The 72,089-nt window shown below is 30.0% G+C and overlaps 4 protein-coding genes and 1 pseudogene across 7 annotated transcripts; 3 read left to right on the forward strand and 2 right to left on the reverse strand.

The window, feature by feature from the left end:
* Positions 1 to 11,411: 11,411 nt before the first annotated feature.
* Positions 11,412 to 12,086, forward strand: BDCG_07132 (uncharacterized protein; the record flags this gene model as incomplete). Its single annotated transcript, XM_045422901.1, has 2 exons — positions 11,412 to 11,417; positions 11,709 to 12,086. 2 exons carry the CDS (start codon positions 11,412 to 11,414, stop codon positions 11,985 to 11,987), a joined length of 285 nt encoding a protein of 94 aa, XP_045278431.1. The 3' UTR covers positions 11,988 to 12,086.
* A 17,080-nt stretch (positions 12,087 to 29,166) lies between these two features.
* On the reverse strand, positions 29,167 to 29,255 carry BDCG_17471 (annotated as a pseudogene). Its single transcript has one exon. The product of its transcript is annotated as a tRNA-OTHER (tRNA).
* A 2,945-nt stretch (positions 29,256 to 32,200) lies between these two features.
* On the forward strand, positions 32,201 to 35,410 carry BDCG_07133. 3 transcript variants are annotated; one of them, XM_045422904.1, is made up of 3 exons: positions 32,204 to 32,524; positions 32,664 to 32,704; positions 32,764 to 35,410. In XM_045422904.1, exon 3 carries the CDS (start codon positions 32,792 to 32,794, stop codon positions 35,144 to 35,146), a length of 2,355 nt encoding a protein of 784 aa, XP_045281997.1. In that variant the 5' UTR covers positions 32,204 to 32,524; positions 32,664 to 32,704; positions 32,764 to 32,791; the 3' UTR covers positions 35,147 to 35,410. The 3 variants fall into 3 exon arrangements, with proteins under 3 accessions (XP_045278432.1, XP_045281997.1, XP_045281996.1); XM_045422902.1 differs by having other exon boundaries at positions 32,201 to 32,704; XM_045422903.1 differs by having other exon boundaries at positions 32,664 to 35,410.
* Positions 35,411 to 54,316: 18,906 nt separating this feature from the next.
* BDCG_17472 (uncharacterized protein) lies at positions 54,317 to 54,568 on the reverse strand (the record flags this gene model as incomplete). Its single annotated transcript, XM_045426591.1, has 1 exon — positions 54,317 to 54,568. One exon carries the CDS (start codon positions 54,566 to 54,568, stop codon positions 54,317 to 54,319), a length of 252 nt encoding a protein of 83 aa, XP_045281998.1.
* A 371-nt stretch (positions 54,569 to 54,939) lies between these two features.
* On the forward strand, positions 54,940 to 55,400 carry BDCG_17473 (uncharacterized protein; the record flags this gene model as incomplete). Its single annotated transcript, XM_045426592.1, has 3 exons — positions 54,940 to 54,956; positions 55,026 to 55,112; positions 55,304 to 55,400. The coding sequence occupies 3 exons, from the start codon at positions 54,940 to 54,942 to the stop codon at positions 55,398 to 55,400; spliced, it is 201 nt and encodes a 66-aa protein (XP_045281999.1).
* Positions 55,401 to 72,089: the final 16,689 nt, after the last annotated feature.

Below are 72,089 nucleotides of genomic sequence, written 5' to 3' on the forward strand. Positions count from 1 at the left end.
ATTCTTCAATTATTCATTGATATATTAATCTTGATTAATTAGTGAACTGATGACATCTTCATCTACACTCAGGTTCATGAGCATTTTCAACCTTTATAATGAGTAGAGAGTGAGATCAGAAGTATTAAAATATATAAGAACATCTAAGTATTCTTTCAGCACTTTTGTATTCAATTCTGTAGATGTTGAAATTGTATGAGTTTCTTGTTAAGTTAATTGTTAAATTTCCTCATATTGAAGTTATTGAGTTACATGCATGTCAGCTATCTGTTGTTATTGTAATTTCAACATTGCTCAGAGTTACTGTGATATCACATCTATACTCACATTTAAAGATTCTCTCATATTATTGTCAGACATGTTATTTATTGAATATATGATAACTGTGAAATCTGAAGAAGTGTAATTATATGAATATTTTATATGTCTAGAGTGTCAGAACTCTCAGATCTTTCACTGATATTCTCTTTGTAAGATCTTATTACAGAGTCAGAGTGACTGATAAGTAAGCTTCTATCTGAGAACTCAGTATTCACTTAACTGATTATTTCTCTATTTCTTACACATTGTTATATGTTCAGATATCTTCTTAATGAATAATCATGTCTAATGAGAAGATAATGAATGTTTTTCAAGTGTAAGAGATCTACACTGAATAGATCAGTATAATATATAGATCTTATAATTAGACTGGCCGCTGAAATCATGAATTTCACATATGATTTCATTTGATCTGATCTCATACATTTCTTGGCGTGAATTCTGCTGAGACTAGCTATCAAAAAAACATGTAAAGTGACTATATATCAGATCTTAAAATAAAACCATGACTTGAAAAAAATGAGAAAGTGATTCCATTTGATCTCATTTAGTCTCATTCTTGGTATAAAGTTACTATTTTTAGACATTTTAAGGTTTTTTTTAGACTATTTTTAATTTTTTAAAAAGTAACACTTTTTGGTAACACTCAAATGAGATTTAAAGTCATTTAAAGCAATAAAAATAATTTAAATTGAGAAGTGGAAATCATGATCTTATTTGAAAAATGTGATAAGAGTAGACAGTAAGTCTCACTGAGACAGTATGAGACTACTATCTAATGTTAAAACTGTGTAATGAGATCAGTCGAATTGGTAATGAAACTATCAAAAAATCTGGTCCTGGTCTCAGACACGGTCACACGGTCAGTCTACTTATAATACAAAGTGAAAAATGTTAAAGAAGGAAAGGAAAGAGAAAGTGCAGAAATCAGTGATTGAAGTGAATATTTATACATGTACACGGCGGAGCTACGGGGCGGAAGAATAGGAATTCTGTAGGTTTTCGGCCGAGGATCGGGGCGGTAGAAATCTGTGAAGTGTAACGGAATAGTCTATATAATTGATCAGGCGCAGCCCGTCACAGTTCTGAATTATAGAGTGTATTCAAGATCTGAATAAGATCTTAATCTTCTTCTTCTCTGTCAGCTTCTGCTAATTAATTAGAGAATAGAAGTATTATTAAAAATTATTATCTCTTAATAAATAAAAAACTTATCAGTTTTAACTTCTTTATCTCTCACTTTAACACTCTCTTAGACTGACCGTGTGACCGTGTCTGAGACTAGAATCAGAATTTTTGATAGTCTTATTATCAATTCAACTGATTCTATTACACAGTTTTAACATTAAATAGTAGTCTTATACTGTCTTAGTAAGACTTACTATCTACTCTTATTACATTTTTCAAATGAGATCATGATTTTCACTTCTTAATTTAAATTATTTTTATTACTTTAAATGACTTTAAAACTCATTTAAGTATTATCAAAAAGTATAACTTTTTAAAAAATTAAAAATAGTTTCAAAAAAACCTTAAAATGTCTAAAAATAGTAACTTTATGTCAAGAATGAGACTAAATGAAACTAAATAAGATCACTTTCTCATTTTTTTCAAGTTATGATTTCATTTTGAGATTTGATATATAGTCACTTTACATGTTATTTTAATAACTAGTCTCAGCGGGATTCATACTAAGAAATGTATGAGATCAGATCAAATGAAATTAAATGTGAAATTCATAGTCTCAGCAGTCAGTCTACACTCTCTTAAGCTCTTTCTGCTGTTACTTATTTACAGTAATACTCTTCTTCTCTCTCTCTCTCTTTATCTTTATTTTAAATCATTCTCAGAACTTCTTCTGATCTTACTACTACTGTATATCACTCTTTACTATCTTCTTTTTCATTCTCTTATATGCAGTATTATCTGTATTATTTCTATACTTAGTTCAGTCTAAATTTATCAGAAGTATTACTTAAAATTATTCTCATTCTACTTTCTTACAGAGCCTCTTCAAGGTATTATAACATGTCTTATAATTTATCTTCTCTCACTTGAATATTATTTTCTTCTTACTCTTCAATCTGTGACAGTGCTCACACATCTTGATGAGTCACAGAATCACAGAATATTTAAAGAAGAATGACATGATTAATTTTAATAAGTATTAAAAGAGAGTGAAGATAGAAAAGACAGTCAGCAATGATATAATAATAATAATGATAGTAATGATAATAATGATAATAGTAATAGTAATAGTGATAATAATGATGATAATAGTGATAATGATAATAATAATACAAGAAAGAGTGCATTGAAATATATTATTAACTTATCAAATATAAAGAGACTCAAAGAAAATATTGACAGCTTTAAGAGATGTACAGAAACAGTTACAGTATTGTATAGTAATATTATCTTCATTCAATATATATACTATTGATATTCTTTATATACAGTTATTATATAATCTATATCAGAGATACATGCAGAAAACAGATCTTTATTACTAGAAAGAATAATTATAGTAATTCTTTGTTTTCATATTATAAAGATAAGTTGTTTTTATTTCTTTCTTCTCTCTTTTCTCTTCTTTAATCAATCACTAATTTCAAGCTGATATGAAAACTATTATAACACTCTCAGAAATTCTCAAATTAAAGAGTATAGATTAATTAAATTTTAAATATAGAAGAAATCAAATTATCTTCTACAGATTCAATTACTCATCTCTTCTCTTAATGAAACAGCAGTTGTGATCTTTCTCCTCTCTTAATCAAATGAAACATGACCTGTGAAAAGTGAGTATCACATCAGATTATAATAATCAACACAGTCTCAGTACACAGAGCTGTATATATACAGTGTAGTATGTACTGAACTAAGAGACTATGTGAATTACAAATCAGTGACAGTATCTTCAGAAGAGTCATGCAGTGTGAGAAAGCTATAACTCTCAGTTATATATACAGAAAGTGAATTACTGCAGTAAGTATATATATATTGTATAAAAGTAACACTTTTTAACAACACTCAGTCTCTGATATTATGAAATAGTCTCTTCATAAGATCTGTTTTTATCGGAAGTTGAAGAATTTTATATTTCTTAAGATTATCTTCACACATCTTGTCTATGAAATTAATGAGAGAAATCATTAATTTCAGTATTCTATTCTTAATATTATTCAAGTAGCAGCAGAGTTCACTCTGATTATACTTTTTAAGTGTATATTTTCTAATTATTCACATTTATAGAGATATATACTGATTATTATTATTATTATTATTCTTCAATTATAGATGTATGCAGTCGGAGACTATGACATCTACCTGAGAACTTTTAGTTCTCAGGGTTTTTCCTCTATCTATAAAGTTAACTATTATATATTCATCAATTTCAGATATGTAAAATCAGAAAATTCCAGCTCAGAATACAAAAACTGTTTACAAAGTGCAGTATTTTAACATCTTCTGATACTTTGAAATCATTTGACATGACAAAAGAAAAGAGAACACAGTCTTAAAGATAGACACATTAAATAGATAGGTAGAAAATTATTATTATTATTATTATTCTTCAATTATAGATGTATGCAGTCAGAGACTATGACATCTACCTGAGAACTTTTAGTTCTCAGGGTTTTTCCTATATCTGTAAAGTTAACTATTAAACATTCATCAATTTCAGATATGTAAAATCAGAAAATTTCAGCTCAGAATACAAAAACTGTTTACAAATTGCAGTGTTTTAACATCTTCTGATACTTTGAAATCATTTGACAATATCATGACAAAGGAAAAGAGAACACAGTCTTAAAGATAGACACATTAAATAGATAGATAGAAAGAAATTGAAAGAAAAAGATAAAATAAAGAGAGACTGTAACAAAACAAATTATTAAAAGAAAGTATATAGCTGTTTTAACAGACTATATCTGATCAATTTCCTTCTCTTCATATTCAGATATTTCTGAATTCAGTCATTTTCTTGTAGCTGCTTGAGTTTCTGATAGAAAGTCTATTAAGTATTTAATTTCTATCTCAGTTAGGAATAAGAATCTCATATTTAATTGATTTAAATTATACTTCTCTTTCAATCTGACTCTGAGACTATTGTATAATGCACAGTGTATCACAATACTCTCAGAATTCTCATTTACATTGCAGAATGAGCATTCTATTAAGTCAAATCTATCATCAAATCTTTGTATATAAGATTTGAAATAGTCATATTCTAGTTTCAGCTGTATTATAGATGAGAATATTTTCTTTTTACATTTAATTAAACAAGATTTTCACTTGAGTTTTGTTTTAAGTCTTGAATAATGTATACTCTTCTTTTGTTTCTGCCAGTTTTCATTTCACTTATCTAAACAAGATTCTTTTATTTTTCTCTTTATAAAAGATCAGGACATAATTTTTTTAATAGATCTACTTAATTCTGCACTTCTTTTTGCAGCTGAATCAGTCAATTCATTGTTATGAATATGCATATGAGCAGGAACTCAGTGCAGATAAATTATCAGCTTTGATATTCTTCTCTTTTAAATTTTTAAAACAGAGTTTAATATCAGTTCAAGATTCATTTGATTATTATAAATCTGACTATTTCTAAGTCTTTTTAAAGTAGCTTGACTATCAGAGAATATTTATATCTCTTTCAAACTATTTTCTCTTTTATAAGATTTTATTTCAATGAGTTTGAAAGCTTTCACTATTACAAATAGTTCAGCATCAAAGACTTCAGATTCACAGTCTAGATTTCAGAAATCTGACATAAAATTGATATTATCTTCAGTATAAGCAATACCTGCATCTAATCTATTCAAATTCTCATTTTTTGAGTCATCTGAATAAATCAGAATAGAGTCTTTTATATTGATTATAGAAATTCTCTTCAAATGCTGTTTATATTCTTTCTCTTTTGATACTTCACTTATTTATCAGTTTATAAGAGATTCAAGCTTTTCTCTTCAGAGAGATAACTTCTCATTATCAACTTTTTCAATATTTAAAGAAGAAAATTGATTTTTAATCAGAGAGTATAGTTTATACAGTTGAGAAGATATTTTCTTTAAAGAATTAGTTTCATTTCAATCAAGAAATCTATTTCAATTCAGTTCATTTTCAGAGTTAATTGATGAAAATGAAGAAGAGACTCTTTCTCTGATTATATGATTTAAGCTTATCTTTATAACTCTCAGAGTATAGTTCATACAGTTCTTTTCAAATCTAATAGCAGAAGAAGAAATTGAAGCTTCAATTTTCATTACTTTAATAGAAGATGATTTGAATACTCTCAGAATTCTTCTCAAGACTCTGTTTTACAGATGTTGAAAGAGTTCAGTGAAATTCTCTTGATTATTTCATCAAACTTGAACTTCATAATCAGCTACTGATGTAATACAGGCTATATATAACTATCTCATAGCCTGGAAGAATAGATCTCTCTCTGTATTTGATAGTCTGCTTATGTTATTTAATAGTCTTTCTGTCTTGACAGTTCTTTGTTGAATGTGATATTTAAAATTCAACTTGAAGTTTAACTATACTTCTAATCATTTGACATTTACACTGAGTTTAATCTCTCTATTTAAAAGAGTTACAGATAGTTCTTTCTCATTGAATTTAGAAAAGAAATGAATTAACTCAGTTTTATTCATATTAAATTGAATTTGATTGATATCTACTTTAACAAAGATTTTCTTTACAGCTTCTTCAATCACTTTTAAATTCTCTTTGATAGTTTTTAAGCTGTAGACTAGATCAATATCATTCATATAACTTGAAGATCACACTATTCTCATATTTCTATTTTTGAATAGATATGCAGTGTATATTACAAATACAATGAGTGATATTGAAGATTCTTATAATACTTCTATTTTTATCTCAGTCTTGTCTTATTTCATTTAATCAAAGAAAAGTTGTATAATTCTTTTAGATATAAAACAGTTAACTCATTTTATTAGAGAAAGTGACAGTTTTAGCATCTTCAATATCTGAATTAACTTTAACTTTAAAACATGATCAAATGCTTCTTTTATATCAATAAAAACTGCAGTTGAGATCAGATCTTCATGCTTTGCTATTTAAATATTATAAATAACTGAGAGATCAGTATTAATTGCAGAACACTGTTTTCTATCTCTCATTTATTCACTGAATAAAAGAGAATTACTGATAGAGTTTATAAAAGATAGTTGAGTAGCTATTATCTTTTCTAAAACCTTTTCTAGACATTTCAATAGAGATATTACTCTATATAACTTAGAAATTGAAGTTTTTCTATTAGATTTTATAAGAATCACTTCAGTAGCTTCTCTCCAGCATTCAGAATGATATTCATTTTTAAAGAGATTGAAAAAGAGCTCAAAATATTCATTCTTTAAGTAGAAGTATGTATTTTGAATAATTAAGTAATTAATTGAATCAGGCCCTGCAGCAGTCTTAACTGAACTTGAGAAGATAGCTGACTCTAATTCATCTTGAGTAAGATCAGGCCATTCTCAGTCATTTTCATTAATATAGTTGAGAAGTAATATATTCTCTTCCTCTGAATCTGAATCTGATAAGTTTTGAAAAAGAGTTCTTATAAAAGCTTGACATTTTTTCTCAAAAGAGTTTGCTGTATATGATTCATTCTGAAACTCATATTCTAAGATTGAAAGTTTTACTACACTTCTTGTTTTAGTATAGTTAAAAGCTTTAAAAACTTCTTTTTCTTATACTTTTTTAAGAAATTTATTTCAGCAGTCTGTTTTAGCTTTTTTAATATCTGAAAAATATTCATTTCTGACAGTTTTGAACTCTTTATCAGAAATTATATCATTCTTTCAATCTCTTCTAGCAGTAGTCAATTGTTTTCTTTTAGATATGATATTCTTATTTTATCAAGATTTTAAATACTCAGAAGACTTTCTCTTTGAAATATTATCTTTAACACTTGCTAGAATAATGAATGTAATAAGCTTCACTCTATTCTCAAGCATTTCATTTAAGATATCTTGATCAGGATTTCAATACAGCTCACTCTGTCTTTCAGATTTTAATAGTTTTATACTTTCTTCAACTGCCTTTCAGTCAGCTTTTTCAAAGTTAAACTGATTAGAGAGAGGAGAATTTTCACTCATTTATTTCTCACTCAGTTCAATATTAAATTGAATAATCTCATGATCTGATTCTGATGTCTCATTTGAATCAATAAATCAGTTTACAAGTCTTTTTTCTATTAGATTTTATGATATGAAGATTAAATCTATAATAGATTTCTGTTTCATATCTTTTCTAAAGAATGTTTATTGATCAGACTTATTAATTAAACCTATTGAATGTTCAAAGATTCATTTAATCAGATTATCAGCTCTTACTGCTCTTTTACATTCTGAATTTCATCAGAGATGATGTGTATTGAAATCTTCTACAATTATAGAGTTTCTTGATGAAGTTATGTTTAGAAATTCTCTATTAATTGTTCAGATATTATTATTTTTCTTCAATAACTTTTTATTATAGATATTTATAAGCTGTATAATATCAAACTCATTCTCTTTATCTATAATATCACTCATCAGAATATCAGAGTCAGATATGATATTAAATCTTAGATTAAATTAATATCTTAATCTCTTTCTTTCATAGATCACTACTCTTGACTTTATCTCAGACTTTTGAGGTAAAAAGCAGTAGTAGCTTAAATGAGAAATGATATATTTTTACTCAGTATTAAAATTCAGCTCCTGAAGTAGTATAAAATCAACTTTTTATTCAAATACAATTTGAAGATAAGAATAAATATAATTTAAGTTTCTATTCATATTATTTTGAATAAATATGATTTTTGAAGAGTTTTTAAACTTTTTTTATTATTTTTATTGTATATTCATACTAAAAGAGAGTAGAGTAGAATCTAATCACTATCATCAGATAGTAGATTATAACTATTCTGAAAAGTAGAAATCTTAACTGCTTATATTATATCTAGCTTAGTATCAGAGTCATTTCTCAGTTCTCTAATCTTAATAGAAGTTTGAGAATTCAAATTCTGTTCACATTTAGCTGAAGAATTGAAGTTTGAAGATTTAGATAGTTGAGAGTTTCTTCTTTTTAAGCTTACAGTTGTGAGTTTACTGATTTAACTATTCTCTTCAGTTCTAGATTTGTTTTAAGCTTCATCTTTTCTTCAGTTCTTTTGAGTTCTTGAAGCAAATATACATTCTTTTAAGCTAGATGCATGTTTTTCTTTACAATTAGAGCATTTAAGCAGAGTATGTTGATATATTTCATCTCTTTTTAAGCATGTTTCATATTTATACTCACTAGTTTTATAATCTCTAGTACAGAATGCACATTTTGAGTCTCTGAAATAGAAGATTATAAAGTATTCATATCTTTAACAGTTTGAACACTGTATTTGAGTTTTGAGATTCATTCTTAAGTCTTTGTATTCATGAACTCTCATTTTCAAACCTGCTACTCTTACTTCAGAGATCTTTGACTGTTCAAGTATCTTTATATATACTAGAATAGAGGCATTTCTTCTACTTTATCTAAACTCAATTGAATTTAGTCATACAGACTCTTTTCTCAGTTGAATAGAGTTGTATTCTTCTAATTCATTTTTGTGAAGTAGCATTTCTTCTTCACAGTTAAAAATTTTAACTGAAATATTATAAAGAATGAATTTGTCTCACTTTTCATCTCTCTTAGATAGAATTGTTGTATTTAATAAAGATTTCACTGCTGATTTTCAGAGATTCTTATTCTAAATAGGAAATTCTGCACTAAATTCAGACATTATAGTCAGAATAATAGTGTTTTCAAAGAAGCATGACTCAATTGAAGCTATAACTGATTTTTGAACTTCAATATCAGTTATTAGCTGAGAAAAGAACTGCTGATTAATTTCATTTCTAATTCTGAAAATGAGATTTGAGATTAGCTTGTTTCTTTGCAAGATATTCTGATTTGAGACTTGAAGAATAAGTCTTCTATTTCTGAAGATTTGAAAGTTTTTCTTCTTTTGCATTTTTTTCTCTACTTTTCTATCAATAGAAGTATGAGTATTATTCTTCTCAGTTTTCTCAGGATTTTGAGCATGTTTTAAGATAGCAGGTTTAGAGACAGCAGATTCAGCTGCTTGAGCATATATTTTCTTCTAATTCAAAGAAGAAGAAGAAGTAGAAAAGAAGAAAGAAGAGCAAGATGAAAAGTCAGTGATTATACTAGAAATTTTCAATTTTTTTTGAACTGTGTTTGAAATTTCAAGTTTGAACTTGATCATCTTCTGTAGTTATCTAGTCTGAGCATGAAGAATTAACAGAACTTCTTCATTTATCTCACTCAGACACTGCTTTTCAAGAATCTTACTTGCTTTTTCAAGTTTCTGTATTTTAAGAACTTATTGTTTCTCTATTTCTTCTTTCTTTCTTCTCTTCAGAATTTCAATCTCAGAAATAGTATTTGAGAAAGCATCTTTTTTCACATCAACTGAGTATATTTTTGAACTCATTGTTCTCACTTAATGAAAAGTTGATTAGACTATTTCAATTGAGATATGTATTGAACTCTTTTAAAAAGTTGATCAGACTGTTTCAATTAAGAGATTTCTAAGTCTATTTTCAATTGAAAAGTTAGTTAGACTGTTTCAAAAGAAGAATAAAAGACTTTTATGTATAAAATACCTGATTTTTTTCACACTAGTTTAGTAACTAGATTAGATTTTTGAAGAGAATCTAATAAACTAAAATTGATTTTTGAGATAAATCAATAAAATCTTTATAATCTCTTTCTTGAGATACAGTGAGGAAACGTATGATATCAATTGATAATAAATCAGATAATATGACAGTTTTTAACAGAAAAACTGATAAAAAATAAATCAATTTCTTACAGAGAAATTAATTAAAACTATTCAATTTTATTCTAAATTATTCAATTCTTCTCACACAACAAGTGTGCAACTCAAATCAGTTTATAAAGAGTGTAAAAAAGAATTAAGTATTAATGAAAGCTCTTCAGTTACTGAAAAAGTAATTCTTACTTAAAAGAATATGAAATTATGATAGAAAACAGCTCTGTTTTTAATTCTTTATAAGAATATTGTATAAAACTCAGAGAAAAACATCTTACTTTTTCAAGAGAAGTAAAAAACTATTGCTAAGATCTTTTTTTTTTTTTACATTAACTGCTGTAGAAGAATGAGATAGAAACTGCTAAGATATACACTATTATATACTCTCTATCAAGACTTTCTCTCTTCAGAATCTTGATATTATAGAGAATATAAGTCTGTTTCTATATAATAATATAAATATTGTCAGCAGAATGTAGAGGAACTGATTATTTATATTTTAAAATAGAAGACTTTGTCAATGATTATATTAATATAGAGTTAATTCTTAAATTCAATAGAAATCTAGTGTTACTGTTCTCAATTTCTTACAGAATCTATTGAATATTGAGATATTAAAACTAGATTTAATATATCTCACTGTGCAGGGAGCAAAGGCTCAGTCAGATCTTGAAATATGCTAATTTTATAGTTGTTATATCTGCTGATTATGTATTAAATACAGTTACTGAGGTATCTTTTTATACTTTTCTGTCAGGGATGAGCCAGATTGAGAGAGATAGTATGAGAGTGAGACTTGGCATTGATATCTAGATACACTGAAGACAGATCACAGAGATTACACTTCAGAAGTAGCTGTTAATTATATGCTTGATATTATCACTGAGATATCTTTTTATATTTTTCTGCCAGGAATGAGCTAGATTAGAAAGAGCGGTACAAGAGTGAGACTTAGCATTGATGTTTTGAAACATCAAAGATGAACAGGGTTTTCATGAAGATCACTTCTCAGATATCTTCACAACTACAGATTGAGAATCTTTCAAAATTGAGAAGATTGGTGCATATGACTAGGTCTCTTCATCTTACAATTTGTATGGCAATTTGGCCCGGGGTTGTGATGTGATAGGGGAGAATGAGGGATAATCTCACACAGGAGTTTCAGACAACATCTGGTTCACATTTGGCTGGATAACTCCACCACCACACGGGGTATGCGGTCGGCGATGGGGTCAAAATGCTCGTATGATCGAGGGCTTTTCGATGAATCTATCGGCGGGTTCTTATTCGAAAAATCGAGCGAGTTCGTGAGATAGGTAGAAAAGAATAGAAAGAAAAAAGTAAAGTAAAATAATGAGAGACTGTAATGAAACAAATTATTGAAAGATAGTATATAGCTGTTTTAACAGACTATATCTGATCAATTTCCTCCTCGTTATATTCAGATATTTCTGAATTCAGTCATTTTCTTATAGCTGCTTGAGTTTCTGATTAAAAGTCTATTGTGGCGGGCTGCGCCCGATCAATCATATAGACTATTCCGTTACACTCCACAGATTCCACGTACGCTCAGATCCTCGGCCATTCTCGATTGCAGATCCTCGGCCATTCTCGATTGCCGATCCTCGGCCGCCACCCCGATCAATCATATAGACTATTCCGTTACACTCCACAGATTACACGTACGCTCCGATCCTCGGCCATTCTCGATCGCCGATCCTCGGCCGCTACGAACGTGTGTATATTCTTCCGCCCCGAAGCTCCACCGCGTACGCCACCACATATGTGTATAAATATCCACCTCGATCGCTGATTCTCGCACTTTCTCTTTCTTTCCTTCTCTAGCGTTTTTATCTTTGTTATATAAGACCTATCAATATTATACCGATCTAATCGGCGTAGGCCCCTTACATCTATTAAGTATTTAATTCCTGTCTCAGTTGAGAATAAGAATCTCATATTTAATTGATTTAGATCATACTTCTCTTTCAATCTGACTCTGAGACTATTGTATAATGCACAGTACATTACAATATACTCAGAATTCTCATTTGTATTACAGAATGAGCATTCTATTGAATTAAATCTATCATCAAATCTTTGTATATAAGATTTAAAATAGCCATGTTCAAATTTCAGCTGTATTATAGATGAGAATATTTTCTTTTTATATTTAATTGAACAAGATTTTCACTTGAGTTTTATTTCAAATCTTGAATAATGTATACTCTTCTTTTATTTCTATCAGCTATCATTTCACTTATCTAAACAAGATTCTTTTATTTTTCTCTTTATAAAAGATCAGAACAAAATTTTTTGAATAGATCTACTTAATTCTGAACCTTTTTTTACAGCTGAATCAGTCAATTCATTATCATGAATATTCATATGAGCAGGAACTCAGTGCAGATAAATTATCAGCTTTGATATTCTTCTATTTTGAATTTTTAAAATGAAGTTTAAGATCAGTTCAAGATTCATTTAATTATTATAAATCTGACTATTTCTAAGTCTTTTTAAAGCAGCTTGACTATCAGAGAATATTCATATCTTTTTCAAACTATTTTCTCTTTTATAAGATTTTATTTCAATAAGTTTGAAAGCTTTTACTATTATAAATAGTTCAGCATCAAAGACTTCAGATTCACAGTCTAAATTTCAGAAATCTGAGATAAAATTAATATTATCTTCAGTATAAGCAATGTCTGCATCTAATTTATTTAAATTCTCATTTTTTAAGTCATCTGAATAAATCAGAATAGAGTCTTTTATATTGATTGTAGAAATTCTCTTCAAATGCTGTTCATATTCTTTCTCTTTAGATAGTTCACTTATTTATAAGTCTATAAGAGATTCAAGCTTTTCTCTTCAGAAAGATAACTTCTCATGATCAATCTTTTCAATATTTAAAGAAGAAAATTAATTTTTAATCAGTGAGTATAGTCTGTACAGTTGAGAAGACATTTTCTTTAAAGAATTATTTTCATTTCAATTAAGAAATCTATTTCAATTCAGTTCATTTTCAGAGTTAACTGATGAAAATGAGAAAGAGACTCTTTCTCTGATTATATAATTTAAGCTCATCTTTATAACTTTCAGAGCATAGTTCATACAGGCCTTTTTAAATCTAATAGCAGAAGAGAGAAGTGAAGATTCAATTTTCATTGCTTTAATAGAAGATAATTTAAATGATCTCAGAATTCTTCTCAAAGCTCTGTTTTACAGACTTTGAAAGAGTTCAGTGAAATTTCCTTGATTATTTCATTAAACTTGAACTTCATAATCAGCTACTGAGATAATACAGACTATGTATAACTATCTCATAGTCTGAAAGAATAGATCTCTCTCTGTATTTGATAGTCTGATAATGTTGTTTAATAGTCTTTCTGCCTTGACAGTTCTTTATTAAATATGATATTTAAAATTCAACTTGGAGTTTAATCATACTTCTAATCATTTGACATTTAAACTGGGTTTAATCTCTCTATTTAAAAGAGTTAGAGATAGTTCTTTCTCATTGAATCTAGAAAAGAAATGAATTAACTCAGTTTTATTCATATTAAATTAAATTTGATTGATATCTGCTCTGATAAGGATTTTCTTTGCAGCTTTTTCAATCACTTTTAAATTATCTTTGATAGTTTTTGAGCTGTAGACTAGATCAATATCATCTACATAACTAAGAGATTACACTATTTTCATATTTCTATCTTTGAATAGATATGCAGTGTATATTGCAAATAAAATGAGTGAGATTGAAGATTCTTACAGTACTTCTATTTTTATCTCAGTCTTATCTTATTTTATTCCATCAAAGTAAAGTTGTATAATTCTTTTAGACATAAAACAGTTAACTCATTTTATTAGAGAAAGTGACAGTTTTAACATCTTCAAAGTCTGAATTAACTTTGACTTTGAAACATGATCAAATGCTTCTTTTATATCAATAAAAACTGCAGTTGAGACCAGACCTTCATGCTATATTAATTATTTATTAGATAATATTAAAATAATAACTTATTACAGCTGTGTTATTCTCACTGTGAGAGATATATAATTGATAATAAACATTGTAAAGACTCTGAGAAGTAAGTATTTTAAGAGTACTGTGACTCTGTAATCTTGATTTCTGTTATTTTTATTTTTTATTTTTTTATTTTTCTTTTATTTTTTTTTCTTTCTCTTTTTTTTTGTTGTAATTTTTTCTTATTTTTATTTTATTTTTATTTTTTTGTTTTTTTTTGTATTTTATATTTTTTTTATAATTAAAATTATATGAATTATAATCTGTGTTTAGAAAAGTAGTAATATTTAATAATACTCTCTGTTGAATTTTCAATAAATGAGTACTATGTTATAATATTATGTAAGTGAGAAATGATTTCATAATCTTATTTAATATCATTCTTAATAATGAAATCAGAATAAAAATATAACTAAGAATTCAAATATATTCTTTATCTAAGACTAGATTTTTATTTGAAAGTGAATCTGAGATATTTAATATTTAAAATAATGTGATTTGAAATCAATGTAATAAATATAAATTATGATCAGAAGTAATGCTTTTAGATAATACAATAACTGTAAAGTTTGATTCTAATCTCAGACATAGTTATATAATCAGTCTAACTGCTTCTGAGTATTTGTAATAGAGTTTACAGAGATTAAAGCATGCAAGTTTCTAGTTCTTTCAGTTATAATAAGCAGTTACTGACTGACAGAGCTTGAAATGTAAGAATAAGTACTCACAGATAATTATTCAGATATTTGCAGCTTGATATAATATATACTATTAACTACTAGAAGTATTCACAGTAGAAAGATAAAATGTAGAAATTAAATATATAATAGTATTCAAGCTGAGTTGTAAATAGTATTTGTGAACTTCAGTTTATATAGTTATGTGTAGTCAAGAGTCACTAACTCTATTGATTACGCGAGAGATAGAAATAGAGGTAAAGAATCCGCGAGAAGCGGGATTTCTTACGATATGTTACAATGTGTAAGAAATAGAGAAATGAATAACTAGTTAAGTGAACATTGAGTCTCTAAATAGAAGCTTGCTTATCAGTCACTCTGACTCTGCAACAAGATCTCACAAAGAGAATAAAATCTTATAGAGAGAATAAGAAAATGTCAGTAAAAGATCTGAGAGTTCTAACACCTTAGATGTATAAGATATTTATATAATTACACTTCTTTCAATTTCACAGATATCACACATTCAATGAATGATATGTCTACTGATAACATGAGAGAACTCTTGAATGTAAGTATAGATACAGTATTACAGTGACTCTGAGCAATGTTGAAATTACAACAGCAACAGATAGCTGATATGCATGCAAATTAACAATATTAATATAAGAAAATTCAATAACTAACTTAATAAGAAACCTCTGCACAGACAATTCTGACACTGACTGAATCAGATATAAATATACAAGTACTGAAGAAATGTCTAGATATCTCTGTATATTTTAATACTTCTGACCTCACTCTCTATTTATCATAGAGATTGAAAATGCTCATGAAACTAAGTGTAGATAAAGATATCATCAGTTTATTAACTAATCAATATTAATATATCAATGATTAATTGAAGAATTGCATGAGATAGAAGTTTCATTCATGAATGAAAGTATGTGAATCAGTATTACATATATCTGATAACATTATCAGACATCTCAATGTTCTGTTCAGAGACACTGCTATATAACAGAAGATATTAAATTAATTACAGAGTGTTTAACAGAGAAATACTTCTCTCACTATATTCATTCCTGACTTCAATATCAAGATTCTAGAAGCAGACAGTCAATCTTGAGAGAATTGAATGAAGATTAATGTGCTTAAGAAGACACTAACTTTCAAACTCTTATAAGCTCTTATAAGTGTAGATAAAGATCTGACTTATGAAGACTTCTGCATATAACTTCAAATATTGAATAACTATCTTATCAAGCTTAAAAGTATACAGAATAACAGTAGAAGATATTATACTTCAGTCACTCATATAACTGCACTGAAGAATAATAATAATAATAATGCAGATACTATGAATTGAGTAGACTTGAATATCTATATATAAATAAGAGTCTTCACTGTCTGAACAGACTTTCAAGTTTCTGAAATCACTTTCAAAGAAGTTGCTGATTAATATTAATATAAAATATGCATTAACTGTAATCAATCAGAACATATCACTTTCAACTGCTGATCAGTCTACATGCCTTCTTACTCAAGAGAATGATTAGTCTCTTCTCACTTAAAGAATAAATCAGTGTCTGTTCATATCAACTATATTATATTAGAGAAAGATTCTAAAGATAACTATAAGAACACTCTGATGAAACAGGGAAAAGACTAGCTTCTGTTTAAACTTATAAACAGAAGCTTGAAGAGATCAGATAATAATACTTTGAAGAGAAAATAATAATAAACACAATTCTTGTATCTGCTGTGATGAATAACATATAGACTGGCCGCTGAGACTATGAATTTCATGTTTAATCTCATTTGGTCTGGTTCTATACAATTCTTGGTGTGAATCCCGCTGGGACTGACTATCAAAAAAACATGTAAAGTGACTATATATGAGATCTTAAAATGAAATCATGACTTGAAAAAAATGAGAAAGTGATTTCATTTGATTCTATTTAGTCTTATTCTTGACATAAAGTTACTATTTTTAGACATTTTAAGGTTTTTTTTAGACTATTTTTAATTTTTTAAAAAGTAACACTTTTTGATAACACTCAAATAAGATTTAAAGTCATTTAAAGCAATAAAAATAATTTAAATTGAGAAGTGGAAATCATGGTTCTATTTGAAAAATGTGACAAGAGTAGATAGTAAGTCTCACTGAAACAGTATGAAACTACTATCTAATGTTAAAACTGTGTAATAAGATCAGTCAAATTGATAATGAGACTATTAAAAAATCTGGTCCTGGTCTCAGACACGGTCACACGGTCAGTCTAATAACATATATAATATGAAAGTCATGATAGACAGCAGTCTATATAACTATACAATGATTAAATCTTCAGTTATAAGATATTATAACCTTCAGTATATTCTCTTACCAAGACTCTGACTTCTTGCAGAATTTGATAATTCAAAAGATGTTTGCATCTGTTACATGATAAAACTAAGCATAGATGTCAGAGAATATCAATACAAAGATACTTATGCATATGAAGATAATAATCTTAACTATAATCTTATATTAGAACTTGTCTGACTATCTGAACAAGACATCTTATTAAATACTTGAAACAGAAGTTTAATATTCTTTAATAATCATTGAATTCATGAAGATAATATTCACAAGACTATGAATCTTATACAGATCTCTATCAATACATATAAAATATTCTGAAAGAGCTCTCAATAAAGTCACTGACAGTAGAATTATATAGCAATCTACTCTGTCAGCCTGACCAATATTAAAAAAGCTCTAGAAAAGTTATCTCATGTTATAATAATATATTCTCATACAAAACTCTCTTAATAATATTATAAATATCTAGATGTCTTCTGATAAGATAACATTACAAACCTATCTTCTTTATAAGACTTAGAAGTGAATCACAGTATCAAGTTAGAAAAGAAGAATAATAAGAATTTTAAATCACTGTGAGACCTTCTTTATAATATGTTCTGAGATGAACTTCTTCTTTTTCAGAAGACACTCAAAGATCTGTTGAATAAGAGATTTATATATATTAGCAACTCTTTTACTGAAGGTTTTATTCTCTTTACAAAGAAATCAGATAAAGAACTTCAATTCTGTGTGAACTATCAAGAATTGAATAGATTAATAAAGAAAGATTACTATCTCTTATCTCTTATTAATGAAACTCTAGCTTATATTAAACAAGCTCAATAATTTATAAAGCTAGATATTATCACTGCTTTTCATAAGATCTGTATTATTAATGAAGATGAGTGACTTACAGCATTTTAAACACAATATAGTCTCTTTAAATGAGTAGTCACATCTCTTGAATTGACTAATATTCTCAGTATATTTCAGAAGTATATTAACTAAGCACTCTGAGATTTTGTTGATAAATTTGTATCTGCTTATCTTGATAATATTCTCATTTTTACTAATAAGTTCAGAAAAGAATATCAAGAGTATATATGAAGAATACTATAATAACTATGAGAAGCAGAACTACTAATAGATATAAACAAGTATGATTTTAAAGTTAAGAGTATAAAATATCTAGATTTTATCATAGAAGCTGATAAGAGAATCTGAATAAATTCTAAAAAGATCTCTGCTACTCTTGAATGAAAGACTAAACACACTGTGAAAGATATATAAAACTTTATTGAATTTACTAACTTCTATCAACAATTTATACAAAACTTCTCAGACATTGTGAGATTACTTACAGAACTCACTAAGAAGAACTCAGTATTTTAATAATCAGTAGACACTGAAGCTGCATTTATATAAATGAAGAAGATATTTATTAATACCTCTCTACTAATGATATTTAACTCTGATTATAAAACAGTTATTAAAGCTGACTTCTCTGATTATATTATAGAGAAAGCTATATTATAATATAATAATAAAGATGTCTTATAATTATATATCTTTATATCTAAGAAGTTGAGCTCTGCTGCATACAACTATGAGATCTATAATAAGACACTTCTTACAATAGTACACTATCTAGAAGAATGAAACTTCAAGCTCTGAAGTATCTTTAATTTTGAGATAATTATAGATTATAAGAATCTTAAACACTTCACTATTATCTATAAGCTTACTGAACAACAGATGCCATGATCTGAGCTATTAAGTCATTTTTATTTCATAATACTGTGATTCAAAGGTTGCTTGAGTCAGCGTATGATTACAGGCGTACGCCGGCTTCTTATATATGTTATATTAAATTAATTAGTGGCTGCTATGACTTCTTTATATTTGTAAGCATGTTCAGAAGTGACTGTGTTATTACTCAGTAGTTGTATATTCTTCTGAATCATATTCTCTCTCATCAGATTCAGTCACACTCATGTGATCATGATGTAAGCTGCTCTCAGAGAAACTTGCACTATTTTTACATTACTTATTCACTAATATTTTCATTCTTCAATTATCATTCTCATTATCATTATCATTGAATGTCACTATCTTGTATAAGATTCCTGCACTCTCTCTCTTTATTAAGCTCTTTTCAATCTATTTATCTATCACATTGTATGTGTTTCTGATGATGACTTCTTATTCTTATAACAAGTGTTGTTGTAGTGCTTCTACCAGGCAGTTCATTAACAGTAAGTGTAATACATTGTGAAATATGATCAGAACTTGTTTTTCTTCTAACAATTATCAGAATGTATTATCATGAATAGCACATCTTCTTTATCTTCTTATACACTCTTAACTATTTTTCTTCTCAGTGAGCTTCTGATTGTGTTTCTGACATGATTTTACATAAACACAGATGCTAATATATTTGTTTTTATTTATATAGAATCTTCATGTATTGATAGATTCATGTCTGCTAATGATGATGAACTCAATGTTGAATTATTAATCAAGAACTTGAAGAACATGATAATGAAGAAATTGTCTGTATTATGTGTGACTGAGTCTTCTGTATTTATCTGCCCTCTCTGTTTCTTTCTCTGCTGCTTTCTCTTAATCTTCTACACTTATCTCTGTGTCTGGTTCTTCTGCTTCTGCTACCCCTGTTTCTGCAATTCTCACTCCTGCTACTTCTGCTTCTACTACTTCTGCTCTCTCTGTCTCTACTGTCTCTGCTTTCATTATCAGCTCTCTCTGTTTTAAGAAGATATTATATAGACTTGATGAATCATATTGCTCAGTATATATACTCTCACTCTTCTTGTCAATCTCTAAAATAATTTATTATATGAAGACTGTGTATAATATAACTATTTAGAGCTTAGTTATAAACATCAATTATTACATTCATTTGAAAAATTTATAATAAGATACTTATTCATTTATACTGAAGAATTATCTCTCTTTTCAAAAGTATTAAAATTATAAGTCTTTTCTTTTTTCATCTTTTCTTTCTGATGCTGATTTTTCTGTTCTTAGAGAAAATTATTATAGATTTTATTATCCATAAAGTCATAGTGTTCACAGATACTAAGAAACTTTTTATAATTATTAAATTCAATATTACAGATATATCTACTCTAGTCAATTTCTTTAAGATAATAGATCTGTATCAATCTATTCTCTAATATCTGTCATTTAACTTCATGATGCAGGTAAAAGATATCTGTGGTTTTAGAAATGAAAATACAGATATTATACTCTTTTATACCTGTAGACATGAGACTTATATATCTTACCTGAGATGTCATTATAAAAATGAGCTGTTTATACAATGTGTTCTGCTTTCTGCATTCTCTTATGTCTCTCTCTCTCTTTCTAAGAAGCCTTGTGCATGTTATAATTATATATACAACTCTAAGATCAGCAGGTGTTTATTCAGTAACTGTTTTCATCTCTGATTTTACAGTTTTATATACTAACAATGATTCTTAGTTGCTTTAATATCAGAGATCATTTTAATCTCTGAAGATGACAATGTCACTAAGACTATTCTCTTCTATTCTTAAGCTTCTCTTATCATTCTCTCTCTCTTCTCTGCAGAGAAGCTTGTGTGCATATCAGATTATAAGTGTTCAGTCTCAGATAACTTCTACTGTTATTCATTTAGTTCTGCACTCTCTCTTTCTTTCATTTCTTTCATCTTTATTTTCTCTGCTCTGACTTCTGATTCTGCAGGCTCTGTGCTCTTCTTCAATTTTTCTACATATATATGTACACATTTCTATATTGATATTTCAGTCAATCTTGTGATAAATGATATTAATGTCATACACAGAGCAGTAGAGAAATCAGAGATATATATAGTATTATTACAAGAGTAGCTTGCAGCTCTTGAATCTCTTACAGATCTCAAGTTTTGAGATTTCCATTATTTTTAATGTTTTTCAGGTGATGTGGTGTTGAAAATAGATTACATATGTGATATATGAAAATGAATGAAGTGTGTATAATAATATTTGTCTTTTTACAGCTGACTCTTATAGTTGATAATCAATTCATTATCTCTTGAGTTATTCTCTTTTCTTTTCTTACACTTTTTGTTTATCTGCTAGCTACTACTCTTACACAATCTCTATATAATACAGCATTCAGTAACTAGGTTCAGCAGCTTTCATCTTGTGATTCTGTCTCATGTATTATACTGTCTCTCTTCACTCACTCAGATCACTACAGTGAACAGCTCATTAAAACTAATCTTACTCAATCTCTGAGTATTCTTAGAGATTGATAACTTAGTCTCATATGTCTGTGAATGTTTCAGATGCTTCATCCTCTATTATCTCTGTGATTGAACTGATATAAACAGTCAAATTCAACTCTGAATCTCTTTTTCTTCTGTGATCTGATTTATATATAAGTCTGCTGCTCTGAGACTGCTCTTTACTGTATTGCACTCACTGTCTGTGATATATTATCATATAATCAGCTACAGTCTCATCACTTATTAAAGTGTGATATTTATCTAATTTCTTCATTACTTCTCATTCTTTTCTTATAATAATGAAAAGATTGAAATAAGTGAGATTATCTAATTCATAAGCATCTATGATTTCTCTTACTTTGTGAGACTTTTCAATTGTAAGCTTCTTCTTTTTCAATGCTGATAATAGTGCTGTGAATAATTATAATTCACTCAGATCTTGCATCTTTGTCTTTATAAGATATGAATTATTTATTAAGTTATATAAGATCTGTCTCTCTGATTCTTTCAATGCATATATTCTCAAAGAATATGATTTGAGTATTTTATAGAGCTTAAATCATCTAGATTGAAACTTCTCAGAACTTCTATTATATACAAGAATCTATACTCTTGAGACTCAATTTCTTAACTAGTGAGTCTCATATTCTTTTCAATTAAATTACTCAGTTCAGAAGTAACTTATTAGCTTTTACACATGCATGACTGATCTCTTTCAATCTTGATTCTATATTCACAACTGCTGTGTTCATAACTGTTATATCTGCAACTGTTGTTTCTACTGTATCTGCAACTGCTGTATCTGCAACTGCTGTTTTCTTTCTCATCTTTTCTGAAGCATTCTCTGGGATGCGCGGATCCAATTCATACAACAGATAGAATGATGAATACTTAGAGACTGTATGCTGTCAAATTCACATGACTAATAGCACCTGCTCAAGATATTCATCTCATAGTCTCATAGACTTATTCACTAGATATTTTATTAGCATGTTACTCAAGATTTTATTCAAGTATTTTATCTTTCTATTTATCCGCAGATGATATGATGTTATTCTATGATATCTTATCTGTAACTGACTTATCAAATGCCTCATCACTTTTTCTACAAGATTCACACTGTTATCAGTTAGAATTTTGCACAGTATTTCATAGTTGACATAGATCTTATTATGTAGAAACTTCATCACTACTTTCTCTATTGTTTCTGAAACTGCTTTCACAACTGATCAGTCTGTAGTGTAGTTAATAGCAGTGATTATTCAACACTTTTCATTTAATGTTTATAATAATATATCTATGAGATTCATCTCTCAGTATTTAAATAATTGTATTATACATTTCATCTGATGTTATACTTTCTCACATTTCAACTCTTTCTTAGATTCTTTTGTAATCTGATAATTCAGGCATTTGTAAGTGTATATCTGAATGTTCTCAGTCATGCTTGATCAGTACACTCTTGATTTAAGTACACTCATGAGTAGACTGACTGTGTGACCGTGTCTGAGACCAGGATCAGATGTTTTGATAGTCTCATTATCAATTCGACTAATCTCATTACATGGTTTTAACATTAGATAGTAGTCTTATACTGTCTCAGTGAGACTTACTGTCTACTTTTATCACATTTTTCAAATGAGACCATGATTTTCACTTCTCAATTTAAATTATTTTTATTGCTTTAAATGACTTTAAATCTCATTTAAGTGTTATGAAAAAGTGTTACTTTTTAAAAAATTAAAAATAGTCTAAAAAAAACCTTAAAATGTTTAAATATAGTAACTTTATGTCAAGAATGAGACTAAATGAGATCAAATGAGATCACTTTCTCATTTTTTTCAAGTCATGGTTTCATTTTAAGATCTGATATATAGTCACTTTGCATGTTTTTTTAATGACTACTCGCAGCGGGATTCACGCCAAGAAATGTATGAGATCAGATCAAATGAGATTAAACATGAAATTCATGATCTCAGCGGCTAGTCTACTCATGAGTTCAGAGCTTTCTAAGAGACTGAATTCCTTGTGTATACAAGTCATTAAGTCATATTTAAATAAATATTTCAGATAGAGAGCTTCTGCATATTCTAGATCATGATAAAATATAATATTATTTTTCAATTTTCTCAGCTTGAAGTTCAGAAGCATCTCTTCTATTACTTTTACAAGATACTTATCATCTGATATCTTACTATTCTTCAAGTGAGAGATTATTGTATTCACTTATTCTGATTTCTTACATCTTCTTAGTACATTTAACACAAACTTCTCTTATATCTGATTTACAGAATTCTTACTTATGAAATCAGGTCTGCAACTGATTGTATCAGATATTACAGCATTTAATTTTTCTCAGTCTTTAATATGAAGATTGTATACTTAAAACTCTGAGATTTAACATGCTAAGCATTTGAAGAGTTTTATTATTAATTATAGATAGATAAGATTTTTGTAATCTGTGATCATCATTATGATATGCTCATTATTAATATATCTATCTTATAATGTCAGTATATACTTCATTACTAGCAATTTCTTTTCATACACTGAGTAATTGAGCTCAGCATCTGATAGTTTTCTATCATTATACAATATTAAGTGCAGCTTGTCATTTTTACTCATCTGTAGAAGAGTATCTCTGATAGCTTATTTAAATGCATCTATCTTAATGTAGAAAGATTTATCACAATCTGATTGAATAAGCACTGAGAATGTTATTACATATTTTCTCAGTGTGAGAAAGATATCTTTATACATAGTATTTCAGATAATTGAATGAAACTTCTTCTTTTACAGATTTATATTTATCTCTCTTAAGAGATTTGAGAGTGATACAGCTATTCATGTGAAATCTTTATTAAATCTGCAGTAGTATGAGATTAACTTAAGAAATTATTATACATGATGTATATTTCTCAGTCATGATTAATTCACTATAATATTCAATTTCTCTAAGATAAGATGTATACAGTTATCACTTATTACATATCTCATAAACTTCAACTCTTTCATTTCAAACACATGCTTGATTAATTTAACATAGAGCTTATACTCTGTCAGAGTTATAAGCACTTTATCAAGATATTTTAGATGTTTATTGTATAAGTTTGAGAAAACTAAGATATTATTCAGATATATAAGACACAAGATTTCATTCTGTTTATAAAGAATTATATTCATCATTATTTAAAAGATAACAGACACATTCATCAGACTGAATAATATTATCAGAAATTCAAACTTTTCTTATTATATATTAAATACAGTTCACAGTATTGACAGTTCATCTACACAAATCTGTTAATATTCTGAGAGAAGATTGATCTTTAATAGATATTGAGTATTTCTGACTGTATTCAACTGTTATTGAATCTATGATAATGAGTATTCATTCTTGATTATAAGCTTGTTAAGTGCTTGATAATTGATACACATTCATCACTTCTCATCTGTCTTTTTTATAAATAGAACTGAGAAGTCTCATACACTTAATAAGAGTTATATAAGATTATATTCTAGACAATCTGTGATCTGATACTTCTGTTCTTTGAGATGTGTTTATGACAGAAGATATACATTCTGATTAACTGATTTCATATCTCTCATGTTAATCTTATATACAAATTCTCATTTCAGTAGTAATTTCAGTGAAAGATCTGTTCAGAAGATCTTCTCATACTTCTTCAGAAGTTTCTTCATACACTTATTCTCTTATATATTCTTTATCTTGATTTTCTCTGCTTCTGAGTCTCATATAATATACAGAATACTTTCAGATAAGATCTTGTGAATCATTCTCTTTGCTTATTAATACATAAGCAGATTTAACTCTTCTATATCAGAAACATGAAATGTTCTTCTTATATTAGTTAATAGAATTGTATAAACTAGTTTCTTTCTATCAGTTAACTGTATATAATATATATATCATTGAATCTACAGATTAAATCTTTGAAACTAATTAAGTCTGAGAATAAGATTGTATTTCATGTTCTGCAGCTCTTATACTCAGATATAGTAAGATTATTCTCTGAAGTACAAGAGAACTCTTACTCTTACAGATAATACTAAATATCAGTTATCAGATAATCTTACATATCAGAGATTCTTCACTCAGCAGATCTCTTTTAGTCTTCAGATTATATAATTATTAATATATTATGTAAAAGCTTCTGTGTCTGCTAACACTTTTGCAGTCATCTCTTAATTCTTACTCAAGTGTTCTCTATATATTAATATTTCAGGTCTTAAGATATTAAAATGAGTATCTGCTTCATTCTTATCTGTATCTCAGTCAGAAGCCTGCTTTCTCTTAATATTCACAGACTTCAGAGAGTCATCTAATACAGATATCTCTTTCACTTTGAAGACTTTTTATAGAATATCAATAAGTGTCTTCAAGCTCACTGATTCTGTTAGTTTTTTAACTTCTTACTTTTCTTAACTGTGCACACTGTGTATAATTCTTTATATCATAATTTTAGTATTTATAGTTGAAGTAAGCTTGATACTTATAATATCAAGATTTTCACTCAGAGAATTTCTTTTTCAGAAAATTCAGTACTTTAGTAATAGTATTCAAATCTAGATTTATTGTATTCAGATGTATAACTTGTGTTATAGAAGTCTGATTACTCATTCTTTACTGAGATATACTTAATTACAGTATTTTCTATTATAATTGACTCACTTATTCTTATATAATGAGAATATTATATACCTCTTTCATTATATCTGATTATAAGATTAAGTATTTTTATTTCACTCTCAACTCAGATGTAAGATCATGAATGAAGATTTATAAATAGAAAGATATTAAAAGCTCTTTATTCAATATGAGATAGTATAAGCTGAAGTATGTAAAGTATAATGTAAGATCACTTACTTATTTACACTCAGTGAAGTATTTATAACACTTATCTTATATATTCACTTTCTCAAAGTTATGTAAGATTCATTTGAAAAACTCATTTCATATTTATAAGAATGAATATCACTTCAGATCTGTAAGATCATCTTTTCACTAATTATTTATAATAACTTTACTTTTCTGTGCAGAAACACAGTAGATCTTAAGACTTGTTAAAATTTTATTAACTGTCTATCTGTAAGTTCATGTTCAATCTGATAATATAATTATATCTGACATAGCTAGCTGATTACAGCATTATTTTTTCAGTTATTATTAAAGTTTAATAACTCTGACAGATCTCTCAGCTTAATATATCTCATACTCAGATTCTCATTCTGTACAGCAGTCTCAGATAATATATATGCTTCTGAAGAGATTATAAACAATTGTAATAAGATCTTCAGATTCAGCATAATTATCTATCTGTGTAAGTATTTAATCTTCTACTGTAGATCTATAATCTGGTTTTTTCTATTCTTATTAATGATGATAATTACATCAGTGAAGCTCTTTATAGTGAATACTTGATTCACAGTGAATATTATTTATTACTTAACTTTCATCTCAGTCTGTCACTGTATATACAAGATCTCAATCTTATTTAAAATTCTTATATATATACAGAGTTTCACTTTCAGTTCAGTAGTCTTAGTTACTTTTCTTACTACTTTGAGTAAATTCTCTGAGAGATTCTGCATATCTTTCAGTTCAGATAATAGAGAAAAGTGTTATTTATATTAACTAGAAGAGATGTTTATTTCAGTGATTTCTTATTAATTATATAATGTCTATTATTATATTATTATATTATTATATTATTATATTATTATATGATTTCTGATTTCTGATTTCTATTATCATTGTATAACTTCAGTGATAATCATTCTTCTTTTATTCTTCTAAGTAGAGAGTGATTTTCTTTAAATCAGATTCACTGCTTATATTCTCTTTCTCATATCTTATCTATTCACATATGTGATATTCATCTGAGTATGAAGTTTTTTCTTAATAAGTAGAGTAGTATCAATTGAATGCTCTTTCATTCACTTCTTCTTTATATACTATCTTTTAAGATATTTAGAATCACTCTGACATGATAACTATAAATTACTTTATAAACAGAATTATCACACTCTGAAGAAGTCTGCACATCTCATCAGTTTTTAAACATGCTATCAGATGTGATTCAAAGATTGCTTAAGTCAGTGTATAATTACAGATGTACATCAGCTTCTTATATATATTATACTAAATTAATTAGTGGCTGCTATGATCACTTTACATTCGTAAGCATGTTCGGAAGCGACCGCGTTATTATCCGGCGGTCATACGTTCTTCCGAATCATAATACACTATTACTCTGACAGTTAGAACTCAATGACAGACACTCTCTTATAATAAGAGTAAGATATATCATTCAATGTAATAGACACTTGCTGAATGAATCAAGAACATTAGCTCTTAATATATACAGGTAAAAATAGCACATTCAACATTTATATTAATAACAAGAACTGTCAAATCTGTAATGAGATTTTTCATGAATCTTGTAGATGATAACTATATACTATATAATGAAGTCAATCTCTCTACTCAAAGAGAAGTTAATTATTAAATAAGTATTACAGATAATGTTACATGCTATAGATAAATTATTCTTATAATATCAAAGAGTGAGATCACTGTGCATTTGATAATCTTTATTGATAAAATTGAGACTACTACTTAATATTGAATTGAGACTTTACACTGAGATAATGAAGATGAATATAAAAATGATGAATTAAAGATCTACTATCAGTGAAAAGAAATTATATATAAGATTACTATATCTGATATACTGCAGTTCAACAGCCCTCCAGAATATATTAATTATATTATAGATAAAAAGATAAGAAGCTTACTATTTAATAGCAGACTCATAAGAGAGCTTTGAAATAAAGCTATTTAAGTCACAGTTATAATAATCAACACATTCTCAACATTAATGAAGATTTACAGATGTTAGAGAAGAATCTTATTATTATCTTTTAAAGCTTAAATAAGTATTCAACCTTCTACTCATTGAATACATAGATGAGAATGCAAAGTGTATAAGAAGAATCCGAAAATTATCAATAAGCTTATAAATAGAACTGATGATAAGAAATGATAATTAGTTGAATATTAAGAATTATCTTAATATCATATCTGAGACTCTGTGACCTGAAAGCTTGAGATTGTAAGAGATGTTATTTTTGATGAAGAATTAACAATAGAAGAAGCACTAATGAATATCATTAAAGAAGCAGTTAAACTGTCAGAGAAATTAAATGTTTTTAATACTGTAAAGAGATGATAACACTGCCTTCTAAGAAGATTTATAAAGAATAAATCTGATATTTTAAAAATACTTGCTGATGATGATATGAATAATGTACTGAAATTAATATATCTACTAGATAATAAGACAGAACTTGTTAATAATAATCTTATTATTATTATTATTCTTTCATTATACTCATATACAAGCAGAGCTTATGATGAGTTCTTGCGTGATGTTAAATACAGGCCAAGTGTTGATTATACAGAAGGAAATACAGGTGTTGAGATCACATCAAGATAACAAGAACATAGAAAATACAAAGAAGTAACAATTAGATACATGTGATAATAACTTCCCAGCCCAGGAACATAGAGCGATTTTTATTGAAGTGATTTGTACACCTCTGTATTTATTAGAAACCTGAGGTGCTTGAGTTCCGGATTTAATGTATCCCCTGCGGGTTTCGAACCCACACACCTTGGTTTCCCACGCCAAGGCGCTACCGGGTGGCCGCATTAACCATTCAGCCACCGGGGCGTTAATAATAATCTGAATAACTCTGTGAATAATGAAGATTCTGTACTCAGTGTTTTTAATAACTGTCTGATCATACTGACAGAGGTCAAAAGAAGTCATAACTGAAAACATTAACATCAGACAATGAAGAAGAAAGTGGAAACTTTTGAACAGAAAAAGATATATATTATTATTAAAAAGACTCTGAAAATTAACATTCTTACAGACAAATGAATGTATAATTGAAAATTAAATAATAAGAATAAAGTCATCTGCTTTAGAGCTTGTTAAGTGATTAGAAGATTTCTACAATAACAAGATATTTATTATAATAAGTTATATACAGCAGTGATGTCTGAGTCTACATCACAGAGTCTATTCACTATATCAATAGCAAGAGATTGAAAAGTCTGATTAATTGACTATATATCTGTGTTTTTAAATGAGGTATTACCTCAGAATAAGATGATATTTATGCAACTACTCACAGAGATTAAGCATGATTGTGATGAATTACTAAAGCTTGTATATCAGAGCTTATACAGAATGAAACAGACAGTGAGAACATAGTATTTTCTAGTGACAGAACATCTCATCACATTGAGATTTAAGATATTATCTTATAATAGCAGATTTCTATATCACTCTGTTCATAAGATCTATTTAACACTTCATGTTAATAACTGTCACATAATAAGACTTCAAGAACAGTAATTAGATTGAGTATTAAAAAAGATTGCAAAGAGATTTAAGACAAAGAATATTAAAGAGATCAAGTCATATCTTGAAATGAAGATTAAACACTAGAGAAATGATAATTTAGTGATTACACAAAGCTGTTATATTGAGAAGATTCTTGAAAATTACAGTATGAATACAATAAATCCAGCTGACACTCTGATAATAATCAGTATATGACTGAAATTCTCACCTGATAAGAGAGAGAGATTGAATAATAACTTTACAGCTATAAGATATTATCAAGAATTGAAATCATTACAGTATTTAATCTCAAGCAGTCAGTCAGATCTGATATTTATGATCAACTATCTCTTGTATTTTAACTCACATCTGTACAAAGCTTGTTAAGCAGTGTTGAAGCATGTTCTGCATTACATTAAGAAGACAAAAAATCACAGTATATTATACAGAAAGAAGATTAGTGATAAGAATCTAAGTTTTATAATATACTGAAATTTAGACTAAGCAGGAGCAGATTCTCAATACAAATTAACTATCAGCTATATTATATTGATTAACAGGTCACTGATCTTATAATAATTGCAGAGACAGATATCTATTATTAAATTAATTACAGAAGCTGAATATATTATAGCTAGTAAGACAGCTTATAAGATAATCTGATTGAATGATATATTATATGACACTGAGTTGATGAATAATAAGAAACTAAAAATATACTCATATCTATAAGTTAATAATAAGAGAGTAATCAATCTAGTGAAAGAGAAGTTCTTAATATAAAAATTATATTATATTAAGATTAGATATCATATTCTTTATAATCTGATTAAAAAAGAGAAAATTATGATGAAACATATTAATTCTACAGTGAATATAGCTGATGATCTCACCAAGTCACTAATGAAGCCTGTGTTTGAAGATTTTATTAAAAGAATTAATTTAAAAGAGATCAGAAAGAAATAATTGAATGATAATAATAATACAGTAAATTAATGAATTTTGCATGTATTTCTTGATTTTTACAGTTATTGCTGTACAGATGCCTTTTCTAGTAAGAAAATCAGAGTCTGATTAATGTAATTAATTATTATTACATTTTTGAAAGAATTGAGAATGAGAGAGGCCCCGAGTAGCAGCTTATAAATTATAGCGTAGTAAGGAATAGACTGATCATATAACTAGACTGATCACTGAGATCATAAATTTCATATTTAATCTCATTTAATCTGATCTCATACATTTCTTAACATGAATTCTGCTGAGACTAGTTATTAAAAAAACATATAAAGTAACTATATATCAGATCTTAAAATGAAATCATGACTTAAAAAAAATAAGAAAGTAGTTTTATTTAATCTCATTTAATTTCATTCTTAGTATAAAGTTACTATTTTTAGATATTTTAAGGTTTTTTTTAAACTATTTTTAATTTTTTAAAAAGTAATACTTTTTAATAATACTTAAATAAGATTTAAAGTCATTTAAAGTAATAAAAATAATTTAAATTAAGAAGTGAAAATCATGATTTCATTTGAAAAATATAATAAGAGTAGATACTACTATCTAATATTAAAACTATGTAATAAGATCAGTTAAATTAATAATAAGACTATTAAATATTCTGATTCTGATCTCAGATACAGTTATATAGTCAGTCTATATATAATTATATCTGAGATTAGAATCAGAATATTTAATAGTCTTATTATTAATTTAACTAATCTCATTATATAATTTTAAAATTATATAGTAATTTTATACTATCTTAGTGAGACTTACTATCTACTCTTATCATATTTTTTAAATAAGATTATAATTTTCACTTCTCAATTTAAATTATTTTTATTACTTTAAATGACTTTAAATCTCATTTAAATATTATCAAAAAGTGTTACTTTTTAAAAAATTAAAAATATATTAAAAAAAACCTTAAAATGTCTAAAAATAGTAACTTTATATTAAGAATAAAACTAAATGAAATCAAATGAGATCACTTTCTTATTTTTTCTAAGTCATAGTCTCATTTTAAGATTTGATATATACTCACTTTGCATGTTTTTTTAATGATTAGTCCCAGCGGGATTCACGCTAAGAAATGTATGGGACCAGACCAAATGGGATCAAATGTGAAATTCATGGTCCCAGCGGCCAGTCTAGCAAGGGGGGGTGTTGGTGATTACTACACCTACACTAGTCACGTGCCACCCCAACCTATTTAGTGTAACTCGCGTAAATAGATTACACAACACAACAACGTTATCCTCCAAGAGTAGACCGCCTCCGTCTGATCGTGACGGAACGCATCTTCCAACGAAGGCAGGGATCAGGGATCTTATATTGGCCCATAATAATAGATAATAGATGGGAAGTCGCGTTGATGGGGCTAAAAAATCGCGTCGTAATGTTGTTGGAGTAGCCTTGGAACTTGCGCCGCTGACGGCGTTAATAATTATTATAGACCCACCCCTGTTCGTCGCGGTTCGATTAGGCACCCATGCGCCGTTCCCCTGCTTTGTTCGATGATAGGTTGCTGCCCAACCCTCCATGGAGCTGAACTAACGACGTTCTGCTGAAAGATTTAAACTGTTGGTTCCCTCACCCTATCCTGTCCAACTATACACGCTTGTTTTTGCCCTACATTATCGATTTGTTCAGTGCGGCCTCCACACATCTCGTTGATTTTGTTACGATTTGCAGAATTATTATTAACTAATTAACTATTAGTTAACTAGTTAATCTGATTTGCGAGGCAAATACAGCCGGAAGTATGATAATCCGTTCCGTCAATTTGTTTACTACGTTTGTTCACATACAGGCGTTATAGGGAGATTGCTATAAGATTGTGCTTTAGAATGGATCGGACAACACAAGAATTGTTAGCCCAAATCGAGCAAGAAAAACGACGGCGTCAAGACGCGGAAGCGGAGGCCAGAAGCGAAAGAAGGCTACGTGAAGGAGAGCAGCGACGACGTGAAGGAGAGCAGCGACGACGTGAAGAAGTCGAACAGCAAATTCAAGACTCCACACTCCCCGAATTTCTCGACACTTGCCACGTGCAATTATTTCTCGGCCTGAACGTACAGGAAGACAAGCGCTCATCGACTAAGGGAGATCCGTCGAATGCTGATAGGAAACTCCGTCCAGATAAGATTCAGGAGTGGACGGATTTTCCAAAGGAGCAAACTGCAATATGGGAGGATCTCATGGACGCAGATTTTGTTACAGAGCGCCATTTCACACCCCTGTTTGCGTTGAAGATATTCGGCAAACAAATCCGAGAAAAAATGCTGAGCTCTGAGCTGGATCTTAGTTATTTCGAACGGCAGACTGTCGAGTCGCTTGTCGCCTCGGTCATCAAACAGCTCTACGCGAACCCCCGACTTCGACAAACCTTCCACCTCAATGGAGATGTGACCTTCGAAAACCACGCAAATACCTTGACTGACGAGTCAAAGATAGTTGCAGATATGGGCTCTCTCAGCTTAACACAGGAGAAACCGCCGCGTCGGTCAAAGCGCTTGGCTGCAAAGCGATCGGATGAGGAGTTGGTTCCAGCCCCACTACCCGTGAACAACCAAACGAGATCACAGCTCAAGCCTGCTCGGCCTAGAGCGGACCAGTTCTGCGTGTACAACAGGGGTCCTGATGAAAAGGTGCCTGCCTTCATTATCGAATACAAACCGCCCCATAAGGTTTCCCTTGCTCATGTAAAGGCCGGCCTTGAGGACATGGAACTTAACCAGGTGGTCCGGTATCAGGAAGATAAAAAACCCGAAGATATTTGTCGCCGTGTTGTGGCTGCGGTCATTACGCAAGCATTTTTCTACATGATAACTGGGGGGCTAGAGTATGGGTACGTGTGTACCGGCGAAGCGTTCATATTTCTTCGTGTGCTTGACAGTGATCCTTCCACCGTATACTACTATCTATCAATACCCAAAGAGGACGTTGGCGAAACAACCGGGTGGACTGGTGACCTGAATTGTGACAACCGCCTGCATCTTACCGCGCTTGGTCAGGTGTTGGCCTTTACTCTTCGGGCTTTGCGAACGGCACCACGAGACCTCGGTTGGAGGAACTGGGCAATGAGCAAACTGAAGACGTGGGAAATTATATACGATGTCCTTCTGACCGAAATATCGGAGAAGAACGTTCCTTCCTCAGACTTCAAACCATCGCCACAGACTAGAAGGGAATACTGTCGCGTATCTCCAGTTAAGACGAGATCGAGGTCTGCGGTGGCTAATGTCGCATCCTGTAACCCATCGCAGGGTCTAATCTCGCTCGATCGCGACGACTCCGACGATGAATTTGATCCTAATACCCCCAGTCGAAGACCTCGAGATTCTCGCTTGCCACGCCCATCAGCGTGGCCATCGCTATCAGCCGGCGCCACGACGTCGCAGGGAGATGCACAGTCCAAAGGCAAATCTCGGCAGTATTGTACGCAGCTCTGCCTTCGAGGCTTGGCCACAGGAGGGAAATTAGATTGGGAATGTTCCAATGTGTTGGACCATGGAGTCGATCGACATCAAATCAACGCGACGACACTCATCGGTCTGTTGGATCGGCAGTTATGCAGCGGTGACCTGCGGCCCGACTTGGAGCTCGGGTGCGAGTCGTTGCATATTCATGGGAGCCGCGGGGCGCTGTTCAAAGTGACGCTGCTATCAAACGGATACACTTTTGTTGGAAAGGGCGTGCCGGTGGAGTTTGTGGACTGCTTGAAGCATGAGGAGTCGGTATATTCGCGTCTTAGTCAGATACAAGGGATACACGTGCCAGTTCTACTTGGCAGTCTAGCCCTTTCTCGGCCGTTCTACTACGACGGCATCGCGGAAATCGTCCATATGATGTTCATGGGCTATGCTGGAAGGACGCTCGCTAAGCGACACGAAATAGACCAGAGTCAGCTGACTCAGCAAGCTGAGGATTCCCTGCATGCCATTCACCTGTTAGGTGTGCTTCACAGTGACCCGATACCTGGAAACATGACCTGGAACAAGGAGAATGGCCGCGTAATGTTCATTGATTTTGAGCGGGCCAAGTTTCAGAATCCACGCATGCCACTGGGGCCCGTTTCACCAAATAATAGGCGCAAGCGAGCGCTATATGACAAGCGCCGTAGCAAGTGTTTTAGTTCCTTTGAGCGTGAAACGCTGCTCATGAGACACGACCTGCAATCTGTGGAAGGTGTAACGCTTTGATTGAAAAGGTTGCTAGCTTGGTGTATACAGAAAACTTGCCCTTCAGGAAGCAGAAAACTTGACCTCGCTCACAAATGTGGCCTGTGCCACTACCTGACCTCGCTCAATACATCTTTTCCTGTAATTTGAAACCACTTAATTATTTATCATCAATTCTATAATCAATTCTTAATCAATTCAAAGTCAATTCAAAATCAATTTAATACTGAAATTATTCTTGAATTTAATAATAAAGTAAGTATTTATTATCAGATTCCCTCTCTACAGACTGATCACTTCTGTAACATGACAGAACTGAAGCAGTGACTAGTCAGCAGTGTTATATAGAGGTAGTTGTTTAAAAAGCTATATAAGTAAGCTTAACTATCTTACTTAAATAGCAAGCTTGTGAACTACAGAGTTATTGTAAGAATATCACAGATATAATACTTAGTATACTAAGAAAATTATATGAGAAATACAGTTACTTTTATATCTATTTCTATAGAAGAAAAATAAATCACTGACTTCTTTTATTAAAAGTCAGCATCTAGTTAATCTATATAGATAATAAGTGAATACTCTTCTTCTATTCTATAAGTGAGAATAGTCAGAGTAATATCTTAGTAGTAGACCGGCTGCTGAGACTATGAATTTCATGTTTAGTCTTATTTAAACTGACTGCTGAGACTATGAATTTCACATTTAATCTCATTTAATCTAGTCTCATACATTTCTTAGTGTGAATCTTACTGAGACTATCTATTAAAAAAACATGTAAAGTGACTATATATCAGATCTTAAAATGAAATCATGACTTGAAAAAAATGAGAAAGTAATCTCATTTAATCTTATTTAGTCTCATTCTTGACATAAAGTTACTATTTTTAGACATTTTAAGGTTTTTTTTAGACTATTTTTAATTTTTTAAAAAGTAACACTTTTTGATAACACTTAAATGAGATTTAAAGTCATTTAAAGCAATAAAAATAATTTAAATTGAGAAGTGAAAATCATGATCTTATTTGAAAAATGTGATAAGAGTAGACAGTAAGTCTCACTGAGACAGTAACTGTGCCATACTTACTCACTCTCTGTAGTGAGTGCGCCACAGTGTACAGAAAACCACACTGTAAAGAAAATATTTTGAATATAGTAATCTTCAAAAATTAATTAATAATCATCATCATATCTATCTATAACATAAAGATTATCTATATACTCATTAGAAGATGTAGAATCCACTGTAAGTTAAGATTTTATAGAATTATCTTATTGTGATTGAGTGACTGTAGATTTTGTAGATTTGATTTCAATCAATCAAAGAGTCTTATTGAATGTCTTTTTCATCTCATCTGCTCTACAGATTGTGATCTTGCAATTGATATTCTTAATAGTGAGAACTTCATCTACTTACACCTGTCTGTAAGAGGATTTAATGACCTGACATCTATTTGCTTGATAATGATCTGCAAGTTCATTCTCACAGTGCACATTCAATTCCGCCTGGACCATGCTACTCTTGAAGATCTTGTTCAACTGCCTTGTCAAACCAGGTGTAAGAGTATTCTTCACATCTTCTAAGGCCTTAACTGCTGCATTGATTTGATGACATAGTTTTACAACTGTCTCTGAGAAGGTTAATTGCAAGAAGACAGTTAATAGTTGATCTGCAGATGATGAAGTAAAGTGATTACATACATCACCATCACCATTGTATATGTTGAGATCCGGGGCATCATCAATGATAAGAGGTCTCAATCAATTGAGAATTATATCGCGATTAACTGAATACATTCCACAGTCAGCAAAGCCAGCTCTCACAGTGCCAGGTTTGAATGCTTGCAGTCAGATGCTCTTCAGATTAGCAAGGAATTCATACTACTCATATCTGTAGTGAGCAGCCTCATTAACTGCCTTTGTATGATAATGCTTATACTGCTGAAAAGGTACATCATCAAGAGATTGTAGAATATGACTTGTATGAGATGAAAATCTGAACAGAATAATCTTATGAAGGTTGCAGTATTGAATGAATTCTTCTGTGAGATGAGAATCATGATTATTCATTAATAGCAGTCAATGACTGTTCATTTGATGCTTTTTTGTCATCTTATTAAACTGCTTGATTCATTTAAATTCAATCTCATCATTTGTAAAGCCAGACTCGGATGCAGTGATGGCATAGTTGTCAGGTAAGTTGAAGTGTGTATATCAATTCTCTAGATGAACCTTCAATTTCATTATAATCAGCTTCGATATGCTTGATAGTAAGTGGGCAAAAATTAATGTCCAATTGATGAATTCATATCTTAATTGCCTCTTCCTGGCTGTCATTCAATGCTCAATTCAGTGAAACTCTCATAGTCCTTGATTTCTTCCTGTTGATTCTCCCATACAAGGTGGCATATGAGACTTTGAATTCTCGCGACAGAGATGTGATTTTTAATTTTGAATTGCTTTTATACACATCAACAGCTCTTTGCAACTGCTCCTCAGTGTAATTAGAAGATTTAGACATGATTATAATTAATAATGATTATTTGAAGATGAAGAATGAAGATATTGAAAATATTTTCTTTACAGTGTGGTTTTCTGTACGCTGTGGCGCACTCACTACAGAGAGTGAGTAAGCATGGCACGGTTATAAGACTACTATCTAATGTTAAAACTGTGTAATAAGATCAGTTGAATTGATAATAAAACTATCAAAAAATCTGATTCTGATCTCAGACATAATCACACAGTCAGTCTAGTCTTATTTAATCTGATCTTATACATTTCTTAATGTGAATCTCACTGAGACTAGTTATTAAAAAAATATGCAAAGTAACTATATATCAGATCTTAAAATAAAATCATGATTTGAAAAAAATAAGAAAGTAATCTCATTTAATTTCATTTAATCTCATTCTTGATATAAAGTTACTATTTTTAGACATTTTAAGGTTTTTCTTAGACTATCTTTAATTTTTTAAAAAGTAATGCTTTTTAATAATACTTAAATAAGATTTAAAGTTATTTAAAGTAATAAAAATAATTTAAATTAAGAAGTGAAAATCATGATTCTATTTAAAAAATATAATAAGAGTAGATAGTAAGTCTTACTAAGACAGTATAAGACTACTATCTAATGTTAAAATCATGTAATGAGATCAGTTGAATTGATAATGAGACTATTAAAAAATCTAGTTCTGGTCTCAGACACTGTCACACAGTCAGTCTACTTAGTAGTATTTTACTATTATGAAAAAGTAATCTGCTGATCTTATATAGAAGTGAGATTTTTATATACATTAATCAGATCTTTTTATATTATATTTAAATAATATTATAAAGTGATTGAAAACTGATTTGAATAGTCTGTAAGATGAATGAAATTATTCATAGAGAAGTAATAAGCTGTGCAGAACTATAGCAGAGTCTTAATATAGTTAGAAATATAATAATACTCTCTTCTTTAAGAGTATAGTTCTGATACTCTCAAGATTATTAAATTAGAAATTATCTTTATTATATAGTAACAGTTATTGACTGATTTAATAGTGTGTATACTGTATATAATATAAAGAAATAGATGAGTTTCTCTACTAACTGTATAAATCTTTTCTTTCTCATCTCTGTTTAAATCAATTATATAATAAATGAATTTCTTATATATTGATTAAAATGTGAAAAATATAGTTAATAAGTGACTTACAGATCTCTTAATATATTTCATTCTATGTATAAAACTCTCTGCAAAAGTAATGTATTTTAAAGACAAAGCTAACAGTGATAATGAAATTTTTTAAAAAGATTCTTCTCTTCTATAATATATATTTCTTCTCCTCTCTTATCTGTAATAGTGAGTGTATGAGAGGATTATTTTCAAAAGATAATAAGAGACTTATTCTGATATGTTTCTAGTGAATAATAAATGTCTTTATAATACAGCTGCAGTCTCTGTAACTGTTAAGAAAGTCAGGTTAAAGATAGCAGCAGTGATGAGCTGTAGAAGTATTACTCTTATTATCACATCTTTCTCTTCTTTTACATCTCTTACAGCTGCAGCAGTAGTAGCTGTGTCTTGCAGTGAAGTATTATTCTTTCTACTAGTCAGTTTATTAGTAATCAGTTCTTTTTCTACTCTTTTTATCACTGTTATAACACTGCTCTCTCTTTCATTTAATACAGTAATATATAATCTTATATAGTTATTTAGAGAGAATCTTGAGAAGAGCTTGATTTCAGAAATAGTGACTCTGAAAAGTTTAATTTATAGTTTCTCTTCTGTGACATATCTGAGCTCTGTTCAGAATACTACTGAGTTAAGTTCACAGAGTTTTATAATTTCTTTATCTTCTCTCTGTGAGAAGGCTCTGATACAGTTTCTAACTGATATTATTATATGTCTATACTGCACTAAGTAGCTGAAGAAAGAAGAGATTTTATATATCTATCTCTTCTCTTACTTTTGTTATTTCTGCTGTATCTGTAACAATAACTTCTGTCTCACTATAAGTATTATCTTATAAGAAGATATTATATCAGTTCTGATAAGAAGCTCAGATACTCAAGTAGTACAGAGTAAGAATTTTAAAGCTTTAAGTATTAATAAATTCTATCAAGACTAAGAAGATCTCTCTTACTCATCTGTAAAAGAAGATGAAAGTGTGAATCTCTGAGATGAAAAAAATATCTCAGAATAATCAGTCTTAAGAAGAGATCAGTCAGTACTACTATTAAAAGTATTATAGAGATTAATTACTGATTGAAGAGAATCTTACTTTAATTAAAGCAGATAACTGAGATTCTTTATAAATTAATAAATTAATACTTTATGTATTTTTTATACTCTTTTATAGCATGCTCTTCTATGATACTGCAGTACTAACTTTATAACAGATAAAGATATCAGTACTGAAAACTTTAACAGTAAAGAATAAGTTTAATAAGAGTGTTATTATTAATAAGTAGACTCTGAGATTCTTCTTTTTACTTTTTCTACAGGCTGTAGCTCTATTAGAATAGCAGCAGTCTGTAAATTGATAATATTAATCTTTTATTAATTTTAAATATCTCTTTTCTCTAACTGCTTCAGGAATTTTATACTTATATAGTCTTATTAAACTTCTAAAAAAAAACTCTTTAGAAGAAAATAGAAGAGTGTTATAGAGTTTATAAGACATCAGCTTATTACTGTAAGATTATCTCTAAAAAAATTCTTTAAGAAAAATAAGAAGTTTTAAGTAGTATTTCTTACTTAACATCTCTGATGTGTAATAAAGTAGTCTCTACTAGTTATCTTATAGCTTATAATCTCTTTCTCAGCATTTTTCAAATACTTAAGTGATTTTCATAAATTCTCTGATAATAAATAATCTTTTTATTTAATAAGATATTGAAGCTTACTGTAATATATTTACTTATTTAATATTTTCTTTATAAGATATTTAATATCATTCTCTATCTTAATATTATTCAGTTAAGATGACTCTACTCTAAGATATTACTTATAGAGCTTTAAATAGAAGTTGTGAAAAACAGAATAAATTAATTTTAATTCTGAGATTAATTTTAACTTATATATCTGCTTACTTATCACTCTTATTACTGAGAAAGATTCTAGTCATCATTTACTAAGCTTCTTATATAATCTTATTATCTTAATATTCTTTACTGAAAGTAGTACTTGATTCTCTGTTAAGAACTTCATTGAAAGATGTTTTTAATTATACTATTCTATCTACTGCTTCTGAGTGTAGTGAATACTTTTTATTATCTTCTTATAAATTTTATTCAAAAGTTTCAATCTAGCTTTTACTTCTGATACTGAGAGATACTCTGTTCTTTTTATCTATTTAATATTCTAACTATTTATTTCTTTCTTAGAAATATTGTTCACAATGTCACTGAGTAATGAAGAATTATATTCATAATAAGTATAGAAAGAAGTGAGGAAAAATGTTAAGCTTTTATGAGAATTCTCTTTCAAAACTCATCACATTTAGAAGAGGAGAATATGTCATTTCATGAATATATTGATGAAAATAACTGGGAATGGTCTGAGCTTACATATGATGAACTAGAGTCAGCAATATTCTCAAGTTCAATTAAAACTGCTGCAGGGCCTGATTCAATTAATTACTTAATTATTCAAAACACATATTCCTACTTGAAGAATGAATATTTTGAGCTCTTTTTCAATCTCTTAAAAAATGCTTATTATTCTGAATGCTGGAGAGAAGCTACTGAAGTAATCCTTGCAAAACCTAATAGAAAGACTTCAATTTCTAAGTCATATAGAGTAATATCTTTGTTGAACTGTTTGAGAAAAATTCTAGAAAAGATAATAGCTACTAGATTATCTTTTATAAGCTCTATTAGTAACTGTCTTCTATTTAATGAATAAATGAGAGGTAGAAAACAATGTTCTGCAATTGATACTGTTCTCTCAGTTATTCATGATATTCAAGTAACAAAGTATGAAGGCCTGGTCTCAACTGCAGTTTTTATTGATATAAAAGATGCATTTGATCATGTGTCAAAGTCTAAGATGATTCAAACTTTGAAGATGTTAAAACTGTCACTTTATCTAATAAAATGAGTCAATTGTTTCATGTCTAAAAGAATTATACAACTATTCTTTGATGGAAGAAAACAAGATGAAACTGAGATAAAAATAGAAGTATCACAAGAATCTTCAATCTCACCTGTTTTATTTGCAATATACACTGCATATCTATTCAAGAATAGAGAGATGAAAATAGTGAGATCTTCAAGTTATGTAGATGATATTGATCTACTCTACAGTTCAAAGATAATTAAAGAGAATTTAGAAGTAATTGAGAAAGCAGCAAAGAAAATCTTTGTTAGAGCAGATATCAATCTAATTCAATTTGATATGAATAAAACTGAGCTAATTCACTTTTTTTCCAGATTTAATGAGAAAGAACTAAGTCTAACTCTTTTGAATAAAGAGATTAAACCCAGTTTGAATGTCAAATGACTAGGAGTATGGTTAAACTCCAAGTTGAATTTTAAATATTATATTCAACAAAGAATCATCAAGGCAGAGAGACTACTGAATAGTATAATCAGACTATCAAATACTGAGAGAGGTCTATTCTTTCAGGCTATGAGACAGTTATACATAGCCTGTATTACCTCAGTAGCTGATTATAAAGTTCAAGTTTGATAGAACAATCAAGAAAACTTCACTAAACTCTTTCAAAGTCTATAAAACAGAGCTTTGAGAAGAATTCTGAGAGCATTCAAGTCATCTTCTATTAAAGCAATGAAAATTGAAGCTTCAATTCCATCTTCTGCTATTCAATTTGAAAAGGCCTGTATGAACTATGCTCTGAGAGTCATGAAGATGAGCTCAAATCATATAATCAGAGAAAGAGTCTCTTCTTCATTTCTATCAGTTAACTCAGGAAATGAACTAGATTGAAATAGATTTCTTGATTGAAATGAGAATAATACTTTAAAGAAAATGCTCTCTCAACTGTATAGACTATGTTCACTTATTAAGAATCATTTTTCTTCATTAAATGTTGAGAAAATTGATCATGAGAAGATATCTCTCTGAAGAGAAAAGCTGAAATCTCTCATAGACTTACAAATAAGTGAACTATCTAAAGAGAGAGAATATGAATAGCATTTAAAGAAGATCTCTACAATTAATATAAAAGACTCTATTCTGATCTACTCAGATGGCTCAAAAAATGAGAATTTGAATAGATTAGATACAGACATTGCTTATACTGAAGATAATATTAATTTTATCTCAGATTTCTGGAATTTAGACTGTGAATCTGAAGTCTTTGATACTGAACTATTTGCAATAGTGAAAGCTTTCAAACTCATTGAAATAAAATCTTATAAAAGAGAAAATGATTTGAAAGAGACATGAATATTCTCTAATAGTCAAGCTGCTTTAAAAAGACTTAGAAATAGTCAGATTCATAATAATCAAATGAATCTTGAACTGATTTTAAACTCTGTTTTGAAAGTTCAAAAGAGAAGAACATTAAAACTGATAATTCATCTGCATTGAGTTTCTACTCATATGAATATTCATGACAATGAATTGACTGATTCAGCTGTAAAAAAGGGTTCAGAATTAAGCAGATCTATTCAAAAAACAGTGTTCTGGTCTTTTATAAAGAGAAAGATAAAAGAATCTTGTTTAAACAAGTGAAATGAAAGCTGGCAGAAACAAAAGAAGAGTATACATTATTCAAGATTTGAGACAAAACCAAAGTGGAAATCTTGTTCAATTAAATGTAAAAAGAAAATATTCTCATCTATAATTCAGCTGAAACTAGGACATGGTTATTTCAAATCTTATATACAAAGATTTGATGATAGATTTGATTCAACAGAGTGCTCATTCTGCAATGTGAATGAAAATCCTGAGTATATTGTAATGCATTGTGCATTATACAATAGTCTCAGAGTCAGATTAAAGAAAAAGTATGATTTAAATCAATTAAATATGAGGTTCTTATTCTCAACTGAGACAGGAACTAAATACTTAATAGACTTTCTATCAGAAACTAGAGCAGCTACAAGAAAATGACTGAATTCAGAAGTATCTGAATATGAAGAGGTGGAAATTGACTAGATATAGTCTGTTAAAACAGCTATACATTATCTTTTAATAATTTTGTTTTATTATAGTCTCTCTTTACTGTACTTGTTTCCTTCTGTTCTTTTCTCTATCTATTTAATGTGTCTATCTTTAAGACTATGTTCTCTTTTCTTTTGTCATAATATTTTCAAATGATTTCAAACTATCAGAAGGTGTTGAAATACTGCAATTTGTAAACAGTTTTTGTATTCTGAGCTGGAATTTTCTGATTTTGCATATTTGAAATTGATAAATGTATAATAGTTGACTCTATAGATATAGGAAAAACCCTGAGAACTAAAGATTCTCAGGTAGATGTCATAGTCTCTGACTGCATACATCTATAATTGAAGAATAATAATAATAATAATATAAAAAGAAGATACTTTTAAGATCACATTCTTTATATTATTAAATATGAATTTAATGATCAGAAGATACTTAAGTCAATTATTCTGATAATATAAATAGAACACTTAAAAATACTGTTTTAATGTCTGATTCTGATATTTAGTCTGATTAACTGTCTGTGAATAAAATAAAATACTGAGAAGATATCTTATTATAAGATAATAGTAAAAAGCTGATTAGTATTTACTGATGAAGAGAGATTCTTGATCTGTTATTAATAATTTCAGAGTATTATAATCATGAATAATAATATCTAAAAATAGATCAGTCAATTCAAAGACTTTAATCTTTTTATAAGTAGAGATATATTTAATCATCTTTATAAAGTAATTAATAATGATTAAAATTGAGTTATATTCTTTGACTCTTATTAACTTCAGCAGATTAACTATGAAATTTATTAATAGATTCTATTATACATTCTTTGAAATAGACAGTGATATTAACTTACTGTATTACTTATACTATGAGATCTTTATTCTTTAACAGATATTATAAGTCTTAATATACTCTTTAACATTTATTTAAAGCTTATTTTAAATATATTTATATTCTAGAAGCTCTTCAGTTGTCTCTAATCTGAAGTGCTCAGTATAAGAATTATTATAATAAATTCTTAATAACTTCTAATACACTGTTCTGCTATAAGAGATGAAGACTGAATTATTTAGTAGTAAAAGTTTATATTCTTCTAGTTATCAGTGACTTAATTTTTTAGTAACACTGTCTCACTCAGAGTCTGTCTCTTTCAAGTTTAAATTAAATTCTTTCTTCTTTAACTTCTGAATTTAAACTATAGTAGAGACATCTCTCTGCTAATTCTTATTAATGAATTCTAAAAGTAATCAGATTGAAAGATTATAGACTATTTCATTCTTTATCAATTTAATAATAGTAAGATATAATATGAGAAGCTTATAATCTTCAGTGTTAATTCTCTACAGAGATCTGAGTTTTCTTTTATCTTCTATACTAAGTTATATAGCTGTCTTATCAGCACTGTTTCTAAGCTTCAGAGAATCTTAATTCTCTACAGTCAGCTTCTTCTGTAGTAATAACAGAGATTCTTTTATAGAATTCTTCTTCTTATCAATGATATTATAATCAGACTGTTTAAATAGTATATTAGTGAGATTAAGCTGATCTAAACAGTATTAAATATAGAAATCATACTCTGAAAGCAGCTTTACTTATCTGACTTAACATTCTATCAAGCTCTTTATTATTAAGAAATAATACAGATTTATATAATTAATAAGAACTTGTACTGAATACTTATTACTCTGAAGATAATATTATCAGATCTTAAAGAATTTAATAATTACTAATATCTTCTGATTATGAGTATTATATCTTCTCTGTATAAGTGATAACTTCTTAAAGAAGAAGATCACTGATCTTTATTCATAGTATCTTATAGACTCTGTGAAAAAATCTCTTATTATAGATATTTCATTATCTGTATCTCTGAGAATTATTATCTCTTAATTCTTTTAATATTGAAAGATCTTCAGTGTTAACTGTGAAAAGATTTTATAGACTTCATTCTCAGATATATTAATCTCATACTGACTGAGTAAGTTAGAATTAAAATAATTCAGTATTATAATATCTGTAAAGACTTGTTTCAATTCTGCAAATACTCTCACAGTGTCTTGAATAAGAATAAATAATCTCATTTTTCTGTCTTTAACACTTCTCTTTAACAGATCTGTAAGAGAAACAGTAATCTGTAAATATATATAGATGAATTATCTATAGAAATTTATAAATTCTAGAAATATCTACATTTTATAATATATTCACAGTGCTGATCAGTTCTTAATAACAGAGATTCAGCTTCTATTTATTGAAATATTATTAATCTTAATAATATAATCTAAGAAATCAATCTTCTGTATATAGAATGAGCATTTTTCAGTGTTTATATAGAGTTAATACTATCTTAAGCAATTCAATACTTTCTAAATATAAATATCATGTTGTTTCTCTGTTTTCAAGAAGATTAGAATATTATCTAAGTATACTATATAGAAGATGTTAACAAGACTCTGCAGTGTCTCATTTATATAGATTTAAAAGATGATTGAAGTATTACAAAATTAAAAGATAAAACAAGATATTCAAAATTACTGTACTTGATATAAAAAGTTGTTTTTTAAATATTATCTTTATTAACTCTGATTCTATAATAGGTATTTTGTATATTAATCTTTGAGAATATCTTTACTTCAGATAATTGATTGATCATCTCATTAATTAATAGTAATAAATAGTAATTTTTAACTGTCATTTTATTAAGATCTCTGTAGTCTATATATAGATATAGTCTATTATTCTTCTTAAGTATAAATAGAATTAATGTCTCTGTCAGACTCTTTAATAAGTGTATTCAGTTCTTTGATTATGCTTTCTCAAGATATTTATACAGAATATTCAATTTCTTTACTGATAAGTTATAAAGAGATCTGTATAACACTGTTACATCATCTTTAAGATGAATCTTATATTATATCTTGATATCAGAAAACTTTGCTACTTCTTTTTTTAAAAAGACATTCTTATAATCTGTAAAGAGATATTATATTTATTTATCTTTAATAATGAATACTGCTGCTAATCTTGTAGTAAGAGTAATGACTTCTTTATTTATTCTTAAGTCTCAGTTATTTACTATATAGTATATTAACTCTATCTTTTTCTTAAGATTCTTCTGATGAAACTCTTCAGATTTCTCTATTACTATCTCTTTATTAGTAAGACAGTACTATCATATCTAAGTAACTTAGTTAATGAGAGAATTGTTTTCTCTCAATTATAAGAGATTTAGAATAATATTCTCATCTATAATATTAACAGTGTAGAGAAGTAGACTGCTCTTCTTAAAGATTTCTTTTTAAGTCTGTGATTATACACTTCACTTAAATTATATTAAAATAGTGATATTTTATTTTATTAGTAAATTTCATATAATCTGACAGATCTATCTTCTTTCAATTCTTTATCAAAGAAAAGAAATAGAATATGAAGTTGATATTTACTTCAGAGTTAAGTAGATATCTCACTAATATCTCTTTATTCAGAGTAGTCATTGTAATTATAATATAAACTCAGAGATATGAGAATTATTAATTATTCATTTCTTTCTCTTCTTTATCTTCTATGAATATATTTATCAGAAGAGAAGTTGACTTTAAAAAGATATCTTCTTAGTTTTTTCTTCTCTTTAACTTTTTATAATTACTAGTATAGTAATTATCAGCTCTGCAGTTAAAGTAAAGATCTTTATTAAATCTTTTTTAATATTTCGTTACAGTGAGTGAAGAATCAGAATACTTGAAATTCTTCTTTATATTCTTTATACTGAAGTTATTACAGTGCTGTTTAGATCTTATTATTAATTACTTAGAAGAGATCTTATTAATCTTTTTCTCAGAGTATTAATTATTTAAATAGATCTGAAAAGCTAAGTTAATAAGCTTTAATATAATTAATTAATAAACTCTGATACTGTGATATTATTATCTGTATTTTATTAGTTAACTTTGTAAGATAAAGCTGTATCTTTAATTAATTTAAATTATCAGTTAATTTCTCTTAATACTCTTCAAATCTTATATTGAAATTGAAAGAATTCTTATTATCTCATTAATATAATAAGTTAAACTACTGTACTATTATAAAGCTGTGATTACAGTAATCTTTAATCTAATTTAGTAGAAAGTCTTTGAATTCTTTCTAAGTTATAATAGTATTAATATACTCAAGCTCTTTTTTCTTAATAACTTAAGTAATTATAAAGATGTCTTTAAGAAGATTAATAATATATATTACTTATATCTTATAAGTATTAAACTGACTTAAGTTAAGATAGAATTTCTGTTCAAGAATACAGATAAAGTTATGAAATTCAGATAATATATTTCTCTTATAATTTGAAGAATCTTTAATCTTAATTTCTCTATCTTTATGTAAGAAATCCCGCTCCTCGCGGATCCTTTACCCCTATTCCTATCTCTCGCGTAATCAATAGGGCTAGCGGCCCTTGGCTACACACAACTATATAGACTGGAGTTCACAAATACTATTCACAACTCAGCTTGAATACTATTATACATTTGACCTCTACATTTTATCTTCCTACCGCGAACACTTCTAGTAGTTAACAGTACATATCACACCAAGCTGCAAACACCCGAATAATCGCCTGCGAGCACTTATTCTTACATTTCATATGCATTGATCACATCCAGTTGTGTGAATATGACAGCTCCCGCGAGACGGTTGATCACATCCTCAATCAGAGGCAGGGGGTAGCAGCTCTTTGTTGTCTTAGAGTTCAGGTCATGATAGTCTACACACAATCTGAGACCTTCATCCTTCTTCTTCGCGAACATCACAGGGGCTCCCGCGGAGGCCTGTGAAGGTCGGATGAAGCCATTCTTCAGATTCTCCTCCACATAGGTCCGCAAGGCCTCTGTCTCGCGGAGGTAGAAGCAGTTGATGCTGCAGAGTTGATTAGAGGAGGCAAGCTCATCTATGTGATGACTTTGCGAGTGTCTGAGGACCTCATGGTCATGGAAACTGAGCTTCAGATACCAGAGGAATACTGAGATCTCACAGAGATGTTCAGCCCAGCTAAGGCAGCTGAGCTTTCTTCTCACTGTGAGAAGGATCTGGCAATAGATTTGATAGAAGGGCAGAAACTCTTCTGGGAATCAATCTATAAGCTCTTTCATCATGAGACAGAGGTCTTGCAGACCTATATGAAGAAGAATCTGAAGAATGACTTCATCTGATCTTCACAGGCCTCTGTGAGAGCCTCTGTGATGTTTATGAAGAAGAAGAATGAAGATCTTAGATTGTGTGTAGACTACTGTAACCTGAACTTCAAGATAATAAAGAGCTGCTATTCCCTGTCTCTGATTAAGAATGTGATTAACTGTCTCACAGAAGCTGTCATATTCACACAACTGAATATGATCAATGTATATGCATGACTGTGAATACAGTCTGAAAATGAATGAAAGACTGTCTTTAGAACTGTACTGAAATTGTTTGAATATCTAGTGATGTCTTTTGATCTGACTAATATCCCTGCAGCATTTCAGTCTTTTATCAATAAAACACTTTGTACATATCTGAATGTCTTTGTGATAATATATCTGAATGATATGATGATATACTTCATGAAGAAGAAAGAATATACTGAGCATGTGTGAAGTGTGTTGAAGGCCTTAGATAAGATAGAACTATATGTTAAGCTTATAAAGTATAACTTCAGTACTTATCAGATTAATTTTCTAGAATATGTAATTATTATGAATGATATTCAGATAGAATCTTCATGAGTTGAGACTATTCTATCATGATCAGAGTTAACTAGTATTTATAAGATTCAGATCTTTCTGAGCTTTGTGAATTTCTATAGATGATTTATCTTTGCATTTATGAGAATCTTCTTGACTCTTACAGACATGCTGAAGAGTGAAAATAAGAAGAAGTTATTCTGTGAATAGAGAATGAAAAGATTATTAAGAAGAGAGAACTGTAAGAACTTTCTTATCTCAGAAGCTTGCAGAGCCTTTGTAAGATTGAAATAGATATTCACAGATACAGTAATACTATTTTACTTTGATTTCTTGCTTTTAATCAGATTAAAGACAGATGTCTTCTTCTTTATAATTTCAGAAATAGTCTCATAACTACAGTTAAATGAGAACTGGGTTTCAGTGGTCTTTTTCTCACAGAAGATGCAATCTGCAGAGATTAACTATGACATTCATAATCAGAAGCTTCTCATAATAGTGAAATTCTTTCATCACTGATATCACTACTTTGAGAATCTTGTGACAGTGATTACTGTTAGAACTGATTATAACAGCTTACAACAGTTTACTTTAATCAAGAAACTCTTACAGCAGTAGATTCACTGAGCTCAGAGACTGAGTGAGTTCTGATTTAAGATAGAATATATCAAGAAAACTAAGAACTCAGCAGACAGACTCTCTTACAGGTCAGACTATATTAAGAAGGCCAGGATAACAGATACAGAGAGACTAGAGAAGATAGAAAAGCTTCACAGAATGCTCAAACTGAGTGTTATAAAGAGATTGACTGAAGAATCTCTCAATCCCTTATAAGAGAAGAGAGAGAAGAGAGGAAAGAAGTCTGTGTAATTACTCTCTATAACACTGAGAGTTAACACTCTGAAGATCTTCATGAGAATTCTTGAAGAGAGTATCTATAATCTGAAGAATTTGCAGACTTTGAGAAGTATTACAGAAGATCTGATGTAAGAAGAAACAAAGTATAAGTCTTTATAAGATCTTCTATTCAGATTGTCTGAACTGTAACTGAAGAATAAATATACTCAGTATATTTAAAAACTGTTCACAGCAGAGATCAATTCTGCAGAAATAAAGAGTTGAAGAGACTTAAATAATCTCTTATGAAGAGAGGGCTGGATTTATATATCTGTGAATGAGTTTCTATATATAGAACTTATTAAAAGGTATTATGACTCTTCTCTAGCAGGTCATTTTACAGATACTAGAACTTATAAGTTACTTATAAGAAAATACTTCTGACTGAAGATGCAAGAACTTGTGAAGAAGATAGTGAATTCTTATACTATTTATTAGAATTTACAGATAGTGCAGTTCAGACTATATAAAGAACTTACTTCTCTACTCATTTCATAGAAATCTTGAGAACAGCTAGAAATGAATACTCTTATAAGTCTCTCTAAAAGCAAGAACATATATAATATCTGCTTTGATAGTGTGCTGATAATAGTGAATTACTTTATCAAGATAACACACTTTATACTCATCTGTAAGAACTTGAAGTTAAAGAATTTAACTCATATCTTCATCTGTGATGTGATCTGATTGTATGAATTGTCTGTAAATATTATCATAGACAGAGAATCAATCTTTATAGAAGAGTTCTGATCTGATCTGATATTTATACTGAAGATCTTACAAGATCTAAGCATAGCTTTTTATCAACAGATAGATGATTAGATAGAATATCTGATAAGTATATTAAAACAGTATCTGCAGTGCTTTGTTAATTACAATCAGAATAACTGAGTGTATTGATTATCACTTGTGAAGTTTATATACAACAACTTAAAACATGTCAGTATAGATAAAACTCTCTTTGAGATGCTTACTGAGACTTATTCATGAATAATCTTGATAAATCTGTGAGAGTATACTATAGAGTGTGATGATATCTGTGAATAAGCTGAGAGAATTCAGAAGATTCAGAAGAAAGCTTGTAAATTCTTAAGAAAGATCTAAGAGTATCAGAAGAGATACTATAACTTCAAGTATATTATAAAGAGTTTCAAGAAAGATGATAGAGTCTGACTAAGTCTAGAAAATATCATTATATGAAGATCTAGTAAGAAGCTGAATCTCTTATAAATAGAGTCTTACAAGATTATGAAGAAAGTTAGCTTACAGTTCTATAGATTGAAACTGTCATCTGAGTTGTAGATATATAATATTTTTTATATCTCTTTGCTCTGCAAATATAAGAAATTCTTAGAAGAGAACTCTATGACTCATCACTCTGTCTGTAAAGCACTAGAGAGTGAAAGAGAATATCAGATCAAAGAGATTATTAACTCAGAGAAGCAAGATTATGAGCTCTAATTCAAGATTCAGTGATAAGAGTATTCTGACAAGATGAATTAGTTCACTTGAGAATTATCTAGACAGATAAGATATCTGCAGAAGCTGAGACATGACTTTCATACTGTGAATTCTGATAAGTCAGAATAATGTGATCTTTACTAAGAATCTGATTATGATAAAGATATTAACACTGTTATTTATAAACTCTAGTCTATAAGATAATAAGTTTCTACTGAGATGAACAGTCTGCAGTGTATACAAGAGAAGAAGAAAACATATTCTTATTAAAACTAAAAAACAAGAAAATAAACAGAGCTGCAAATACAATTTAGAGATTAATAAAGAAAAAATAAAGAAAATTCACACTTATATTATTAATATCTGTGACATTCAATTCTCTCATAACTATCAATTTCTCTCTTTAAAGAAGCAGAGAGTATTATATCTGCAGTACAGATAATTATTACATTTGATATAAAGATTATCAGAAATGCATAGACTTCAGAGAAGCTGAACATCAGAGTATATACAGTTGTGACAGGGCCTTGAAGACTGGTTATCTGTGTGTGTGATCAGATATCTCTTATAAAGCTGTGTTCACTCTCTCAGTTATACTGAAGTATTCAGCTCAGAAATAATGAGAATGTAAAGAGAGAGCTCATCTACTCAGATTAACTTCTATTATGAATTTATAGCATTCACATTGTCTTGATTATCTGAATTTTATGAGTATCTGAGAACTCATCTCTCATTGATAATAAGATTGCAGAAATGCACTGCAGTGTGAGAATCATTGATAGAGAATCTAGGCATATTCACATATATCTGGTCAGAGATTGTGTGAGCAGAAAGAAGATGATTGTAGATCTGTGAAGCTGCAGAAGACACTGACAACATCAGAAGCTTTACAAGAACTGTCAGTTAGAGTCTGTAAGAAATTACTTATAAGAAGACTTACAGCAAAGAAGAGAACTGTGCTGCTTGAAGTCAGAAGCTGGTCTGAAGAAGGAATGAAATGAGCCACTGACCTGAAGATTGAGTGTGATGACAGGGCTGAAGAAAATGAAGATATGATTGTAAGCAGCAGTGCCTCTGCTTCATCAGTCAGTAAAAAGCAATCAGAGAAGTCATGGAGATGCTCATGAGAAGCTCAGCAGCAGTCAGACATTGTTTACAAAGATATTAAAATTAAAAAAATTTTTATTCTTGAGAAGTTCTTGAATCAATACACAGACATTGTCAGAAACACTCTCTCTCTATCATCTGAGTAAAAATACTTTGCAGATGAATGAGAATACTCACAGTTTATAAAGATAAAAGCTGTTATAAAAAAAGAGAAAAGAAGATGAGATTTCATAAACAGATCTGAGATATTTATACTACTCTAAAGAGATTTGCTTATACTATGAGTGATCTTATGAAACAGTTAGATTACTCTAGTAAATAAGAGTGATTATGAATCACAGATCTGAATCTTTCTATATAACTACAAAGAGTGATTGCAGATCATAGATATCTTGATTCTACAATTCTACAGAATTGATAAAAGAATGAAAAATTCTGTAACGTGGCGGAACCGAAGCGGTGGCTAGTCGGCGGCGTCACATAGGGGTAGTTGTTTGAGAAGCTGTATGAATGGGCTTGACTATCTTGCTTGAATAGCAAGCTCATAGGCTATAGAGTTATTGCAAGAATATCACAGATATGGTACTTAGTATACTAAGAAGATTGTATGAGGCACGCAGTAACTCTTATGTATATTCCAGTAGCAGCAAAACAAATCACTGACTTCTTTGATGAGGAGCCAGCATCTAGCTATTCTATATAGACAATGGGTGGATACCCTCCTCTCATTTCACAAGCAAGAATAGCCGGAGTGATACCTCAGCAGTGCCTCATTGCCAAGAAAAAGTAATCTGCTGACCTCATATAGAAGTGGGGTTCTCATATCCATTAATCAGATCTTTCTATGATATATCTGAATGATGTCATAGAGTGGTTGGAAACTGGTTCAGATGGGATGAAATCATTCACATGAAAGTGATGAGCTGTGTGAAACCGCAACAGGGCCTTGATGCGGCTGAGAGCATGACAATGCTCTCCCCTTTAAGAGCATAGTCTCTATACTCTCAAGATTACTGAATTAGAAAGTATCTTTGTTATATAGCAATGATTGTCAACTGATTGACAGTGTGTGTACTGCATGTGATACAAAGAAATAGATGAGTTTTTCTGCTGACTGCATAGGTCTTTCTTTTTTCATCTTCATTCAATTTAAACACATGGTAAGTGAGTTCCTTATATATCAATTTGAAATGTGAAAAATGTAGTTAATAAGAGACTTGCAGATCTCTCAACATATTTCATTCTATGTATGAAATTCTCTGCAAAAGTGATGTGTTTTTAGAAGCAAAGCTAACAGTAGTGACAGAATTTTTTGAAAAGATCTTCTCTCTCATGAAACATTTTTCTTTCCTCCCTCTCAATCACAACAGTGAGTGTATGAGGGTATTATCCTTGAAGAACAATCAAGGGCTTATTCTGACATTTTCTAGTGAGTAACAAATGTCTTTGTGGTGCGGCGGCGGCCTCTGTGGCCACCAAGAAAGCCAGGTTGAAGGTGGAGGCAGCAGCATCAATGAGCTGCGGGAGCACCACTCTCATTGTCACACCTCCTCCTTCTCCTGCTTCTTTTGTGACTGTGGTGGTAGTCACTGTGCCTTGCAGTGAGGTGTTGTCCCTTCTGCCAGTCAGTTCATCCATGTCTGGTCTGTCCCTTGCCCCCCCTGCTGCTGTTGTGACGCCGCCCTCCCCCCCAGTCAATACAGTGGTGTATGACCCCGTGTGGTCATTCAGAGAGGAACCTGGGGAGAGCTTGGTTTTGAGGACAGTGGCTCTGAGGAGTTCAATCTGTAGTTCCCCTCCCACGGCACGCCCGAGCCCTGCTCAGGATGCTGCTGAGTTGAGTTCACAGAGTCCCACAGTTCCTTCATCTTCTCTCTGTGAGAAGGCTTCAGTGCAGCCTCTGGCCAGCATCACTACTTGTCTGTGCTGTGTCAAGCAGCTGAAGAAGAGGGGGATTTTATGTATCTGTCTCTTCTCTCACTTCTGTTGTTTCTGTTGCATCTGCAACAATGACTTCTGCCTCTCTGTAAGTATTACTTCACAGGAAGATGTTGTATCAGTTCTGATGAGAAGCCTAGATGCTCAAGCAGTACAGAGTGAGGATCTCAGAGCTTCAAGTGTTGATGAATTCTGTCAAGGCTGAGGAGGTCCCTCTTGCTCATCTGCAAAAGGAGATGAAAGTGTGAGTCTCTGAGATGAAAAAACACCTCAGAATGGCTGATCTCAAGAAGAGATCAGCTGATGTCACTGTTGAAAGTGCTGCAGAGATCAATCACTGATTGAAGAGAATCTCACTTCAATTGAAGCAGATAACTGAGATGCTTTGTAAGTTGATAAGTTGACATTTCATGCATTTCTTCTGCTCTTCTGCAGTGCCGCAGTGCTAACTTCTCAGCAGGCAAAGATGTCAGTGCCAGAGACTTTAACAGTGAAGAATGAGTTTGGTGAAGATGTGGTTGTTGATGAGTAGGCTCTGAGATTCTCTCTTTTTACTTTTTCAGTGAGCTGCAGCCTCATTAGATTAGCAGTGGCCTGTGAGTTAATTAATATTAATCTTTTTATTGATTTCAAATATCTCTTTCTTTCCTTATTAACTGCTTCAGGAATTTTACACTTGTGTAGTCTCATTAAACTCCTAAAAAACCCTTTGAGAGAAAATAGAAGAAGAGTGCTACAGAGCCTACAAGACACTGGCTCATCACTGTGAGATCATCTCTAAAAAATCCTTTGAGAAAAATGAGAAGTCTTCAAGTAACATTTCTTGCTCAACATCTCTGATGTGTAACAGAGCAGTCTCTACTAGCTGTCTCATAGCTTGCAATCTCTTTCTCAGCATTTTTCAAATGCTCAAGTGATTTTCACAAATTCTCTGATAATGAATATTCTTCTTATTTAACAAGGTATTGAAGCTTGCTGTAATGTGTTTGCTTGTTCAATATTTTCTTCATAAGATATTCAGTATCACTCTTGATCTCAATGTCATTCAGCTGAGATAGCTCCATCCCAGAGTGTTACTTATAGAGCTTCAAATAGGAAATGTGAAAAACAGAATGAATTGATTTCAATTCTGTAGGTAATTTCAACTCATATATCTGCTTACTCACTACTCTTGTTACTGAGAAAGGTTCTAGCCACTACTCACTGAGCTTCTTACACAGTCTTATTATCTTGATATTCTTTGCTGAAAGTAACACTTGATCCTCTATTGAGAACTTCATCAGAAGATGTTTTTGATTATAGTATTTCATCTACTGCTTCTGAGCATGGTGAATGCTTTTCACTGCCTTCTCATGAATTTTATTCAAAAGTTTCAATCTCACTTTTACTTCTGATACTGAGAAATACTTCATTCTCTGTATCTGTTCAACATTCTGACTGTCTATCCCCCCCTTTGAAATGTTGTCCGCGATGTCACTGAGTAATGAAGAATTATATTCATAATAAGCATAGAAAGAAGATATCTTTAAGATTGCATTCTTTGCATTGTTATATATGAATTCAGTGATCAGAAGATGTTTGAGCCAATCATTCTGATAATATGAATAGAACACTCAAAGATGCTGTTCTAGTGTCTGATTCTGACATTCAGTCTGATCATCAGTCTGCAGATGAAATGCAGTACTGAGAAGACATCTTATTATAAGATGATAGCAAAAAGCTGATCAGTATTTGCTGATGAAGAGAGATTCTCAATCTGTTATTAACAATTTCAGAGCACTGTGATCACAAATGATGATATTTAAAAACAGATCAGTCAATTCAGAGGCTTTAATCTTTTTGTGAGTAGAAATATATCTGATCATCTTTGTGAAGTGATCAACAATGACCAAAATTGAGTCATATTCTTTGACTCTTATTGACTTTGGCAGGTCAACTATGAAATCCATCAATAGATTCTGTCATGAGTTCTTTGAAACAGACAGTGATATCAACTCACTGTATTACTTATACTATGAGATCTTTATTCTTTGACAGACATTGTAAGTTTTAACATACTCTTTGACATCTGTCTGAAGCTTGTCTCAAGTGTATTTATATTTTAGAAGCTTCTCAGTCTTCTCTAACCTGAAGTGCTCTGTATGAGAATTATTATGATGAATTCTCAATAACTCCTGACACACCGCCCTGCTACAAGGGATGAAGACTGAATCATTCAGCAGTAGAAGTTCACATTCTCCTAGTTATCAGTGACTTAGTTCCTTAGCAGCACTGCCCCGCTCAGAGCCTGTCTCTTCCAAGTTCAAACTGAATTCTTCCTTCTTCAACTTTTGAATTTAAGCTGCAGTAGAGATATCTCTCTTCTGTAACTCATCAATGAATTTCAAAAGTAGTCAGATTGAAAGATTGTAGACTGTTTCATTCTTTATCAATTCAATGATTGCAAGACATGACATGAGAAGCTCATGATCTTCAGTGTCAGTCCCCTGTGAGGACCTGGATTCTCTTCCACCTTCTATACTGGGTCGCACAGCTGCCTCTTCAGCACTGTTTCTGAGCTTTAGAGAATCTCAATCCTCTGCAGCCAGCTTCTTCTGCAGTGATGACAGAGGTTCTTTTATAGAATTCTTCTCCACATCAATGATATTATAATCAGACTGCCTAGATGGCATGTCAGCGGGGTTAAGCTGATCTGAATGGTATTGAATATAGAAATCATACTTCAAAAGCAGCTTCACCCACCTGGCTTGACATTCTGTCAAGCTCTTTGTTGTCAAGAAGTAATGCAGATTTGTATAATCAGTGAGAACTTGCACTGAGTACTTACTATTCTGAAGATAATGTCATCAGATCTTAAAGGATTTGACAATTGCTAATATCTTCTGATCATGAGTATCATATCTTCTCTGCATGAGTGATAACTTCTTGAAGAAGAAGGTCACTGATCTTCATTCACAGTGTCTTGTAGACTTCATGAAAAAGTCTTCTTTCATAGACAATTCATTGCCTGTTTCTTCAGAGATGATTATTCTCTGATTCTTTCAATATTGAAAGGTCTCTGATGTCAACTGTGAAAAGATTTCACAGATCTCATTCCTGAATACATCAGTCTCACACTGACTGAGTAAGTCAGGGTTAAAATGATTCAGCATTGTGACATCTGTGAAAGCTTGTTTCAATTCTGCAAATACCTGCATGACGCCTTGAGTGAGAGTAAATGATTCTGTTTTCCTGTCTTTCACACTTCTCTTCAACAGATCTGTAAGAGGGGCAGTAATCTGTGAATATGCATAGATGAATTGTCTGTAGAAATTCACAAATTCTAGGAACACCTGCATCTCGCAGTACATCTGCAGCGCCGGCCAGTTCTCAATGATGAAGACTCAGCTTCTGTTCATTGAAATGTCATTCATCTCAATAACATAATCTAAGAAATCAATCTCCTGCATGTAGAATGAGCATTTTTCAGTGTTTGCATAGAGTTGATGCTGTCTCAAGCAACTCAACACTTCTTGAACATGGGTATCATGTTCTTTCTCTGATTTCAAGAAGATTAAAATGTCATCCAGGTATACTATGCAGGAGATGTCAACAAGGCCCTGCAGTGCCTCATTTATATAGGCCTGAAAGATGACTGAAGCATTACAAAGATCAAAAGATAAAACAAGATATTCAAAATTGCTGTACTTGGTATGAAAAGCTGTTTTTCAAACATTGTCTTCATTAACTCTGATTCTATGATAGACATCCTGTATATCAATCTTCAAGAACATCTTTGCTTCAGATAATTGATTGATCATCTCATTGATTAATAGTAATGAATAGTGATTCTTAACTGTTATCTTATTGAGGCCTCTGTAGTCTACATATAGACATAGCCTATCATTCTTCTTGAACATAAAGAGTATAGACGCCCCTGTCAGACTCTTTGATGAATATATTCAGTTCTTTGATTGCACTTCTTCAAGATATTTGCACAGAACATTTAACTCCTTTACAGATAAGTTATAAAGAGGCCTGTACAGTGCTGTTGCACTGTCTTCAAGGTGAATCTTATATCACATCTTGATATCAGGAAACTTCACTGCTTCCTTTTTCAAAAAGACATTCTTAAAATCTGTAAAGAGACATTGTATACATTCACCTTCAATGATGAATACTGCTGCTAATCTTGCAGTGAGAGTGATGACTTCTTCATCTGTTCTCAAGTCTCAATCACCTGCTACACAGTATATCAACTCAATCTTTTTCTCAAGATTCTTCTAATGAAACTCTTCAGATTTCTCTATCACTGTCTCTTCATCAGTGAGATGATACTACCACACCTGAGTGACTCAGTCAATGAGAGGATTGTTTTCTCTCAATCATGAGAGACCTAGAATGATGTCCTCATCTATGATGTTGACTGTGTGAAGAAGCAGACTGCTCTTCTTGAAGATTTCTTCTGAGTCTGTGATCACACACTTTGCTTGAATTATGTCAAAATAATGGCATTTCATTTCATCTGTAAATTTCACATGGCCTGATGAATCTATCTTCTTTCAACCCTTTATTAAAGAAAAGAAATAGAATATGAAGTTAGTATCTACTTCAGAGTTGAGTAGACACCTCACTGATATCTTCTCATTCAGAGTATGCATTGTGATTGTAACATGAACTCAGAGATGTGAGGATTATCAATTCTTTTCTTTCTCTTCTTTATCTTCTGTGAATACATTTGTCAGAAGAGGAGTTAACTTTGAGAAGATGTCTTCTCAGTTTCTTCTCTTCTTCAGCTTCTTACAATCACTGATATAGTGATCACCAGCTCTGCAGTTGAAACAGAGATCTTTGTCAAATCTTTTTTAACATTTCTTTGCAGTGAGTGAAGAATCAGAATACTTGGAATTCTTCTTTACTTTCTTCACACTGAAGCTGTCATGACACTGTTTAGATTCTATCATTGATTGCTTAGAAGAGGTCTTGTTAGCCTTTTTCTTAAAGAATTGATTATTCAAATAGATCTGGGAAGCCAGGTTGACAAGCTCAGTGTGATTAATTGATGAACTCTGATACTGTGATATCATTGTCTGCACTTTGTGAGTCAGCTTTGTGAGATAAAGCTGTGTTTTTAATTGATTCAAATCATCAGTTAATTTCTCTCAATATTCTTCAAATCTTGCATTGAAATCAGAAGGATTTTCATCATCTCATTGATGTAATGAGTTAAACTGCTGCACTGCTGTGAAGCTGCAGTTGCAGTGATCTTCAATTTGATTCAGTAGAAAGTCCTTGAATTCTTCCCAAGTCATGGCAGCATTGATACACTCAAGCTCCCTCTTCTTGATGGCTCAAGTAGTCACAGAGATGCCTTCAAGGAGGTTGACAGTGTATATTACTCATATCTCATGAGTATTATACTGGCTCAGGTTAAGGTGGAATTTCTGTTCAAGAGTACAGGTAAAGCTGTGGAATTCAGACAAGATGTTTCTCTTGTATCTTAGTGAATCTCTGATCTTAATCTCTCTATCTCCATGATAGATGTAGGTGTGTAGGGGCCGCGGCGGTGGCAGGGTGATTGGAGGGCCCATGCCAAAATGCACAGCAGGTTCAGAAATCTCGGATTCCTGCTGAGATAGAGGTGTACACACTCTAGAGAATGATGTAGTATTTCCCCCAGAGGGTGGGGTCAGGTTGGTCCCAGTGCGGGTGTGTGGGGCCATATCAGTCTGTTAGAGCTCAACTGATCCAAACATGTAATCAGGTTGAGTGATTTGAATTGTAACATGACAGAACTGAAGTGGTGGCTAGTCAGTGATGTCATGTAGAAGTAGTTGTTTGAGAAGCTGTATGAGTGGGCTTGACTATCTTGCTTGAATAGCGAGCTTGTAGACTATAGGGTTATTGCGAGGATATCACAGATATGATACTTAGTATACTAAGAAGATTGTATGAGGCATGCAGTAACTCTTGTGTATATTTCAGTAGCAGTAAAACAAATTGCTGGCTCCTTTGATGAGGAGCCAGCATCTAGCTATTCTATATAGACAATGGGCGGATACCCTCCTCTCATTCCACAAGTGAGGATAGCCGGAGCGATACCTCAGCGGCGCCTCATTGCCAAGGAAAAGTAATCTGCTGACCTCGTATAGAAGCGGGGTTCTCATATCCATCAATCGGATCTTCCTATGATATATCCGAATGATGTCATAGAGTGGTTGGAAACCGGTTCGGACGGGATGGAATCATCCGCATGGAAGCGATGGGCCGTGTGGAACCGCAACGGGGCCTTGGCGCGGCCGGGAGCGTGACAAATTCCTCACAATTCTACAGTATCAAAGAGCAATGATTTGTGAGAATAAATGAAAGATTAACTTATGAATGTTTCTCTTTAATAAGAATGATCTCACAGAGAGTGATTCATCTGTGAAATAAATCTGTGTAATGATTATACAAGAATCTTGTGAAAATAGTTAAGAGTCAATCAGAACTCTTCTATATGAAAGATGTGAGATGAATCTGTATAATAGTCAGAGAAGAATCTGTAGATTATAAAGAATTTTATGAAATAAGAAACTGAGTGACAGACTCTTTTCTCTTCATAGTAACAAGGGATTTTTCCTCACTGAGATTTTTTATAGATATAAAGAGTTTTTAGTGAGTATCACTGCAGTGCTGAGCTGACTATAAAGTCACTCAGTGAAAGACTTCACAGACAAAGTCTTAGAGAGAAGAGAGTATGTAAGAAATCTCACTTCTTACAGATTCTTTACCTCTATTTCTATCTCTCACATAACTAATAGAGCTAGCGGCCCTTGGCTACACATAACTATATAGACTGAAGTTCATGAATACTATTTGTAACTCAGCTTGAATACTATTATACATTTAACCTTTACATTTTATCTTCCTATTACAAACACTTCTAGTAGTTAACAGTACATATCACGTCAAGCTGCAAACACCCGAATAATCGCCTGCGAGCACTTATTCTTACACTTTATAATAGATGTAAATGTGTAGAGGCTGCAGTGATAACACAGTAATTAAAGAGATTATATTAAAATATACAGTAGATTCAGAAATCTTGAATTTCTGTTAAAATAGAGATATACACACTCTGAAAGATAGTGTGAAGTTTCTCTCAGAGAGTAAGATCAGATTAGTCTCAGTATAAGTGTGTAAGACTATCAGTTTATTAATAGAGCTTGACTGATTCAAACTTATAATTAAATTAAGTGATTTAAATTATAATATGATGAAACTGAAGTAGTAACTAGTCAGTAATATTATATAGAGATAGTTGTTTAAAAAGCTATATAAGTGAGCTTAACTATCTTACTTAAATAGTGCGCTTGTGAGTTACAGAGTTATTACAAGAATATTATAGATAGACTGACTGCCAGAACTATGAATTTCACATTTGATTTCATTTGATCTGATCTTATACATTTCTTGGTGTGAATCCCGCTGGGACTGGCTATCAAAAAAACATGTAAAGTGACTATATATTAGATCTTAAAATGAAACCATAACTTGAAAAAAATGAGAAAGTAATCTCATTTAGTTTCATTTAGTCTCATTCTTGACATAAAGTTACTATTTTTAGACATTTTAAGGTTTTTTTTAGACTATTTTTAATTTTTTAAAAAGTAACACTTTTTAGTAATACTTAAATGAGATTTAAAGTCATTTAAAGCAATAAAAATAATTTAAATTAAGAAGTGAAAATCATGATCTTATTTGAAAAATGTGATAAGAGTAGACAGTAAGTCTCACTGAGACAGTATAAGACTACTATCTAATGTTAAAACTGTGTAATGAAATCAGTTAAATTGATAATGAGACTATCAAAAAATCTGGTTCTGGTCTCAGACATGATCACACGGTCAGTTTAATCATAGATATAATACTTACTATACTAAGAAGATTGTATAAGAAATATAGTCACTCTTATATCTATTTCTGTAGAAGAAAAATGAATTACTGACTTCTTTTATTAAGAGTCAGTATCTAGTTAATTTATATAGATAATAAATGAATACTCTTCTTCTATTCTATAAGTGAGAATAGTCAGAGTAATATCTCAGCAGTGTCTTACTGTTATGAAAAAGTAATCTGCTGACCTTATATAAAAGTGAGGTTTTTATACTTATTAATCAGATCTTTCTATATTATATCTGAATGATGTCATAGAGTGATTGAAAACTGATTTGAACAGTCTACAGAATGAATGAAATCATCTGCAGAGAAGCAATGAGCCGTGCGGAACCGCAGCGGGGTCTTGACGCGGCCAGAGGCGTGACAGCTTCCGCATAAGTAAGGTGTTTGCTAATCGCTTAGCGAACGCCTATCATACACATAAAAGGCCGCACAATAGATAGATCTTGATAATTAACCAACTACTACATTATATTATCTTTATTAGATTATGTCTCTTTTGCATATAAGAATCTGCTCTAATTTGCTATATTCTTACATTTCATGCTTTTAAATTGAAGACTTATTAATTACAATTCTGAAATGCTGTATTAGTGATTCTGCAGCTGCTTATCATAAATTAAAAAGAACTCTGTTAATTTTAAAATCAGTTAACTTACTATGAACTTCTATAACAAGTTTATAAGCAATCTCTGCATTTTCACATGAATAGAAGATATTCAACACAGTCAATATATACATATAATATCTCTAAACAAGAGCTACTTAAGCTGTAATTACTATCTCAGACAGCTCAGAAAGTTTAAATCAAAATAAATATAAATTATAATAGTTTAAAAAAAGAAGAAGATCTTCTTTTAACAGAATACATTACACTTATTCAAGATAGTTTAAATCAAGATAGTCTCAATTAAGATAGCTCTGCTGATAAGATTACTGAAATAATAATATACTTTACTTATTTACAAGAGACAGAGTTTCTAGAAGTTAACATAGTAAAAATCACCTGTGAGTAATAATTACAGAAGAAGAGAATAAATTTCAATCTTAACACAGTCATGAACTCAGTTACTGAAACAGATAAGTTTTATAAATTTAAGAATAACTACAGTTATATTGAAATGAAAATTATTATAAAACTCTTAGAACTGAAAGACTATAATATTTAACACTGTAAAATTAAATTAAAAGCAGTTTTAATTGATGTGTCTTATATTCTTGCAGATAAAGAGCTTTTCTCTGATACTTAACTTATAAACAATAATTTGAAGATCTGATAATATTGTAAGAAATCTCACTTCTCACGGATTCTTTACCTCTATTTCTATCTCTCATGTAATGAATAGAGCTAGCGGCTCTTGACTACACACAACTATATAGACTGAAGTTCATGAATACTATTCATAACTCAGCTTAAATACTATTATATATTTAATCTCTACATTTTATCTTTCTATTATGAATACTTCTAGTAGTTGATAGTACATATCATATCAAGCTGCAAACACCTGAATAATCATCTGTGAGTACTTATTCTTATATTTCAAGCTCAGTCAGTCAGCAATCATCTGTTATAACTGAAAGAACTAGAAACTTGCATACTTCAATTTCTATAAACTCTACTACAGACATTCAGAAGCAGTTATCTGAATTATAAATAGTCTTTATAAAAGAAGTCTCAGAGAACTTATCAATTACTTACAGAACATTATTCTCTGTATCTGTGATAGAGAAACTCTCTGAACTCATGAATAAATCAATCTCAGTGAAGAACATTCTTAAGCATCTCTTACAGAATTAAGCTATTTTTCTATAAGAAATACTTACTATCTGTAAACACTTTTAAACTAAGTCTCTAGACATGATCTTCAGAGATATCTGCAAACTGAAAAGAAACTTTCTTAAGCTACAATTACTTAAGATTACTTATCAAATCACAATCTATAAAAGCTTTTGCAAGTTTATATTTAAAATTGACTTACAAGCCTGACTGTGTAATATGAAAGATAAAGAAGCTGTCATCTATATAATAATAGATCTCTATTACACTGAAGTCAAGAACTGACTGAATTATCTAAAGAATGATTATAAGAGATTCTACTGATCTGTTCTTAAGATCTATCTAGAGAATAAGTTAAGAGACTCTGTGAGCTGAACAGAGAATATCTGAACTGTAATCATTAATATTAGAAAAAGAGATAAGAAATCTGATAAAGATTACTCACAGTACTTCATAAAATTATGATATAAATTGAGATCTGTGAAAACAGAGCTCTGAAATAAGATCTGAATGATGATATTTATAAAGAGACTGAATAAAGATATATAGAATAAGCTCATTGAGTAAGACTCTAAGTTCTTGACTCTAAAGAAACTGATAACTCTTATTCATCACTTATAAATCACTGTGAGAGTCATAGATCTGCAGAGAGTGAATCACTGATCAGCTCTGTAAGAGTCAGAATAACAGAGAACAGATTTATCAGAAAAAGATAACAAGATATAGAGAGATTTATATCTAACTACTGAGCAGAGAGAAAGAGCTTTATAAGCTCTTATAAACAGAGTATATAACAGAGAGATTAAGAAAAAGAAACTCTGCTTTATCTGTTCTAAATCAGAACATCTTCACACAAACTATTCAGATAAATTAAAATAGAAATTTAAAAAGTTATAAACAGAGTTAGTAACAGTCTTCTTAAGAATCTTAAAGCTAATATCTGAATCTATTACTCTCTTAATAAAAATACTTACTTATAAAGAGAGACTGCACTGCAGTACTACTACTCTGTAAGTATGAAAAGTATTAATGAACTCAGAATCTCAGATTACTATAGTGTCTCTAAAGCTTGTAAAGTGAATAAGCTGAATAATGAAAACTGAAAGTCTACTCTTATAATAAGCAGAATGTAAGAACTCAGATCTGAGAGCTGAGAAACTTGTAAGAGTTATCTTTGAATTATAAGATCTCTCTAAAATCTGAAGAAGATTTGCAGAAACTGTGATTATCATAGATATCACAGATAACATGTACTTAAGACTTGTATAACTTTAAAGATATAATCTGTATATAGCTGTCTGTAAGTCAGGTTTATACTTCTAATCAGTGTTAACAGACTTACTTACAGAGATAGAATCAGTTAATACTGCAGAGTTAATTAGAGAAGACAGGCTTATTTATATAATGACTTTATAAGTGTCTGAGAATCTCACAGTTATGAAAACTGAGCTGCAGATATCAGAGAAATACTGAGATCTTATAGAGATATTCAGCTCAGTAAAAGCAGCTGAGCTTTCATCTCATTATAAGAAGAATCTGATAATAGATTTAATAGAAGAGCAGAAATTCTTCTGAGAATTAATCTATAAGCTCTCTTATTATGAAACAGAGATCTTACAGATCTATATAAAGAAGAATCTGAAGAATAACTTTATCTGATCTTCATAGATCTCTGTGAGAGTCTCAGTGATATTTATAAAGAAGAAGAATAAAGATCTCAGATTATATATAGACTACTATAATCTGAACTTCAAGATAATAAAGAGCTGCTATTCTCTGTCTCTGATTGAGAATGTGATTAACTGTCTTATAAGAGTTATTATATTCATACAACTGAATATGATTAATGTATATACACAGCTGTGAATACAGTCTGAGAATGAATAAAAGACTGTCTTTAGAACTGCACTGAGATTATTTAAATATCTAGTAATGTCTTTTAGTCTGACTAATATCTCTACAGTATTTCAGTCTTTTATTAATAAAATACTTCATATATATCTGAATATCTTTGTAATAGTATATCTGAATAATGTGATGATATACTCTGTGAAGAAGAAAGAACACACTGAGTATGTATAAAGTATATTGAAGATCTTAGATAAGACAGAACTGTATATTGAGCTTACAAAGTATAACTTCAGTATCTGCTGAATTAATTTTCTAGAATATATAATCACTGCAGATAATATTCAGATGAAATCTTCATAAGTTAAGACTATTCTATTATAACTGAAGTTAACTAGTATTCATGAGATTCAGATCTTTCTGAGCTTTGTGAATTTCTATAGATAATTTATCTTTGTATTCATAAGAATCTTCTTGATTCTTACAGACATACTGAAGAATGAAAATAAGAAGAAGTCATTCTATAAACAGAGAATGAAAAGATTATTAAGAAGAAATAACTGTAAGAACTTTCTTATCTCAGAAGCTTATAAGATCTTTATAAGATTAAAACAGATATTTATAAATATAGTAATACTATTTCACTTTAATCTCTTACTCTTAATCAGATTAAAGACAGATATCTTCTTCTTTATAATTTCAGAAATAGTCTTATAACTACAGTTAAATAAGAACTGAGTTTCAGTGATCTTTTTCTTACAGAAGATACAATCTATAGAGATTAACTATGATATTTATAATCAGAAGTTTCTTACAATAGTGAAATTCTTTTATCACTGATATTACTACTTTAAGAGCCTTGTAATAGTAATTACTGTTAGAACTGATTATAATAGCTTATAACAGTTTACTTTAATTAAGAAACTCTCACAGTAGTAGATTCACTAAGCTCAGAGACTGAGTAAGTTCTGATTCAAGATAGAACATATCAAGAGAACTAAGAACTCAGTGAATAAACTCTCTCACAGATCAGACTATGTTAAGAAGACTAGAATAACAGATATAGAGAGACTAGAGAAGACAGAAAAGCTTCACAGAATACTCAGACTGAGTATTATAAAGAGATTGACTGAAGAGTCTCTTAATTCTCTATAAGAGAAGAGAAAGAAGAGAGAGAAGAAGTCTGTACAACTACTCTCTATAATACTAAGAGTCAACACTCTGAGAATCTCTGTGAGAATTCTTGAAGAGAGTATCTATAATCTGAAGAATTTACAGGCTTTGAGAAGTACTGTGAAAGATCTGATATAAGAAAAAACAGAGTATAAGTCTTTATAAGATCTTCTATTCAGATTGTCTGAACTGTAACTGAAGAATGAATATACTCAGTATATTCAGAAACTGCTCACAGCAGAGATTAATTCTATAGAAATAAAGAATTAAAGAGACTTAAATAATCTCTTATAAAGAGAGAATCAGATTTATATACTTATAAATGAGTTTCTATATATAGAACTTATTAAAAGGCATCATAACTCTTCTCTAACAGATTATTTTATAGATATTAGAACTTATAAGTTACTTATAAGAAAATACTTCTGACTAAAGATGCAAGAACTTATGAAGAAGATAGTAAATTCTTATACTATTTATCAGAATTTATAGATAGTGCAGTTCAGATTATATAAAGAACTTACTTCTCTACTTATCTTATAAGAATCTTGAGAACAGCTAGAAATGAATACTCTTATAAATCTCTCTGAAAGTAAGAATATATATAATATCTGTTTTAACAGTGTGCTGATGATAGTGAATTACTTTATCAAGATAACATACTTTAGACTCACTTACAAGAACTTGAAGTTAAAGAATTTAACTTATTATCTTCATTTATAATATAATCTGATTGCATGAGTTATCTATAAATATTATCTTAGATAGAGAATTAATCTTTATAGAAGAGTTCTGATCTGATCTGATAACTATACTGAAGATCTTATAAGATCTAAGCACAGCTTTTTATCAATAGATAAATAATCAGATAGAATATTTAATGAGTATATTAAAACAGTATCTACAGTGCTTTATTAATTATAATCAGAATAACTAAGTATATTAATTATTACTTACAGAGTTCATGTATAACAACTCAAAGCATGTTAGTATAGATAAAACTCTCTTTAAGATACTTATTAAGACTTATCTACAGATGATCTTGATGAATCTGTGAGAGTACACTATAGAGTATAATAATACTTATAAATAGACTGAGAGAATTTAGAAGATCTGAGAGAAAGCTTATAAATTCTTAGAAAAGACTTAAGAGTATTAGAAGAGATACTATGACTTCAAGTATATTATAAAGAGTTTTAAGAAAGATAATAAAGTCTGACTAAGTCTAGAAAATATTATTATATAAAGATTTAGTAAGAAGCTGAATCTCTTATAAATAGAGTCTTATAAGATTATAAAGAAAGTTAGTTCACAGTTCTACAGATTGAAACTGTTATCTGAATTACAGATATATAATATTTTTCATGTCTCTTTACTCTGTAAATATAAGAAATTCTTAGAAGAGAACTCTGTGACTTATCACTCTATCTATAAAGTATTAAAGAGTGAAAGAGAATATCAGATTAAAGAAATTATTAACTTAGAGAAGTAAGATTATAAGCTCTGATTTAAGATTCAGTGATAAGAGTATTCTGATAAGATAAATAAGTTTACTTAAAAATTATCTGAGTAGATAAGATATCTATAGAAGCTAAGATATGACTTTTATATTATAAATTCTAATAAGTCAGAATAATATAATCTTTACTAAGAATCTGATTATAATAAAGATATTAACACTGTTATTTATAAGTTCTAGTCTATAAGATAATAAGTTTCTACTGAGATGAACAGTTTACAGTGTATATAAGAAAAGAAGAAATTATACTCTTATTAAAGTTAAAAAATAAGAAATAAAAATAGAACTGTGAACACAATTTAGAGATTAATAAAGAAAAAATAAAGTAAACTTAAACTTATATTCTTAATATCTGTGATATTCAATCTCTTCACAACTATCAATTTTTCTCTTTAAAGAAGTAGAGAGTATTATATCTATAATACAGATAATTATTGTATTTAATATGAAGACTGTCAGAAATGCACAGACTTCAGAGAAGCTGAATATCAGAATATATACAGTTATAGCAGAATCTTAAGAGTTAATCATCTATATATATAATTAGATATCTCTTACAAAGCTGTGTTCACTTTCTCAGTTATACTGAAGTATTCAGTCTGAAAATAATTAAGATGTGAAGAGAGAGCTTATCTGTTCAGATTAACTCTTATTACAAATTCATAGTATTTACATTGTCTTAATTAGTCAGATTTTACAGGTATCTGAGAACTTATCTCTCATTAATAATGAGATTGTGAAAATGCGCTGCGGCGCGAGAATCATTGATAGAAAACCTAGGCATATTCACATATGCCTGATCAGAGATTATGCAGATTGAGAGAAGATGATTATAGGCCTGCAGAGCTGCAGAAGACACTAGCAACACTGAGAGCTTATAAGAACTGTCAGCTAGAATCTGTAAGAAATTACTTATGAGAAGACTTACAGTAAAGAGAGAGACTGCACTGCTTGAAGTCAGAGACTGGTCTGAGAAAAGCATGAAGTTGACTGCTGATCTGAAGATTGAGTGTGATAACAGAGCTGAGAGAGATGAAGACACTGTCATGAGTGATGATATCTCTGCTTCATCAGCTGATAAAAAGTAATCAGAGAAGTTATAGAAACACTTATAAAAAGCTTAACAGCAGTCAGACATTGTTTGTAAAGATATTGAAATTGAAAAATTTTTATTCTTAAGAAGTTCTTGAATCAATATATAGATATTATCAGAAACACTCTCTCTCTATCATCTGAATAAAAACACTTTATAAATAAATGAGAATACTCACAGTTTATAGAGATGAGAGCTGTTACAGAAAAAGAGAAAAGAAGATAAGATTTTATAGACAGATCTGAAATATTTATACTACTTTAGAGAGATTTATTTATACTATAAGTAATTTCACAGAACAGTCAGATCACTCTAGTAAATAAAAGTGATTATGAATCACAGATCTGAATCTTTCTATATAACTATAAAGAGTGATTGCAGACTGTGAATATCTTGATTTTACAATTCTACAGAGTTAGTGAAAGAATGAAAAATTTCTCACAATTTTACAGTGTTAAAGAACAATGATTTATGAGAATGAGTAAAAGATTAACTTATAAATACTTCTCTTTGATAAGAATAATCTCACAGAGAGTAATTTATCTGAGAGATGAATCTGTGTAATAATTACACAAGAATCTTATAAAAATAATTGAGAGTTAACTGAAATTCTTCTGTATAAAAGATGTGAGATAAATCTGTGTGATAGTTAAAGAAGAATCTGTAAATTATAAAGAATCTCATAGAATAAGAAACTGAGTAACAGACTCTTTTTTCTTTATAATAATAAGAGATTTTTTCCTCACTAAGATTTTTTATAGATATGAAGAATTTTTAGTGAGTATCACTACAGTGCTGAGCTGATTCTATGAAATCACTCAGTGAAAGACTTCACAGATGAAGTCTTAGAGAGAAAGAGATAGATAAGAAATTCTGCTTCTCACAGATTCTTTATCTCTATTTCTATCTCTTATATAATCAATAGAGCTAGCAGCTCTTGACTACATATAACTATATAGACTGAAGTTTACAAATACTATTCATAACTCAGCTTGAATACTATTATACATTTGATTTCTACATTTTATCTTTCTACTGTGAATACTTCTAGTAGTTGACAGTACATATCACGTCAAGCTGCAAACACCCGAATAATTACCTGCGAGTACTTATTCTTACAAATATAAAGAAAGCTGATTATAAGAGTATATATAAAACTTAATAAAAACAGAGTTACAGATACTTATTCAATCAAAACTAAACTAAGTTAATAATTATAGTATTACTAAGATAAGATGCTCTGCTGCATTGTAATAGACAGTTGAATTAAAATATCAGATGTATTAAGCAGATCTTCAATTTAAATTATATAATAAAGTTATTACTATAATAATCACTGATTATAATAATAATATCACACTATATATAAAGTACTGATGAGTGATAATAAATGAAATTAATACATATAACTGATTAATATTCAAAGACTTTCTCACTCAATGATTTATACATAATTTGAAGACTTATATATAAATATTTATTCAAATCTATCTTAAGAATCTACATTAAGAAATTTCAAAGACATCTGTTTCTGAAATTAATCTTGATAATCTCATTGATAATCTTATCTGCTACAAGACAGTTAACAGATTAAGTAACTATAAAAAGAGAATATTGATGAAAGAAGCTGAAAAGAATAAGAATACTGAAAAGTCTGAGAAACAGCAGTCTATAGATAATTGAAGAGAAAACACTCTCTATATTTAATAAGAAAGTATATTTAACTCAGATCTCAAATGTAAATACTGCAGTTACTGAGACTATACTGAGACAGTCTGCTACTATAAGAATTGAAAGACTCAATCACAGAAATAATAAAATATCAATTACTCTGACATTGAATATTATGCATAAAAGCATATAGTCTCTGAGAAAAAAGTGATAAATG

The sequence above is a fragment of the Blastomyces dermatitidis genome, assembly GCF_000003525.1.
Source record: "Blastomyces dermatitidis ER-3 genomic scaffold supercont1.8, whole genome shotgun sequence".
NCBI classification, from domain to species: Eukaryota; Fungi; Ascomycota; class Eurotiomycetes; order Onygenales; family Ajellomycetaceae; genus Blastomyces; species Blastomyces dermatitidis.

What these genes read in the sequence shown, in the direction of transcription:
- BDCG_07133 (XM_045422902.1), top strand. Translation starts at nt 32,792, where the DNA reads ATGGATCGGACAACACAAGAATTGTTAGCCCAAATCGAGCAAGAAAAA.